At 39.2% G+C, this 60,948-nt stretch overlaps 9 protein-coding genes and 1 pseudogene across 9 annotated transcripts; 2 read left to right on the top strand and 8 right to left on the bottom strand.

Moving 5' to 3' along the window:
• The first annotated feature begins 317 nt into the window (after positions 1 to 317).
• On the top strand, positions 318 to 1,250 carry OR5M9 (olfactory receptor family 5 subfamily M member 9). The gene has a single exon (XM_016200408.2). It carries the CDS (start codon positions 318 to 320, stop codon positions 1,248 to 1,250), a length of 933 nt encoding a protein of 310 aa, XP_016055894.2.
• Positions 1,251 to 7,443: 6,193 nt separating this feature from the next.
• On the bottom strand, positions 7,444 to 15,843 carry LOC148092063 (olfactory receptor 5AL1-like; annotated as a pseudogene).
• OR8U3 (olfactory receptor family 8 subfamily U member 3) lies at positions 8,901 to 9,860 on the top strand. Its single transcript, XM_016200458.2, is given in 1 exon segment — positions 8,901 to 9,860. A coding segment is annotated over 1 exon segment (960 nt).
• A 5,538-nt stretch (positions 15,844 to 21,381) lies between the features above and the next one.
• Positions 21,382 to 22,335, bottom strand: OR8U1 (olfactory receptor family 8 subfamily U member 1). Its single transcript, XM_016200459.1, has one exon. The coding sequence runs from the start codon at positions 22,333 to 22,335 to the stop codon at positions 21,382 to 21,384; it is 954 nt and encodes a 317-aa protein (XP_016055945.1).
• Positions 22,336 to 26,898: 4,563 nt separating this feature from the next.
• Positions 26,899 to 27,846, bottom strand: LOC107527631 (olfactory receptor 8J1-like). Its single transcript, XM_016200409.2, has one exon. The coding sequence runs from the start codon at positions 27,844 to 27,846 to the stop codon at positions 26,899 to 26,901; it is 948 nt and encodes a 315-aa protein (XP_016055895.2).
• Positions 27,847 to 32,109: 4,263 nt separating this feature from the next.
• On the bottom strand, positions 32,110 to 33,060 carry OR8K1 (olfactory receptor family 8 subfamily K member 1). Its single transcript, XM_016200410.2, has one exon. It carries the CDS (start codon positions 33,058 to 33,060, stop codon positions 32,110 to 32,112), a length of 951 nt encoding a protein of 316 aa, XP_016055896.2.
• Positions 33,061 to 37,866: 4,806 nt separating this feature from the next.
• LOC107527633 (olfactory receptor 8K5-like) lies at positions 37,867 to 38,860 on the bottom strand. Its single transcript, XM_016200411.2, is given in 2 exon segments — positions 37,867 to 38,616; positions 38,618 to 38,860. Coding segments are annotated over 2 exon segments (993 nt in total).
• An 8,795-nt stretch (positions 38,861 to 47,655) lies between these two features.
• Positions 47,656 to 48,597, bottom strand: LOC107527680 (olfactory receptor 8K3). The gene has a single exon (XM_016200460.2). The coding sequence runs from the start codon at positions 48,595 to 48,597 to the stop codon at positions 47,656 to 47,658; it is 942 nt and encodes a 313-aa protein (XP_016055946.2).
• A 3,757-nt stretch (positions 48,598 to 52,354) lies between these two features.
• LOC107527634 (olfactory receptor 8K3-like) lies at positions 52,355 to 53,308 on the bottom strand. The gene has a single exon (XM_016200412.2). It carries the CDS (start codon positions 53,306 to 53,308, stop codon positions 52,355 to 52,357), a length of 954 nt encoding a protein of 317 aa, XP_016055898.2.
• A 5,382-nt stretch (positions 53,309 to 58,690) lies between these two features.
• LOC148092062 (olfactory receptor 5T3-like) lies at positions 58,691 to 59,671 on the bottom strand. Its single transcript, XM_087822284.1, has one exon. It carries the CDS (start codon positions 59,669 to 59,671, stop codon positions 58,691 to 58,693), a length of 981 nt encoding a protein of 326 aa, XP_087678410.1.
• Between the last annotated feature and the right edge of the window lie 1,277 nt (positions 59,672 to 60,948).

Genomic DNA, 60,948 nt, shown 5'->3' with positions numbered 1-60,948 from the left:
TTGTTCCCTCTGATCTTAACATTAGTGTCATAATCTAGCAAAATATAAATGTCTAATTTTAATAATATGTATTAGCAATGAATGTAATTTCCTCTTTTACAAATAAGAACCTGATAAATATTGATGGTAACTACTTATAATATCTATTAAACAATTACGCTTATATATTTTTATCTTGGACATTGTGTAAAATCTGCATTGATTTTTAAGTTACTGGAATTAGAATAAAAATAAATGTGACTCAAAATTTCAGGAATAAAAAATCCTTTTAAAAAAATTTCCCTATAGGCCATACAGGCTGGATCTACATAAGGACAATGCCAAATTTCACGGATGTGACAGAGTTTATTCTCCTGGGGCTGACCCGCCACCAGGAGCTCCAAGTCCTCTTGTTTGTGGTGTTCCTCGTAGTTTACATATTCACTCTGCTAGGGAACATTGGTATGATCATTTTAATCAGCGTCACTCCCCAGCTTCAGAGCCCTATGTACTTCTTCTTGAGTCATCTGTCTTTCGTGGATGTGTGGTTCTCTTCCAATGTCACCCCCAAAATGCTGGAGAACTTATTATCAGAGACAAAAACCATTTCCTACGTGGGATGTTTGGTGCAGTGTTACTTTTTCATCGCCCTCGTCCACGTGGAGGTCTATATCTTGGCCGTGATGGCCTTTGATCGCTACATGGCCATCTGCAACCCTTTGCTCTATGGCAGTAAAATGTCCAGGGCTGCCTGTATTCGGCTCATTTCTGTGCCTTATGTCTACGGATTCTCTGTTAGTCTCATATGCACACTATGGACGTATGGCCTGTACTTCTGCGGAAACGTTGAAATCAACCACTTCTACTGTGCAGACCCTCCTCTCATCAAGATTGCCTGCGGGGGGGTCTACATCAAAGAATACACGATGATCGTGATTGCTGGGGTCAACTTCACATACTCCCTCTCAGTGGTCACCCTCTCCTACACCCTCATTGTGGTCGCTGTGCTGCGCATGCCCTCTGCTGACGGGAGGAAGAAGGCCTTCTCCACATGCGGGTCCCACTTGACGGCTGTCACCATGTTTTATGGGACTCTCATATTCATGTATCTCAGGCGGCCCACTGAAGAGTCTGTGGAGCAGGGGAAAGTGGTGGCTGTGTTTTACACCACAGTGATCCCCATGCTGAACCCCATGATCTACAGTCTGAGAAACAAGGATGTGAAATTGGCAGTTAGCAAAGCAATCTCCAAGGCCAACCTGGGGCGGTGAAGCTGCCGTAGATGCGGGAGTGGGAGTAATACCACCGGAAAGGTGGCCTAATTCCGAGACAGTATTGCTACTCAGGCTAATGTACCCCTTACCCAGGGGCCGCTTTCCCTTAGACTGGATCTGAGGAAGGCAGGTGGTGGAGGGAGGGGGGTTCTCCTTCATAACTTCATAGAGTCTGAGGAGGGGGAAAGAGTACCATTGGTTGGCATTGAAAACTATGTTAACAAAGGTTTCTAAAAAAATGTTTTTAGTCCAGCTGGTGTGGCTCAGTCGGCCGAGTGTCATCCCATGCACCAAGAGGTCATAGGTTCAGTTCAGACATGTTAGCCAATATACATCTTTAGCTATGGTTACTATGGGTTGAATTGTGTCCTCTAAAAAGATATGTTGAAGTCCTAAGCCCAAGTACCTCAGAATGACATGATTTGGAAATAGAGTTATTGTAGATGTGATTAGTTAAGATGAGGTCATATTGGAGCAGAGTGGGCCAGCCCTGCCCCGGTCCTACTTCTCGCTGGTCCTTGTGGTGTGGTGGATGGAAGGTGACCTTGTCTTCGAGCTGCCACTTCTTAGCATCTGTCTCCATCCCCCAAGCCTCCATGTTCCTCTGAGCCTCCAGGTCCTGATGTGTTAAGTAGGGTACTAGTAATAGTTTTGGAGTATCAAAAAAGGCATGCAGTGAAGGGTTAGGGATTATTAGGAATGTTTTGATCAGGAGCTATGAGAAGCATTTTTATGCCATGCCTAACCTTGTAAACCCACCCCAAAGGAGACAGCCAGCAGACTAGCCATCAAAGCTCCAGAGGGGCTCATGCTTCTGAAAGCTCTTGGTTCACCTCATTGTCAAACGTGGCCCACATTCCCCGTTGCCTTGAAAACACGAAGATTTGGAAGTTTCCATGGGTAGTAAAAACAAGTTGATGAAAATGCAATCTGTTTGTTTACATGGAATAAAAAGAAAATACACTGAGAAAACTGTAACATGATAGAGAATAGTGTAGATTTCCATCCCACAACCAGTCTGATGAGTTGTAACTCCTGGGGACCTGGCTGTTATTGTGAAGCCTGCAGCTCATCATCAACAGAAAATGGATTTATAACACATTACCTAAATAAACTACTTTTAAGTCCAAGTGTTTCATATTCTTAGAGGTGATTTCCATTTTAAGAAATTTTCAACTTCTGACTTAATTCCTTTTCTCAAAGAGGTGTGATGTTCGTTTCCCACAGTTCCCCAGATGAAAGGGTGGTGACTGTGAGTGTGGAGGAGACAACCTGTGAGAAAGGCATTTGAATCCCCAGACCTGCTATAACTGAGACCCCCTGGGCCCTGGACCCTGGGTTGTGGCAGGTGCTGAGTATGTCAGTCCGAGTTAATTTGATAAAAAATATATTAAGCAAAAAATAAATGTAATATTCCAATGTAAGAGAAATCATAACAAAAGCCTGATGATAACCAGAGTTATAAAACAGCTAACTTTATGACAAGTCACCACAATCACACACACATCTATCATATATATGTATAAATAATATATATAGTTACTGTATATATATTACACAGTATTATATATACAGCAACTCTGTGTATCAGACACTACTTTCCATGGGGTTTAAATATACCTCACTATTTTAATTTTTTTCAGTTCAATAATTTCTGCAGTGTTTAAGACAATGAAGTGGTTCTAGTAAGACAGAATCCAGTGTCTGTTGTGAGAGTCTCTGTTGTTATGACATTGGTTAATTTTAGTCATATAATACTCAGATAGAATTGGAGGGAACTTGGGGATCCAATGTGCTTCCCAGTGTTTAATGGATTGTAACTCTAGGACAGAGCCAGGCCTGAGTCCTGAGCTTTATAAGCACCCCTTACCCAGAACTCAGTAAGGTTAAAGCAACCTTTCATCTTTTCCCACCACGAAGAGTAGGTTTTGAGGAGCCTGTTTGATAGACGCCAGAGATATTACCCAATGTCACTGAGCTAGACTTGCTAAAACTTAGGTTTGAACCCAAGACCATGAGATTCCAAGAACAAACTTCATTTTTTACTGAGATGCCATAGCTCGAATGCAGAAAGATTTTGGTTACTGATCATGCCTGGATTTTAAGCATGAGCCTTTGGGGAGATGAAAGCAGGAATGACAATAAAAAGGTAATGCTGTTTTTAGGTATCTCGCTCCTTCACCCCTGGACACTTTCACAGAGGTGACATGTGAACGCAGGAGCTGGATTAGCTGTGTCCAGATTCTGGCTCTGCCCTATGTGCCATTACAGTACTTTGTCACATAACATCCTGTGTCTAGTTTCTACCATCTTTAAAATAAAAACAGGCACAGTAGCTGCCTCAAGTGCTGCTCTGAGGATTAAATGAGTTGAAGTGTGTAAAGATCTAGCATCATGTCTGGACTATCATGAGTGCTCTAAAGTATTAATTACTGTTATTGCTGCCTCTCTCCCTGGATTTCATTTTTGCCCTTCAATATCATTTACACGTATATTTTACTTGCTTAGTTTGTGATCTGTTTATTATTGTGTGGGTAGGGGTTTTAGTTTCTTCATAGCGGCTTTATCTGTTGACCATCCTGACACAAATTGGGGACTCAGTAAATCATGTTAACAAGAATGAATCTCTGAAGAAGCTTTTGGCAATTTATTTCCAACAGTGCTGCATGAGCTTTCCTTTTTCTGCATTAACTTTAATCACTATACATATTTCCCTTTGCCAAGCTCATTCTTTAAAAATGGTGTTTTCTCTTTTATATGTATTTATTTAATCATTAGTAAAATATATATTATTAGTAGAATTTATATTTTATTAATGATTAAATAGATACATAATTTATGTGTGTATACATATATGTACTATATTGTTTATATGTATACACACATATAACTTATATACATAAAAATAAAATTTTAAATTTATATTTTACTAATGATTAACTAAATATACATAAAAGAGGAAACCATTTAAAAATAATGGACATGGCACTGTTGGGAGTCAAATTACCAAAAACTTTCTGTGAGATTCACTTATTTTTCAACAATAATTTACTGAGTCCCCAGTCTGTGTCAGGAAACACAGATAAAGTGGCTAATGACAAATTTATATTTAGTTATTTTTCCTTTTATTTTGAATTCCTGACTCAATTTACATAAGGTTTTTTTTCTTTACTTAAATTTTGGTACCTAATTCCCAAGTCTATGCATGAAAAATCCTCTGCATACGCCTTCATTTGTATTCCTCTAGGTTTATTTATACACACACATGTGCAATTACTTCCTTGATGCTTTCAAATTGCAAATTTGATTTAATTCTTCAAGCAAGTTTATTTTATTTGTTTTTTGTGGAGTAACTTACATTGATATCTTTTAATATAATGCTTGTATTGTGATGAGACTTTTGTGTCCTAGCCTATTTCTAGGAAATGAACAAACCAGTCATAAGCACTCTATCTTAGCTCAGTTCATAATCTGCATTCTGAAGGTTTTCAGAAACCGATACTTTGCCTAACTATTGCAAATCACAAACCATCACTTTCATGCAGACTGTGCACATGTGGCGTGTGCCACCTTTATTGCTAGGATATCTACCTCACATCTGAGTAGGACTTGAACTAGCTGACTCTTTTGGATTTCTTTTTCAGGGAAGAATTAAACATCCATTCGTATCCTTAGATATCTTAGAATGCATTAGCATTCTAGCAAGGCCTTGGGGTCATAGCATATGTAAAAAGCAGTAGTTTGACACTGTATTTGAAAAAAATTAATGGGTGATTATATTCTCCAGTTATTTGATACTGGCTTATATGCAGTATGTTGTCACAGAATTTAGAAGATTCCAAGAGCTTACTGCTTACCCATATTATATAATATGACAACAGCTGGGTCAGTGTTTCCCTTACTAGTTCAGGCTGCAAAAGTTCAGAGTATCTGGGAAAATTAAGAAAAATGTCATTTCCCACAGCTACCATTCTTCATCTATTGACTTTAATTAAATAAAATGCTGATCATTAAGTAAAGAGAAACTGAAGTCAGAGTTGGCCTAAGCATTGATGATGAAACTGTCTCTCTGGGTCTTATTATAAAACTCTGTATTGCAAACAAGATTCCCTACCGTAATTGCTAAAAGTAGGTTTACTTGCTAATCGGTTTCAAAGGGCCTTATTAAAAAGACGTTTCTCAGTTTCTTCATGGGGACATATTAACTGAAACCAATCTCAACAGACAAAAGTTTCAGCTGAAGATTAATGAATATGCAGCTTAGTTTGAGTGCTATGAGATAATTAGCTGATTCCTCAGGGCTCGCTGGGTCCTCTACTGTGAAGCACCTCCCTGTGGGAGGCAAAATAGTGGAGTGCGAAGAGAACAGGGTTTGAAGCCAGGTCTAGGTCTGTGCTCTGGCTCTTCAACCATCTATCCATGTCCTCCTGGGAAAGTCATAAACTCTGAGCCTCAATTAAGAAATAAAACTATTACAGCCCAGAGCAGTTTTGAGGAGTAAATCTATAATGGACATGAAGTCACTTTGCAAACTGCAAACTGATGATACTCTCATGATTATGAGTAGAATGGTAGTGAAAACAATAATAATAACAGTAACTAAAATGTTCTGGGTGATTATTATGTGCCAGGCAAGGTACTAAAAAGGTCTGTGTACATTATATTATTATACACTGTGGTGCAGGATAAGTTGTTCTCACCTTTTCCATAAGGGAGGCTCAGAGAATTTAAATAATTTGCCTCAAGTCTCACCTGATAAATGTGTATCTTTAAACTATATATCTGATAGGTGGTTAATGTCCGAAATATATGTGACTCCTATAACTCAGGGGCAACAGAGCCCATGTGATCCAATTAAGGACTTGAATAGCCATTTCTCCAAAGGCTACAAATGGCAAACAGGTGGCCAATGAAAATGTGGCCAATATCACTAATCAGGGGGAAATGCAAGTCAAAGTCACAATGACACAGCTCCTCACACCAGTCAGTATGGCTGTTATTTTACAATTGGAAATGTAGATGAAGATGTGGAGAAATTGAAATTTTTGTAGTGTCGGTGGAACTATAAATTGGCACAACCACTACTGAAAACACTATGGAGTTTCCTCAAAACATTAAAAATAGAACTACCATGCCACCATCTTTCCACTCTCCACTTCTGAGCATAAACCCAGAAGCCCTGAACTCAGGGCCTGAGGGGCCCGCAGGCCCAGCAGCCAGAAACGCGAACAAGCGCCCGGCCACAGCGGCGGGGCCAGAACGTGCGGATCACCCGCCGCGGAATATCACTCAGCTCTGAAAAAGGAAGGAATTATGCTGTATGTGACAGCACGGGTAAATGCTAAGTAAAGGAAGCCAGTCACAGTAGATAAATACTGTATTATGCCGCTTATATGAAGTATCTAAAGTCGTCCAAGTCTTAGACCCAGAGTAGAACGGTGGTTGCCTGGGCCTGGGGGCCGGGAAGGGGCAAGAGAGTTGTTCATGGACAAAGGGGTCAGTTATATATGACGAGTAAGTTTGAGAGATCTGCTCTACAACATGTTGTCTGTGGTTAACAATACTTTATTTTGTACTTAAAATTTTATGAAACGGTAAATCTCATGTTAAAGGTTCTTACCACCATTTGAAAAAAAAAAACCAAGAAAGAAAGCGTGGTATCACAAATGACAAGAGATGAGACAATGGACATTTTCAAGTTTCAGAGGAAATCTAACATTTTTAAAATGCTCATTGTGTTTATCAATGGTGTAACAGTCAGACTAGCTATAAAGAACTGGCTTCGGTGGTGGAGGGAAACGTTGAATTGGAAAGAGCAAAATTGGAAGCAGCAGACAACTATTTAAAGAATGTTGTCTCTAGTATATATGATATATGTTATATTTTAAAATGGTTTTCTAGTCTGAAATTTAAGGAGAAACTGGATTTTACTATTAATAAACACACAGTTCCTTTTTTATGTAGATTCACCAAGACAGAATCTAAAACCATGGTAGAAACAGGTCTGTTTTTAGGTAGGTTTTTGACTTTACCTATGTTTCTGATTTGTCTTACTTTATTTTTTCTTTTTAATTTTTTAAAATAATATATCTTTATTAATTTCAGAGAGAGGAAGGAAGAGGGAGAGATAGAAACATCAATGATGGGAGAGTCATTGATCAGCTGCCTCCTGCACGCCCCCTACTGGGGATCAAGCCTGCAACCCGGGCATGTGCCCTGACTGGAAATCGAACTGCGATCTTCTGGATCTTAGGTCAATGCTTAACTTCTGAGCCATGCCCAGCCAGGCTTGTCTTACTTTTTCAAGCAAATGTCTTTTGAAACTTACTATTTACCATAGAGTTTACAGAGTTCCTCACATCTATTAATTCATTCGATATTCCCCAAAACATAAAAGATGTACCATTTTTATGATACATAAAACTTGATTTTACAGTTGAGGAAACTGAGGCTTAGAAAAAGTGCAGACACTGCCCATGGCCTCATAAGTATGTTACTCAGGATTTAAGCGCTAATCTTATCCTTTCACAAAGCTCAAGATCTTATTGAAGCGAACCAGGGGTTGTGGCCTTTTTATGTTGTTTCCAGTCCTGTAGCCTACCTTGGCCTTCATGGAAACAGTCTGATTGGTACACTTGAAGTACGGTGCCTTCAGAAATACAGATAATTAAAAGATTTTTGTAATCCTCAATATAATTTGTCCAGCTCATCACACTTAGAGAAAAACAGGAAAGAAAACATCACAATTTCCAGCTATCTCTAGAGGTTCAGTTTTAGACCCAAAGGAAGCGAGGAACTAATAAATCACCCAGACAACTACAGAACGAGCTCACAGGGAGCCAGGGCCGCGGCTGAGCAGGTGAGTCTGTGTGCAGAGTTTGTACCCTGAGTGCATCGCCAGCCCTCCACCCTGACCGGCCTTCCCATTAGGAACCTCTCTCCTTGGTGAGCTGAGTTATTAAAAGGAATCAGTCTGCTTTAGAGATAACACCTCTAATAACTACCTTTTTCACTCTCATCCTCTGCTTTTTAGTACTTTATAAAGGATATCTATTTGTATTTTTACTACTCCACCAGTCTTCATTTCTCTCAATTTCCAATGACTTGTTTTAGCTTATAGAGCATAAAGTACTTAATCTATATGTAAGTGGGAATGGGGTGTCGGAAATGGGGTATAGGAAGTGGGTAAGTCATAGTAGATTATTTTGATATATTTTAAAGCTGTGGAACATGCACAAAATTGAAACACAAGGAAATAACATAGTGTCATTTATGAATTACACATTTTTGTGCTCCATATTTACATACGCATAAAAAAGATAGTGGCAACAAGAACACTGAAGTATTAGTGTTAGTTGCCTCAAGATATTTTTTGCAGATAATATTTAACTTTTAACAAACATCTTCCTTTCCTTTCTAAAATTACAAAGCGAAAGAGCTCTTAAGAAGACTATTTAGAGTGTAAAAGACTCCTCTCCCTGGGCAAGTATTGCATAGCATTAGAGAGCTCAGGTGCACCTTTTACCCTAAACAAGATGACGTGATTCAGGAGAGAAGACACCAGAGATCACCTGTCCCCAACCCTGGCAGGGGCCATGAAAAGTGTCATTTTTATTCTTCAACTTGCAACAAAATCCATCAGAATAAATGGCTGGTGTCAATGTCACGTACGTCACTGAATTTATTCTCAAGGGAATTACGGACCGGCCAGAGCTTCAGGCCCCGTGCTTTGTGGTGTTCCTAGTCATCTACCTGGTCACCGTGCTGGGTAACCTTGGACTGATAACCTTAATCAGGATCGATGGCCGACTCCACACGCCTATGTATTATTTCCTGAGCCACTTGGCCTTTGTTGACCTTTGCTACTCCTCTGCCATCACGCCCAAGATGATGGTGAATTTCGTGGTGGAACATAACACCATTGCTTTCCATGCCTGCGCAGTACAACTGGGGTGTTTTCTCACCTTCATGATCACCGAGTGCTTCCTTTTGGCTTCCATGGCCTATGACCGCTACGTGGCCATCTGCAGTCCCCTGCATTATTCAACCGTGATGTCAACGCGAGTCTGCGTTCAGCTGGTGGCAGTCCCATACACATACAGCTTTCTGGTTGCTCTGTTCCATACCATTATCACCTTCCGTCTCACTTACTGTGGCCCCAATGTCATCAACCATTTCTACTGTGATGACATCCCCCTCTTGGCCCTGTCCTGCTCAGACACACACATGAAGGAGATTCTGATCTTCGCCTTCGCCGGCTTTGACATGATCTGTTCCTCTTCCATTGTCCTTACCTCCTACATCTTTATCGTCGCCGCCATCCTCAGGATCCGCTCCACCCAGGGGCGGCGCAAGGCCATTTCCACCTGTGGCTCCCACATGGTGGCTGTTACTATTTTCTACGGCACCCTGATCTTTATGTACCTGCAGCCCAAGTCAAACCACTCCCTGGACACAGACAAAATGGCATCTGTATTTTACACAGTGGTGATCCCCATGTTGAACCCCCTCATCTATAGTCTAAGGAACAAAGAAGTGAAAGATGCCTCCAAAAAAGTCTTGGATAAAGGTTTTGAGACCTTAAAGATCTTAAAATGAAGAAAATAATGATATTAAGCGCTTTATTAAATACAAAACTGAAAGAAATCAAGCTTTCTCTTCCATTTCATGCAATTCTTTCCTAATCAACTGAAAGTGTGACTGTTACTTCAACAGAACTTGACAATTTTTACAAGGACCTGGGCCAGTCCTGGAAAGTGAGTATGATCCAGGATCCTGTTCAGCTGTTAGAGACCACTGAAGTTATAGTCAAGCACAAACACAAACACACTCGCAAACACACACACACGTGTATCCCAAGCAAAGTCAGCAGCTTCCTTTTGTTAGGACGACTCTGGAACCAAGACTCCCTGAGTTTGAATTCCATCTCCTTCCTCTATTAGCTGCACAGTCTTGGACAATTGGCCTCAACTCTGCGACTCTTCCCAATTTTAGAAAATAATAGGACCCGAATCACTGGTTTCTTTTGAAGACTAAACAAGTTAACATTTATGAAATACTTAGAAAAATGTCCTGTGATAATAAGTGCTAAATAAATGCTTATTATGTAAATGTATGTTATATGTAATTAAAGATTAATTCATTGAGCACTCAAAAGCTTATCGGTCTTTAAGTAGAGACAAACCTGTCTAGGTTTTTACTACCCGTCAGGCACTTAATCAAGTAGTCTTACTTAATAAAATTAAACAAACCAAGAAGTGTGTGAGGTTTCACCTCTGAGTTTCAATTATTTATAAGTTGCCTAAGGTCACATAACTAGTTATATGAAAATTCTAAACGCAAATTCAAGGTTTTGTTTTCCTAACACTGTGGGTGGGTGTTAAAAATAAGAGTAATACAATATAGATTATATAGACTTAAATCTGATAGTCAATATCAGATTTTTAAATATAATTTGAAGAACATGGTCTATAATATATTGTGTTTTTAAATGAAAAAATTCAATGTATTTGAATATTTCTCCAAATAGAAATAACTTTAGGAGTCTGCTATTTAGTCAGTCACCCTTATAGGATCATGACATGAAATTTAAAAATCAGTGATTTGATACACTTTTATTTTGACATGTCATAAAAATGATTCAGTTAGTGATTTAATATTGTGTTATTATTTTAGAAGGAGATTGCGGTAGTTGCAGTCATTGCATAGAGGATAGTTTGAGGTAATTATTTCCTCTTCTGCACTTACTTTGTAAATAACTCAGATATGCTGCCAGAAGGTACTTTTAGGACCTTGTGAACTGTATAAATTCTCAGGTTTTTAAAGAAGTTTTGACAGAGAAACATGATGCTTCTATGTGCCACAGTTTGTCTTTTGAATGTACATTCATATGGACAGATACACACGCCTATTCTCACTTTCATATACAAGACACATAGGAGCATCATAGGCAGTCTCTCTCTTTTTTTTTAAATCCTCACCCGAGGATATTTTTTTCATTGCTTTTCAGAGAGAGTGGAAGGGAGAGAGACAGAGAGAGAGAGAGAGAGAGAGAGAGAGAGAGAAACATCGATGTGAGAGAGACACATCGATCGGTTGACTCCCGCATGCACCTAACTAGGGCCGGGGATGGACCCTGCAACCAGGTACGTGCCTTTGGGAATCGAACCTGGGACCCTTCAGTCCACAGGCCGATGTTCTAACCACTCAGCAAACCGGCCAGGGCCAGTCTCTGTTTTTACAGGTAAAGAAGTTCACACCTGTGCATCTTGGATCCTCACCTGAAAAACATGACTCTTTTGGGGTTTCTCTGCGTCTTTCTGCTTCATAAAATGACTTACAACAGCAATGCTTAGACATCAATTAAATAGAAGTTTTCACATCTTCACTCTATTTTTTATTATAAGTCTTTTTTAAAAAAATATATCTTTATTGATTTTAGAGAGAGGAAGGGAGAGGGAGAGGAGAGAAACATCAATGATGAGAGTCATTGATGGGCTGCCTCCTGCACGCCCCCTACTGGGGACCAAGCCCGCAACCCGGGCCTGTGCCCTGACCAGGAATCGAACCCCGATCTCCTGGATCCTAGGTTGATGCTCAACCGCTGAGGCACGCCCGGCCAGGCTTCACTCAACTTTAATTCCTTACTGTCAGCAATCACTTCTTAAGGTAAACCTAGCTTTTCTCAGGGACCAAAAAATTCAAGCGTCCTTGACAGCCATGCTGCTCAGCTTCTTCCCGGGCAGGTCACAGCCACCGCTCTAAGTGGCGGGGCTCCTCTCTTGAAACCAGTCCCTCAGTCAAAATGTCAAAATCAGCATCCTTTTGTCTGTAAGTATATTGAAATAAAATGATTGTATTTTCACCCCTCCTTCTGTGATCTCCATAATGTTTTTGTATCTGGATATAGAATCATCTTGAAGACATTTTCTTGTAAATGAAAGGGATTTTTTTTGTACCTGCAACTAATTTGTTGTCTACTTTGGATAAAAATCCAAGCAGTTATTCTTGTTGATGCTAAAAGCTTCAGACTTTGTGTTATATTCTCTTTGATTTAGCTTCTCTTCAATTCTTTTCAGCTTGTTGAGTAAAGACTAAATTGTTCTTAAAAGAACAGCACCCTGTCTGTATAACTTGGGTTTTTGTTTTGTTTTGCTTTGTTTCTTATTTATTTTTTATTCAAATTTATCTTTATTGTTGAAAGTATTACAGATGTCCCCTTTTCCCCATTGACCCCTCCACCCCGCACCCACCCCTTCCCCAGGCCTTCCCCACGCTATTGTCTGTATCCATGGGTTATGCGCATATGCATATTAAGTTCTTTGGTTAATCTCTTTTAAATATTTTATTTGAATAAAAGACATCACCCAATACTAAGATTTCTGCACTACGGTTAACAATAAGAGAAAGAAGAAAAGTAGCTGAAATTTATTGAGTATGGGCTATCATTTGGCTTAACTCTATATGTTTAGCATTTATTAACTCATTCAGTCCTCTCATCAGTACTAACAGATAAGTCACACTCAGTCAAGTTTAATGTGAAAATCAGGATTTACAAGATAGACAGATTAAGTGGTCTTTAACCCATTCTACCTTAGAAAAAAAGATAATTTAAAAATCCATTCAATTAATATTCCTTGAAAACGTACTTTGATTTAATTTAAAATATCAATTGTTCTGGGGGCACAAGATTTTAAAAAATTCATCTAGAATGTAACTATTCTAATACATTTAATTTATACTTTTTTGTATGCCTACTTACAATTCCCTTATATTCTCTCAATTACATTTCTCATTTATGTACTAGTTGGGAGGAGCCCATATTTTTTTCTTCTATATATTTTGACCTCAGCAAGTAAATTAGAATGTCATCTATGAAGAACCACCAGTGATTATATATTTATAGACCTCTTTTTTTCCTCAGGTTTTCCTGGTACTAAATTTGGTCTGTAAGTAAGTAAATGAAACATAGGGTGTTGGCATTTTGTTATACAAATAATCACACAGGTTTAGGCTCATTCGAGATCATTTCTTCAACAGTCTCAACTTATATGAGGAAATTATGCCCCCAGAGTTGTTAAGGTTTTTTCCTTGGATTTTAAACTGAAGCAGTTATGTAATAGCAAAGGGGACCTGGTGACATGAAAGTGTCAAAGAGAAATATAGTTAAGCTTTATAGGAACAACTAAAAATCTGGCTTTGAGGGGAGAGGGGAGATTCTCAGAAACATTGGAAATTATTATCACTGATGGTCAAAGAGACGATAAAGGCAGAGGGCCCTCTGCCCCCATGTGGTACCTTTCCCTTTACTTTCTTTTTCAGAGTATAAAAGCAACGTGGGGGATCCATTTGTGTGTCAGATTCAGGCTCACAGATCTTTCTAATTATATTTATAACTTCTGAGAAATTCAGTTTAAATCTAGTGTTCAGGTGACAATTTGTGAATTGCCTTTCAGTTTTGTTTTTTTTAAATCCCAGTGTTGTGTATCTGTAGTTGGAAATATAAGATAATCACTAAAATTTAAGCTTTATAACTGGACAAAATCAAACTCTTATTTTTCCAGTTATTAGGTACCTGTGTGTTAATGAATTACATTAACTGTTTTGGGTTTCTGTATCTTAAAAATATTCACCTGTGAAGGGTGTTAATAAAAATTAAGTGAGACAGTCCATTTAAAGCACTTCTTCCAGCATCTGACACACAAAAATATTTAATAGATCTTAGCTTTATTTTACTTTGAAAAGTTTAGAACTAAATAAATTCATAATTTATTAAATACAATCTTTACTACAGGCAATAAAAGTGATTTCTTTTTTCAAGAAAAAAAAATGATGCTTGTTTTAATAGCAGTAATGGAGGAACCTAAAAAGTTCAGTTTAAAATATGTTCAAAAAAACACACACACATAAAAAGTTAAAAGAATTAAATTGCTTTAAAGATGGCCATAAAATAATTCCTTACCTCTATATTTTTAGTTTGTTAATTTTCAAATGAGGCATATCATGTTGCCAACTATTTTTTGAAAAGCTATTACCCAATTTCCTGAAACCAAAAAAGGATCATTGATACAATAACAAATCTCTGCACCTCTTTTTCAATTTTGGTGTAAGCTAAGCAGCTCTAAAAAAATAAAGTCTTAAGAAAAAATGTTCAACCATATCAGTAGGGACATTGTAAAGTGAAAAGCAAGGTCTCTTTCCTGGCATTTTAAAATCAAAACCCTTCAACTGAGCACCATGTTATTTTTTACCCTGTTCAACCATGGAAGAAAATCTTTCCTGGTACTTGCAATATTATTTGCATAGTTCACTTCTCTCAAGACAGCTTAAAATTCTCGATATCACAGTGAAATCAGATAAAGGGATAATTTTAAGGTGCTTTATTCTTTATTTCTGTTGTTGAAACATCTCGCGGTCAAAAAGAGCAGATAGTTCTTATATCTCTTTATTGTTCAGCAACTAAATAAACAAACATTGATTGCTTACTGTGCGTAAGCAAAACCAATAAAATACCTATTTTCAAGGAAACAGAGATCAGGAAACTAAGTCCCAGAGGACAAAGGCCCCTGGGCTTACTGGCACTGGACCACTGGACCAGCCTTGATGTAGAGTTTCCTTCCTCCATATCAAGCACTTCTATTAGTAACAACACAACTCAATCTTAATTACGAGAATACACCTTTTCAATCATTTTTTTCAAAGCGCGTTTCACCTCCTGATTCCTCAAGCTGTAGATCAATGGGTTGAGCATGGGAATCACCACGGCATAGCACACGGAGGCAAATTTGTCTTTATCGAGCGCGTGGCTTGACTTGGGCTGGGGGTACATAAAGCCGAGGGTCCCATAACACAGAGAAACAGAGAGGAGGCGAGAGGCACAGGCGGAGACGGCTTTCCGCCTCCCGGCAGCAGAGCGGACCCTTGCGATGGCCCAGGCAATGCGCACGTAGGATGCGAGGACGGCAAGAGAGCAGAGCACGCTGGACCCGCCAGCGACGAGAGCACCAGCTCCTTGGCCCGGGTGTCAGAGCAGGCGAGAGCACTCAAGGGAACGTCATCGCAGTGAAACTGGTTGACCACGTTGGAGTCACAGAAAGGCACGTGGAACGTGGCCGCTGCTTGTGTGAGTCCCACGGGGAACCCACAGACGTCAGAGCCAGTGGCCATCTGAATGCAGTTTCCTGGGCGTGAGAGCCACGTGGAGCGGGGGTGGCAGACGGCCACGGGGCGCTCACACGCCGTGGCTGAGCACGAACAGGTCCCAGACTGAGAACGTGATGAAGCAGCACCCTTGGGTGGCACATGCGTAGAAGGACATGCTTTTAATTTCACGAAATGAGTTCACAAGGGTGTTCGGTGTGATGGCGGAGGTCCCGTAGAAATCAACAAAAGCCAGGTGACAGAGGAAAAAACACATGGGTATGTGAAGCTGAGGACTGACCCGAATTAGCACAATCAAACCCAGGTTACCCAAGGCCGTCACTAAGTAAATCAGCAGGAATGCACAAAAGAGGATGGCTTGCAGCTCTGGATTATCGGTTAGGCCCAAGAGGATGAACCCTGTGACTGCTGAATGATTGCCTTTTGCCATGAAATAAATAAGCAATTCCACGATAAACTCCTCCAGAGCACACGCTCTGAATAATCTTGACTCTGTGAGATATAATTAGTTAAATGTGTGAAGATGCTCTAGATCCCGAGGATGTTATGTTAAATTCAGTCAAAGCAGACTCCCAATAGGCACTCTGAATTATGTGTGGGTTTTACTTATGCTTTCATTGTGAAAGGATTTGGTCCTGGCAGAAATCCCAAGGTAGAAAATCTACTGTCAAAAAAGAAAAAAAAGTATTTCTATTAAAATTTTACAATCAATACAGTAGTAATGACTGTGTTGTACTTTTCTTTAAATATAAAGGAAAAAGGAACATTAAAAATGTGTTTTTGACAGCATATATAAAAATGATTTCTTAAGTTGTAAGCTTATCTCATAAAATTATCATTTCATCACTTCATAAGGACATTAAAAATTACCAAAATTAGGTGTGAAAGATGTAAAGTAGAAGTCATAATCAACAGTTCCAAGAAGGAGTTAATATCCAAAATATATAAAGAGCTCATATAGCTCAACACCAAACAAACAAGCAATCCAATTAAAAAATAGGAAGAGGGCCTGAACAGATATACAAATGGCCAACAGATACATGAAAAGATGCTCAACTTGACTATCTATTCAAAACTACAATGTGATACCACCTCACACCTGTTAGAATGGCCATTGTCAACAAGATAGATGATAATAAGGGTTGGAGAGGCTGTGGAGGAAAATGAGCCCTCATTCACTGCTGGTGGGACTGCAAACTGGTACAGCCACTATGGAAAGCAGCACAGAGGTTCCTCAAAAAATTAAGAATAGAGTTACCATATGACCCAGTAATGACTCTTCCAAAAAATTTGAAAACACTGATTCCAAAAGACATATGCATCCCTTATGTTCATTGCAGCACCATTCACAGTGGTCAAGACACAGGAACAACCGAAGGCTCCTTCAGTAGGTGACTGGCTGAAGAAGGTGTGGTACATGTACAATGGAACACTACTCAGCCACAGAAAAGACCAAACACTGTGACAACACGGATGGATCTTGAGAGTATCATACTAAACAAAATAAGTCAGATAGAAAAAGTAAAAAACCATATGCTTTCACTCACATGTGGGCTATAAAACTGAAAGCAACAAATGAACAAATAAAACAAACAAACAAACAAACAAAATCATAGACACAGACCACAGTGTGGTGGTTACCAGAGGGAAGGGGGGTGGGGGGTAGTAAAGGGCAAAGGGGGTCAAATATATGGTGACGGAAGAAGATTTGACTTTGGGTGTTGGACGCACAATACAATGTACAGATGATGTATCATAGAATTGTGCACTTGAAACCTGTATAATCTTATTAACAAATGTCACCCCAATAGATTCAATGAAAAATGTTAGTACTATTTATCTTTAGGCATACTGTTTGTTATAATTTAATTTTTTTTATTTCTTGTTCATCTCCATTTTCTATTTTTTTAAAAATTCACATATACTATTGATATTGAAGAAAAATAGGATTGTGAATTTTCTGGCTATGTCTTTCGGCAAAATACACACCAGTGAATGATTTTTCATACTGTAAAACAACTTTAAATGACAAAGAGACATCATTTTAGCTTCTATCCTTAAGTATCTAAATGGTTCAAAGTGAATAGCATTTGGGCAACATTTAAAAGAACTAAATTTAGCAGAACATTTTTATAAATTCAAACTGGATTTGCAGTATTTAAAAGCTAGTGGAATTGAAACGATGCTCTCCTTTCCTAAACAGAGCGGAAGATGAGTTTACTTGATTTTCCTTTATCACTACATTGTCTCAGGTAACTTCACATGCGCATTGTAGATGGTCAGGATGGTCAAGGTAAAACATAATAAAATATAAAAAGCACATCCCTTTTATTTTGATTGACATCTCTTTGGAAAGTTTATCTTGGTTATTCCTTTCTCTTTTCTCTCGCATTCACCACATATTAACCAAACATCTCAGAACAGACATTGATCCCCAATTTCTCAATCATATTTATAACTTAACCAAGTACATTGCACTTTACTTTCCCATAGTTTACTATCAACTTGCCTATTCCCAAATCCAATAAGGCCTCTTTTTCTTTGGCAGCTCTGCAGCATTGGGCGCTATTGAATACACTTTTGGTTTCCAGAACATGGCAGCCCCTGAGTCTATTGCTTGACCACTTAATTCTCTACCTGGGGGGATCTGCTTTTATCGCCCATGCATTAGAGATGTTCTTCAAGCTCTTTCCAAGGCCCCCACTGCTTCTGCCTTACAACTTCTGGTTCAGTGATCTTATCCAGTCCTCAATAGGTACCTATATGCTGATTATGCATGAATATATATATTTCTACCCCAGATTTTTTATCTAGTCCAGATTTACACATCTAAATGCCTCCCAGAAATTACTACTTAGATATTCTACATGTCCATCAAAAGTATCACATTATCACATACACAAAAGAACTTGGTATCTCCACTGGACCTAATACAGAAGACCAGGAGTGTATGTTTTCTATCTCAATGAACAGTTTTTCAAGTCAGAGTCCAATGATCTTTTACTGTGTTTTCCTGTTTCTCATGCCAATATACAATTTGTTTCCAATTTCTAACAATTTTATACCTTATATACTTTTCAAATGTGTTCATTTTTATTGTTTCCTGAACCAATCGCAAGGACTGTTTTGTTTTGTTTTGCAAGTGACACTAACTTTCATTCCTGCCTCCAATCTTTCCTACTGCTCTCTGTTCCTTGTATTTATAAACTTCTACAGATGAAGACTTCATTTTTACATTCGTCTGATTAAATCCTTCTATGTCTTCCTATTATCCTTAAGATAAATACCAAGTTCTTTAACGAGGCTGACATAACTCCTGAAAATTTAGTTCCCTCATTTCAGATCAGGCCAGTCTCTTTTCATATTCTTCATATAGTTTCCATGTTGCAGAAATTTCAAATTACTGAAATTATTCAAATGTGAGCCAGAATTTTATACATGCTTTATTCTCTGCCCAGAACACTTTTATTCTGCTATCATGTCCTCTGCTGGACTCTCCTTCTGCCTAACTTTCTGTGATCTGTTCAATCACTCCCTCTTGGAGCCTTTCATTAATTGTCAGCCAGGTTAAGAGCCCCTCATATAAACATTTTTGTACCCCTGGTTCCTTTGCCATAGCACTTGCTACGCCATGTTGCAACCAATTAGCATGCCTGTAAAACATCTGAAACTGAAAACTTATCTTTAAGCAATAATATTTCTATTATATACCCAATTTAATCACCTACCTCTAATAGTACCCAGTACACAGAAGATGCTCAATAGCTCTCCGTTAAGTTATTAAATGAATAAAATGAATAGTAATATACTATGTTATATATAATATTAGACATTTTAACTCAACTGAGGATTCAGGCAATCATGATACTGACTGGAAAGGTTCACATGATAGCAAGTTAAAAAGAGCAGCATGGCCCTGCAGGGTGTGGCTCAGCGGCTGAGCATCGACCTAGGACCCAAGAGATCCCTGTTCGATTCCTGGTCAGGGCACAGGCCCTGGTTGGGGGCTCGATCCCCGTCGGGGGCATGCAGGAGGCAGCCGATCAATGGCAACTCTCCCATCATTGATGTTTCTCTCTCTCTCTCCCTCTCCCTTCCTTTCTCTGAAATCAATAAAAATATATTTTTTTTAAAAAAGAAATATTTTTATTTGAATGTTATCTCTCTCCAGGCATTAGTAGAATATTTATACTCTTTTGTCATTCACATTCAAATGACCTTTAGATAACAAATTATTAAATTTTATGAATGAGTCACAAACTCAAAACCATTTTATGTGAACTTGAAAATTGTAAAATTATCATTGCATTTATTTAAAAGATAGACTCAAATATCTGCAGCTATAACTCTATCTATATTACAATTATCAGTTGTGTATGGTAATTCTCATTTATCAATTGTTCCCTCAAGTTTGTTTGGAGAGATGGGATGAAGAACTCAGGTCTTTAGGCTCATAGAAAGAAAAAAATGTTATGCAAGTGTTTATAATTTACTATTACCCTTTTTCATGTTGTTTATTCTTTAAAAAGACTCCACATTTAGTGACATTGTTATTTAATTGATAAATAAATTTGTGGGAGCCTACCCACACTACAGAGCCATTCTTTGACAACAAACATATGTTCTTTTCACTAGGCTACATTGCCTGCTGGGTTCATTGTGTTATAAACTATAACATAATCAACAGTAACCAACTTACCCAAGGTTTGCCCAGTGTAACTGCATATGATCCTTGCTATTGGCAAAATATTTCAATTATTTCGAGTATATTTGTTTAGGATGTATGATGCCCCTCTGGGATTCTATCCTTGAATTAGATTATTATTATTTAAGATAACTAGAAAAAATATAATGAGGTCTCATAGGCATGAAAAAAAACAATTCTCTCAGAGTCTTTCGAGACCAAACCAGACTTCCAGGTAAGTAGAAAAGCATGTTAAATTAATGATATAAATAAAGTTAAGATGCAGTACTATTCCCTTTAATAAAGTGAACTTGGTAAGTGTATAAATATGAAAACATTTTATATTTTTAAAATTTTTTCAAGATATTAACAAATCAGGAAAAATTATTTAGGCTATGCATCTTTGCTTTTAATGTGGGATATTGTTAATGCAACCAGAGAATCTTGAACTGGGGGTTTTGGAGGGGTGAGGAGTCTGAACTTTAGTCTCTGTTTGACTTGTAACTATATATTTACATAATGGCTTTCCAGGAATTTTTTAATTTGAGAAATGGGGAAATTGGTATACATTTTTATGAACGAAAGAATTATTTTTAGTACACTTTTCATTTGAAAAATGAGATAATGGTGGTAAATTCGTATGGTTACTTTTACTTTTAGAAATTTCATTCTAAGTGAACATATTTAGAAATTTTCATTATTCATTGAACAAATAAATAGAAATCCTCTATTAAGACTAGGCATGGACAACCAAACTGCCCCTTGATAAATGATTGGATAAAGAAGATGTGGTACATGTACAATGGAACACTACTCAGCCATAGAAAAGATGAAACACTGCCATTTGTGATAACATGGATGGATCTTGAGAGAATCATGCTAAAAAAAATAAGTCAGACAGAAAAAGTAAAAAAACCATATGATTTCACTTATATGTAGGTTATAAAATTTAAAGCAACAAATGAACAAACAAGAAAAACAAACCAAAAATAAAATCTCATAGACACAGACAACATTGTGGTGGTTACCAGAGGGAAGGGGGTGGGGGGTAGTAAAGGGCAAAGGGGTCAAATATATGGTGACGGAAGATGATTTGACTTCGGGTGGTGGGCACACAATACAATGTACAGATGATGCATCATAGAAACGTGCACTTGAAACCTATATAATCTTACTAACCAATATTATCCCAATAAATTTTTTAAAAAAACGAGGCATTCTGATAGTTTTTTAAGAGGGACAAAAATCAGACCATAAAGATAAAATCTATTTTATTTGTTGAAGTCACTTTCTTAATTTCAACAGAAAAGCTTGGTTTCTAATGACAAGTTTCTTCAGGGCGTCTTTCACCTGCTTGTTCCTGAGGCTGTAGATCAAGGGGTTCAGCATGGGAATGATCACTGTGTAGAAGACAGAGGCCGTCTTGTCTGTGTCAAGGGAATGGTTAGAGCTTGGCTGTAAGTACATAAAGATCAGGGTCCCGTAGAATATGGTGACTGCCAGCATGTGGGAGCCACAGGTGGAGAAGGCCTTGCGCCTGCCCTCGGCTGAGCGCATCCTCAGGATGGCAGAAATAATGTGCACGTAGGAGACAAAGACAATCAGAACAGAGGAAATGAACGTGACACCAGCGCAGGCAAAGATCCACAGCTGTTTGGAGTGAGTGTCTGAGCAAGTCAGCCTGAGGAGAGGCATGTCGTCGCAGTAGAAATGATTGATGACATTAGAGTGGCAATAGGAGAGGCGAAAGGTGAGGATGGTGTGAAACAGTGCCATCAGGAAGCTATAGCAATAAGGGACAGCCACCAGCTGAATGCAGATCCCTGGGGACATTATGACCCTATAGAGGAGAGGGTTACAAATGGCCACGTATCGGTCATAGGCCATGGAAGCGAGCAGCAAGCACTCAGATACCATGAAAGTGAGGAAACAGCCTAACTGAGCGGCACAGGCATTGAAGGAGATAACATTCTGCTTGTACAAGAAATTCCCAAGCATTTTGGGTGTAATGACAGAAGCATAACAGAAATCGACAAAAGCCAGGTTGCTCAGAAAGAAGTACATTGGTGTGTTGAGTCTCGCATCCGCTCTAATGACCAGGATCAGACCCAGGTTGCCTCCTACTGTGAAGAGGTAGATGGATAAGAAAACCGCAAGGAGAGGCACCTTCAAGTCCTGGCGACCTGTGAGGCCCAGGAGAATGAACTCCTTCACCTGGGTGCGGTTAACCGGGGCCATGTCTCTTCAAGGCGTCTGCAGGAGGAAGCAGAGAACAGAGGGAAATTCAAGTTGAGATTCCCATAAGTGGTGTTTTTATACTTGAGTGTCTTGTAAAGAGGTTTCGTTGCTAAGAGAGGTTGTTAGATGCTGGGATACTGGGAAATGGATGGATCACAGGTAAGGATAATGTAGTACAGGCGCATGTCTCTTCTCCCAAATCTATTGTGTATAAAAAGATGGGTGCTGGGGAACAGTCCACATTGCCTTGCTTTCTATTCAAAGGTCTTATTCATTAAGCTCTTTAAGACTAAGCTGCCTTGTTAAAATGGTTAAGCTATTTTTTTTTATTGGAAAAAAATGTTAACATAAATAGCATAAAGGAAAACAAATCTGCTGTGTCATCACTGTGACTGATGTCACTGTACCTGTGCAGACACAGCTTCACATTGTCCCAACGCTGTCAGAAACATAGTTTAAAAAAATGTTTTATGGTAATAATTTATCACTTAAAGCTCACTACAGTTTGCAAAATAATCTTTATAGTTATGTTAATAATGCAAATACTAAAAATGGTAAGTATGGAAGGTGCAATAAAGCAATTATTTACATGACTTTATCTCACTGAACTTTAAGTAAAATCCACATTGTTATGCCCATTTTACAGATGAGGAGGAGATTGGAAAAGAAACACCCGAAACAAAATCAGAGGGCTGGTGTAAGTGCAGCTAGTTGTGATCCAAATGCATGTGTTTCTGACTCAAGGGCACAAGCCTTATCACTATGCTATCAATGTCGCATATCTTGTTTATTCTGTTGTTAGAAACTTAAATTATTTCTAGGTCTTGATTGCTGTAGTATTGCACAAACATCTTTATCTCTAAAGGATGAACTTACATGATCAAAGAGAATAAATCCTCATGCAATTTTAAGATTACTGTAATTTAGAATAAAATTGATATATTTTCTTTCTAAAAATTTGGAAACTTATGCCTGTCTAAAAGCCGATTTCTAAATTTCTTTCAACTTTTCATTAAAGAAATATTTCTGTGGTTTGTGGTAAAAACAGTTTGAGCCTGAAAGCATGGAGCTAGTAATATACCCAGAATAATACTCTCATTATCTGGCATACTCTTATCTTGTATGTTCTTTTGTGCTCTACTACAATCTGTTCTATCTTATTCAAATAAAATAATACTGATCAAGGTTCTAAAAGGTGAATTTATCATCTACTGGTAATTACAAACACAGTTTCAAAAGCAACTCCTTACCCACAGAACACCATCAAGCTTTCACCAACACAAGGCGATCAGCAATTTACCTATAAACAGCTCCAAGAGACACTTCCCACTCTGACCTGCTTGTTCTGTCCTTCATATTTGTCTTGATCATGTCTAGCTGAGGTCTCCTTAGGAACCTCTTTCAATTCACTTATTCCCTCAGTCATGACTGTATTTTGGGAACTATTAATTTCCAGACACTAGAGTCTGAAGACAGAGCATTGTAAAAACAGACAATATAGTAGACTGGAAAGAAAGAAAGCTTTATCTAAATTTTCTTGTCTCTTTTCCTCTCTTTTTTTTTCTTCTACTTCAAAACCAAAGAAACCCTGACATTTGTACATACAAACCATTTTACTTTATAAAAATAAAGTGTGAATTATATTTGGAAGCATATGTGACTTTTCACCATCTTTTCCTTAAAAAATTTTATAATCCCAACTCCATTCATCTCTTTCAACACTGGTGGCCATCCATAGGTACCATTAATATAACTGGTCTCCTTTTGTCAATAACAGCATTCCCTTCTGCGCTTCTCTACTTTTGTCCTTGCCATTCCTAGCCCCTTTCTCCACCAAAAAAATAAAAATAAAAATGTGTGCACACTTTCACAGCTGATTTCTATTACATTTTGAAAATGAAATCTATTTTATAAACACTGCCTTTATAATTATTCCAAGTGTGTATACATTTTTTGGGACACCCTGTATATATGAGCAAATAAATCAGTATATAATTTTTGAAATTTTGTATGCATTAAAAATCTTGATTGACTGCCCATTATGTATTAAACATCTCTCTAGGTTTTGAGGTCATGACAAATAATGGTCAGAGTTCAGCAATCTGGGAGCTTAGGGTATAAAGACAGGAAGATAGTAATCGAGCAGATTGAGAACAGTGAGTTATAATCACCTGATGGAGTTAAGTGCTGGATACAAAGGGAATGTATGAGAGGAGACCCTGTTACTTGAAGACTTTAAGGGGAGGTGGTGGAGATAATGTTTCCCTGGGTAAATATTATAAAAAACATTAGGGAAAGAATTAAGGCAAAGAAGGTTTCAAGCAGAGGGCATGCAAAAAATGGAATTAAGTACATGTATAATTTCCACAAATCCTAAATATATGAGCCATAATGCCTACTCAACCTTACCTTCTAGACATGGTTTTGACTTTAATGAACTACATGAGCTTGGGAAAATCACTTGAACATTTTGAAACTCAACTTACTCATCTATACATGTAAAAATAGTGATTCAAGTAGGTTATCCTTTCACTTCCCCCCAGCCCTTCTGTTGCTCTTGTCCATTTCAAATGCAAATAATCTGTGTACTTTTATCAAAATGGATATAAAAGCAGAAAAAACATTGTTTATCTTTAGTTTACAAAATGTATTTCAAACTTTTTTATTCTAGCCCATTGTATTTACTCTTTAATTAAAAAAAAACTTTTTATCTTGAGCTACTATAGCAATGTTATTACACATCAGTGAGTTAAAACCACCATTTTAAGTTAGACTCACTAACCTACCTAGGTAAAGGGCGCTCCTATTTCTTCTCATAATGGTTCTGGCCAGCAGACGACTGCAGGGTTTTGTCAGTGTCTCCATCCCAGAGGACCTTATCTCAAAGCATGATGCAAGCAAAATTATCAGAAAAATTACCATCCATGCTCAGTTGGGATGCTGAGGAAAGGTGAAGAGTTATGGATGTGATTCTCTGTTTTTGAAGTATTGCGTATCTACAGCTCTGCCTTTGGTATATGATTGCTCTAAGGTTCTCTTAACTCTTAAAATGTTACGATTATTTTTATGTTTTTTTAAAATTATTTTTATTGTTGTAGATTATTAGTGTCAGTCTTCAAATTTCACTTTTAAAAGCAGGCAGGGATTTCCTTTTAAAATTTTTGACAAATAGCTCTCTGTGATGGGTGCATCCAGTTCCTCAAGGACCACCCCCCAGTACTGCATGCACAGGACAGTTGGTAACAGCTTTGTGCCTTAGCTGCCATCCTAGCCATTCTGAGCTGGGTGATGACTAGGAAAGATTGCCAAATTAGTGTGTGGGGAGAAGGAGTGGACTTGTGCTTTTATATACTGACGGTGAATTTAAAATTTGCCCTTAGTTTCCACTTAAATAAACCTTTCATTGTAATAGTGAATTCTTTGTCTCAAAGCTGTGGTCATGATAGATGATATAAAACTTTTCACTCTTAGCTTTTTTTATTATCTTCCTGTTTTAGGAATTGTGATGACATTTGACCCCAGTTTAGAAATTGTTTCAACTTTGCTTTTCCGTGGTTCATAACCTTATCATTTTCCAAGTGAATTTACTGGGGTGATATTGGTTCACAAAACCATACAGGTTTCAAGTGTACAACTCAACAAAACATCATCTGCTCCCTGCATTGTGGGCCCATGCCTCCAAGCAAAGTTCCTTTCCTTCCCCACCTCCCCCTTTGCCCACCTCCACCAATCCCCACCCCCTTTCCCTCTGGCCACCACCACGCTGTTCTCTCTATGTGTGTGTATGTGCATAGATAGATAGATAGATAGATGATAGATAGATAGATAGATAGATAGATAGATAGATAGATGATATGTTTGCTTTCTTTTGTTTAATCCCTTCACCTTCTTTCATCCAGCCCCCCAACTCCCCTGCCCTGATAGCTGTGAGTCTGCTCCATGCATCCATGCCTCTGTTTCTCTTTTCAGAAACAAAGATTAGGTTCAACATATAAGTGAGATCACACGGTATTTGTCTTTCTCTGGCTTATTTCACTTAGCGTGATAATCTCCAGGTCCACTTACCGGTAGTGTGTATTTCTTGATTCAAATGATATTAAGAAAGAGTTAGAAAGTTTTATTTCAAATACACTTGTAAGTTTAATTTTGTTAACTGTAAAAAGGTTTTTAGTCACCTGCAATCACAGTTCTTCAAGATGAAACAATCCATTATGCCCAAAGAAACATGGACATGAGAGAGAACATTGATCAGTTACCCCTCTTACACACCCCGACGGGGACTGAGCCTGCAACCTGGGTGTGTGCCCTGACCGGGAATCAAACAGGTGACCTTTCAGTGCAAGGGTCAACCTCAACCCACTGAACACGCTGGCCAGGGCAATAACGCTTAGTTTCTATATTAACCGCATACCTACAAGAGCCCCAGTTTGTTTTGTAATCCCTAATCCTAGCTCCTTGGGTTCCCAGGATTACTTGGCACCCTGCAGGCCAGCCGCCGACCTTCGCTTTCCCTGACACAGAGGCGCCCCCCTGCCCGGCTCTTCACTCACCGCAGTTGTGCAGTTATTTTGATTTAAAGGAACAGCACAGACTTGTGAGCAACCTCTCCGAGGCCGCCCTCACGTCCCTACTCCTGAGGCTGTAGATCATGGGGTTCAGCATGGGGATCACCAGTGTATAAAACACAGAAGCCATTTTATCAGTGTCCAGCGAATGGTTGCCCCGAGGCTGCGAATACATGAACAGCAGCGTCCCATAGAAAACGGTGACAGCCACCAGGTGCGAAGCACACGTGGAGAAGGCCTTTTTCCTTCCTTCTGATGAACGTAGCCTTAAAACGGACAGAATGATGTTGAAATACGATACAAGCACTACAGTCATGGAGCAGACCAAATTTGTAGTTGCAGATACAAAAATGACTGTCTCGGGGAGGTAAGTGTCAGAGCAGGACAAGGCTAGCAGAGGGACAGTGTCACAGTAGAAATGATCGATCACATTGCAAGAGCAGTAGGACACAGAGAATACAGACAATGAGGTCACGATAGCCGTGGACAAGCTATAGACGTAGGTGAGGGATACGAGCAGAAGGCACTTGTGGCGAGATAAAGCCACCAAGTAGAGCAGGGGGTTACAGATGGCCACGTAGCGGTCGTAGGCCATCGCGGCCAGCAGGGACACCTCAGCCACGATGCACACCAAAAACGCCCCCAGCTGGGCGGCGCATTCATAGTAGGAGATGCTTTTCTTCGCTACGAAAAAGTTGATCAGCATCTTAGGGGCAATGACAGTCGAGTTGCCGAGGTTGATGAGAGCCAAGTGCTGGAGGAAAAAGTACATGGGGGTGTGAAGCCGGGAGTCGACGCAGGTGAGCGTGATGATGCTGAGGTTCCCTGTCACCGTCAGCCCGTAGATGGCCAGGAAGACAAGGAACAGGGGCACCTGGAGCTCCGGGCGGCCCGAGACACCTGCGAGAACAAACTCGGTGACCAGGGAGAGGTTCGCAGGAGCCATGACTGGGTTTGGCAATTCATCTGCCTGGGAGAAAAGAAGTGGTTAGAAGGCTTAGGAGCTGTCTCCTGGGGCTGCCATTAGATGGCAGGGGCGACTCCTTGGCTGAGAGTCCCCGGGACCATCTATTATTCTAGCTCAGTTATTAAAGTCCAATGCTGGGTCTAATAAATAAACTTTCCAGTCGCTTGAGACAGAGAAAAAACAGGCATGGCAATTTAAACAGGTGGTCCAGCGTCATGAATTTTGAGGATGTGCTTCCTCCAAGCTTATTGAATTGTGACTATGTCATAGCTTGGAAGGGAACATTTGAAGCCACGATTCATCTGATGTCACTTGTACTGAGTGGGGGAAAGACTTGAGGAACTATATGTCCCCAAATACTTGAATGTCTTCTTATGACATTCATAATAATAGTTTAGTCTTCTTATGACATTCATAATAATAGTTTAGTCTTCTTATGACAGTCATAATAATAATTTCTTAAAAATAGGTGTAGAAATACTTCCAAGTACTTAGAATATTTTTATTATAAAATTCTAGGGCTAAATATAAAAAAAAATGAATTTATTTTTGAATATTCTCTTTTAGGTCAGTGGATTTGAGGGCAACCCTGTAAATGAACATTTTCTTCCTGGGTTTTATTTTCTCCTTGTGAATAGTATAAAGGTTCTGTCCTATCGAGCAGAAATCTGGGGGTCTGCAGTTTCTTCAAGTCTTGCCCCTGTTTATGTAGTGTCTCTCCTCGAATCAAAGTCCTTTTTGAGGTCTCTCATCTAAAATGTTTGCAGATTTATTTTATTATTAAATAGATGGTTTACCTAAATAGGTGTCATTATTGCATTAACTACATACTATGCTTCTCTAGATATAGTTGCCTGTGTGTTATCAGATTTCATGGAAAATTTTCTTGAGAAAAATTTGTGATGGATTGTTATAGTCTCAAAACGGAGTATCATTTGGCGTCTGGGTAGTTGTATGTCTAGTTTTCTCACAGGTTATCCTGTGAAACATGCAGTTTTCATTTTAGCTAATACTGCAGAAACAGGACTATGATATAAATCATCTCAGTGAACAAAAATCTATTGCTTTAGTAATGATATAATTTATCTAACTATGTAAGCCATAATGATGTCAGCTCTCATTTGGAAACATAAATAGCTGGATCATATCGCTTTCCCAAAACAAGCTTTTTGTAAATCTTGGAAACAAACCTTACTTTGAATATTGTATTACTTGATTATACATGATGTCCAGTTCTTTCCAAAATGAAAGTTGGGTGGCTCAGTTTGAGGAATAGTTGGGATCTTTTAAGGGCCATTATACAAAAATAAGATAAGTATTTTCTACCCACCTGTATTGCAGAGTCTGCTTCAGGTTCTTAGTGGAATCTCTGCCTGGCTGTGGCAGTAGAAATTTATGGGGCTCTCTAAACCTTTGAGACCCTAACTCTGAGGCACGGATGATTCTAGGATCCCCAAGTTGCCTTTTACCTCCTTGGGGAAGATGCCACTAGGGATTGGCTCCTTAACCAGATTTCCCTCTAAGAGTTCAAACAGGCACCCCTTGAATCTCCCTTGTGGCAGTCAGGACTTACGTCATTGAAGTTACTCATCTATTATTGCCATTTTGAAATTTTGTCATCACACCATGAAAATGATGTCAGTAAATGTTAATATCCTTTCTTGGGAACAAAAAAGAAAATACTATGTTTAAAAAAGTCCCATTGCATAGCTCTTTCCTTAGTGTTTTATTTTTTATTTCAAATTGCTATGCATGTGTGTAAAACATTTATCTAACAACACATTATTATTATGTGAAAAAACCCTTATTGTTTATTTTAGAAATAAAAAGTAATACTGCAATCATGCTATGAGCACAAGGCTACTGTTACAGCATTTCTTATAGTGGCAAAAGAAGGAAAAACCTACAAAAAACAAAATTATATCAATCAAAGGGTGGCTAAATACAAACTGACCTGCACTCCATAATTGAATGTTGATATTAACACTAAAACAATAAAATAATGTTCCTTGGCCAAGAAGGATGCTGATGATGAATTTTCAAATAAGAAAGGGTGGCAGGGATCAGGATGTATTACAGGTTATTTGTGTGTGTTTTTCCTGAATAACAGGATTTTATTTGCTGGCTTAACTGTTACCCATTTTGTTCAAGCCTGGCCCCTTTGCTTTCAGACAGAGCATGAACGAAGAGCTTGAGGTCCAAAGTTACACCACAGATAATTGTCCAAATATGCGTGTATCTAAATCTCAAATCAAACACTCATGGAATATTTGGTACAAAATAACCCAAATGCCGTTCAATTTTGTGAATGAGAAATCCTGCAATATCTCACTTTCTCCCAGGTTTAAATGTGCATTATTTTCAAGCATATTTACAGCTCGCTATTTTCCTGCAACAACCATATCTCGCCAACATATTTGCAGTTGACATTCTCATTGATACAAGTTCAAACAAGCTAGAAGAATGTAAGCTAAGCAGTGAAAGTGCACCCTCACCTCCACTGTTCCCCCGTCCCCAAAGGTCACTGCCATGATCAGTTTGGTCTTTGCTCTTCCGGGCTTCGTTCTTATGTGTATTGCAAGTTTTTAAAGCCCTTTCTTTATGGATGATACTGGAGAATGCTATTAATATTATTTTTTACCCTTAGGTTGTGAAAAGTAACAGAAATAATAGAATTTGGAAATATATATGTGACAAAGTTTGTGCTGTATGGTATAAAAATAAAATTCATTCAAAACAATAAATATGCTTGGGGACAGGATCTGTAGCCAACATGGTAACACAATTGATGTGATTTTGTATTTCTTTTTGTTTGTTCAGTTTGCTTTATTTAATTTTTTTATTTTTAAAAATTAAAAAATTTAAGCTTTATTGGTGTTACAACTGATAAATAAAAACCGTATATATTCCAGGCGTACAACGTAATATTTTGATATATGTATATATTACGAAATGATTACAGTAATCAAGCTATTTACCACACCCATCACCTCACATTTTTTATTTTATTTTTTGTGGTGAGAATACTTAAGGTCAACTCTTAATAAAGTAAATTCCAGTTCATGAATCATGTGGCAAAATTAAACAAAACGCATGGGTCTGAGAGAAAGAGGCCCTGGTTCATGTGCTTAGTAAAATTCCCCACAATTTTTACTTGGAACACGAGGGCAGACTGCAACAAGCTTTATTGGGTAGTGTATGTATTTTAAAAATCTAAGAAATGCTGATTTGAAGAGGAGAATACTAAAGCATAAGGAATCTGTGCATTTACTGAGTGGGTCGCAACGCGAATGAAGCACTGTGTTAGCAGAGCCCACGCAAAACATTGTCTCCCCGAACACCAGCTCACGAAGGAGTAAAACCAGACAAGAGTGAAATGCAATTCACCCTGGGCTGCATCAGGCATCAGCCTTTGTTGCTGCTGCTATAGATTTTTCAAAATATTGGTGTCATTCCAGCAGACGACCGGTTAACTCATTTATCTTGAGTTTGCCAATCCAAAGTCAACTTGTTTATCATAAATCAAAGTTAACCACAGTGTGAGGATCTGTCAAGAGGGACCTGGAAATAGCCAGCCTTTGTATTTTTATTTTTATGGTTCCTAGTGAAAAAATTCTTCCCATATGCCCACTCTATCCTTGAGAGAAAAATTAATCTGATTTGAAAATTTTATTCTGAGATGGCATGCTTTATTTCCTATATAGCCTAGAGTCCTTTTAAATTAAATTTATTGGAGTGAGACTAGTTAATAAGCCTAGATTCTTGAAACAGTTGGCTCATGCAGTGTTATCCTCAATCACACATTTACTTACTTTCTTGTCTCCTGCCTTGCCTACATATTCTTCCCGGTTTAACTTTATTTATCTTTAATACACAATGACTATTATAAAATATATACTACTAATTTTCTAGTTAATTTTATAGCGTTTTAAATACTTAAGACTGTTTTTGTGATGTTTACGTCTGCATGCCTGAGTTCAACCAAAACTCTCGTGTGATTTGCCTTATTTCTAAATAACATAACTTCCAATCTGACCTTGAAAAATGACTCAGAACTTAGATGATCTGGCTGCAATATTTATCTATCTAACTGAAGGAAGAAGACTACAGGGAGGTAGCAGAGAAAATGTTTTATCCAGAAGCAGGACACTTAGCCTGTAAAACGCTTCCACCCTTTGGGGCCGCCGTGGGGCCGCCAGAGCATTAAACAAAGGCCCACGCCTGCGACCGACTATCCGGATGTTAAGCAGAGCTTCTGCAGCGCTTAGTTAAAGTCCTTTTCAGCGCATCTTTGACTTCTCTGTTCCTCAGGCTGTAGATCAACGGGTTCAGCATGGGGATCACCAGGGTGTAAAACACAGAGGCCGCCTGGTCGGCGTGGGCAGCCCGGCTGGCCCTGGGCCGCAGGTAGATGGACAGCAGGGTCCCGTAGAACACGGCCACCACCGTCAGGTGCGCGCTGCACGTGGAGAAGGCCCTGCGCCTCCCCTCCGGGGACTTCATCCTGACAAGGGCCACGAGGATGAAGCCGTAGGACACGAGCACCACCGAGAGGGAAGAGAGCAGGTTACAGCCCGAAAAGATGCACACGATCAGCTCCAGCTCGCGCGCGTCGGAGCAGAGCAGGGACAGCAGGGGCAGGCAGTCGCAGTAGAAGTAGCTGATGGTGTCAGGGCCACAGAAGGGCAGGCGAAACAACTTGACAGTGAGAAAGAGCGACACGAACGTGCCGTAGGCATAGGGGGCGAGAACCAGCGCCCAGCGCACCCTCTGGGCCATGATGACCGCGTAGACGAGGGGCTTGCAGATGGCAGCGTGGCGGTCGTAGGCCATCGCCGACAGGATGAAGAACTCGGCGATGATGAAAACCTCCAGCGAGGCCAGCTGCGCCGCGCAGCAGCCGGAGGAAATTGTGTTTCTCTGCACCACAAAGCTGGCCAGCATTTTGGGGCCGATGGCAGTGGAGTAGCCAAGATCCGTGATTGCCAGATGTCTAAGGAAAAAGTACATGGGAGTATGCAGCTTGGCGTCCAAATGGGTCAAGATGACCGTGCCCAGGTTGCCCATCACTGTGACCAAGTATATGACCAGGAACACTCCAAAGAGAGGCGCCTGCAGCTTAGGGTTGTCGGTGATCCCCATGAGAATAAATTCAGTCACCGTGGTCACTGCGCTATGATTGTGTGTCTCCATGTGGTTCTTCTAGGGGACTTGTGTAAGGTATAAAAGCAATACTTATGTTTGAGATGCTGTGTTCTAAGAGAATGGGATACGTAATGGATGAGATACAAAGATATTTTCTTTGTCTTAAATTATAAATAGAGACTCCTCTTCCCATCAGGCCACAGCTATACATACCTACATTCACATTGTAGGGTCTGTGCCTGGAAACTAGCCATTTTGATTGTACTATAAGTTTCTGACAATAATTTTTTGATTGTGGAGGCATACATTTTAATGACACCCATCTTGAATAAATGTGGCGCAGCTACATGATTAGAGAAAGAGCCAGGCTGCCTCACCTCTAAAGTTCCCTTTTAAAAAGCTGGGCATCTGTATTGTTTTGAACAACAAAAAAGCCGTGGGGGACGTAGGTAACTGACTGTTTGAATAATTCTGCTTTGGCCTTCCTGCACTTTGCCACAACATTGGCTTTGGTAGGGAACTGTTGGGTGGCGGGAGGGGGCTGCAATAAGTAGCAAGGCCCAGCTGTGTGTCCTCAAGCATTCCTAGCTGATAACATCCCTACTGATAGTCTGAGACCAATACAACACACACATTCATTGAAACTTCGGTAAAGTATGCTTTAAAGGGGCAAGATATTTTGAAGTGGTTGCTTTGATACAGCTATTATGATCTCCTTTTTTGATCCAAAGTCATCTGAAGTATGCCAAAAGACCTATTTTATTTCAGCTTTTTCAATATTTGAAGTAATTTGTGAACAAACATAGACACCTAAACTATATACCTTACATTATTGACAATCATCATGTCTGTTTAAAGTAGCAAGACAAAAGACTTTCTAAACTGTTGGTAGAGTGATCAAGAAAAATCAATATATATATCAGTACTTCTCACTGTAAGTTCATCTTGTTTACCCAATACAAAATCTAAGGCCATGATACGTTAATTTTAGGATTTTGTTATTAATATCTCAGTCCTTATTTGGCACATCTGTTGTTTCTGCCTATGGAGTCAGTTCTCCTAATGATTTTCCAATCATACATCCCTCTTCTGCATAAAGAACACTTGGCCATTCTGATTATTCATGAATTCTTAGTGGAGAGGCTTGGAAAAAAGAATACAAATGACTGTCGAGCACCGATAAAGAACGCCAGTCATTGTTCTGAGCACTTTACATATATTAACTCATATGATCCACACAATAGCTGTAGGAAGTAGAGAGTATAATCATATCCATTTGAGAGTCAAGGAAACTGAAGCACAGGGAGTGAAATAAATTAACCATGGTCACACAGGGAATAGATAGTGGAGTCAGGATTCAAATAAAATCATTATGTCTTTGGAATATAGTTTTATAAACACAGTGCTTCCTTTATATTAAGGTCTTCCTGGATAGACAGGAAATTGAAAGCAAGATTGAAGGGACCCTTTGTAAATAGAGATAGACAAAAACCCTTGTTACCATAGATGATTAAAGCAGTAAGTTCATTTGAAAACCAAGATGGTCTAAATGTATAGAGCAGAGTGTCAGGTCTGTCTTACCCATTGATTCTATTGATGACAGTAATGTATATTGCAAAGGAAAACAACAGTTTTGCAGAGCATAATGCTCTTCAAGATCTTTGGTGATAATCCAGTTTAAGCTGTCTACCCTGAGAAATTTTCAAACCAATATTTTCTACTCACCTGAGTGGAGAACCCACTTTGACTTCCTACTGTCTTAATCGCTGGTTGTTAGAGAATGTATTTAAGGGTTTTTTTTCTACCCTCTTGACACTCATTTTCTTAAAGTTTTAATCTGATAAAAGGATTGCATGTACTTACCCAGGGGAGAGAGTGCCCTGGATTTCTGTTAATTATTCTCAGAACGTCCCATTAGGAAAAGGTAAAAATATTTCTTATGTGGGTCTAACTGAAAAAATAAAATTCTACAATATTACTAAACACTGGAATTATAAATATGCTTTTATCACTATCTCAGTTACACAATAATCATGTAATTATTAAGTACATCATACACACATACACACAATGTGTGAGTAAATGAAACTGACCTCTTAAAAAAATTATGCAACTTTCAGTTGACCTAAAGCAATGTCTTCTGACTTGTATTATATCTGCCAATAAATCAGTAGTAAGTCTTTATCTTTTTATAAAGTACCTTTCATCTCTATCTCTTTTTAAAGATTTTTCTTTATCATTGGTTTTCAAAATTTAATTGTGACATGCTTTGGTTTAATTTCTTTTCTGTTTATTTTTCTTAGAATTACCTTAGTTCCTTATATTTTTGGGAGTATAGGGGTTTTTGTTCGTTTTGTTTTAAAAAAAATAAATTTGGAAGAAATGTTGGCCACATTTCTTCCAATGGCTTTTCTGTACCATGTAGTTCATTTTCTCAACTTGGACACACATATAAATGTACAGCATGTAGCTTGTTAATCTACAGATCACTGCCACTATTTTCATGGTGTTTATTTAGTATTTTGCTTTCTCTGTGGCTTCATTTTGAGTAGTGTCTGTTGTGATATGTTTAACTTATCATGTCTTTTTCAGTGTATAATCTGCTATTACTCTCGTTCAATAAATATTTGTTCATATCTAATATTGTATAACCTCTAGAAGTTGCATTTGGTTACTTTTTAATCTTTCCTTTGTCTCCTCAAAAGGTTAGTGTTATTATTAAATCATTCAATTATATTGAACATTGTTTTGTACTGGTCTCAGCCTATCAATATTCAGTGTTGTGATGGATGAGCCCTTGTAGTTCTAATTATGATCACAAGATTCCCTTCAGCAATAACCACCACGAAACTTTAAAGAGATACAGGTTTATTACTTACAAGACCTGGAAATTACACAGCATATCTGAGCCAAACATCAGTGGGAGGAGGTAATCTGGCTCTTTATCTAGTTTTGTGGACCTCCTCCCCTCTGGCAACCATCAGCTTGATCTCTGTATCTATGAGCCTGTTTCTGTATCTATGATCATTTATTTTGCTCTTTAGATTCTACATATAAGTGAAATAATATAGTATTTGTTTTTGTCTGACTTATTTTACTTAGCATAATAACCCCTAGGTCCATCCATGCTGTTGCAAATGATAAGATTTCATTCTTTTTTATGGCTGAGTACTATTCCATTGTGTATATAAACCACAGCTGTTTTATCCACTTGTCTGTTGATGGGCACTTGGGTTGCTTCCATAGTTTGACTATTGGAAATAACACTGCAATGAACATAGAGGTGCATATAATTTTTTGAATTGTTTTGGGTTTCTTTTGATATATACCCAGAAGTGGAATTGCTGGATCATAGGCAGTTCCAGTTTTAAGTTTTTGAAGAACCTCCATACTGTTTTCCATCATGACAGCACCAATCTACATCCTCACCAACAGTGCACAAGGCTTCCATAAAAAAGGTGGAAGGCGTAAGAAGCACAAATTGGTAGTCACAAAATAGTCACCATGATGCAAAGTACAGCATAGGCTCTACATTCAATAACATTGCAGTAACTATGTATGGTGCCAAGTGGGTGCTTGAAATATCAGGGGGACCACTTTGTAAAGTATATGATTATCTAATCACTATGCTCTACACCTGAAACTAAACTGTATTTGAAAAAAGAAGGTAGTCTTTGAAGAGGTGCACCTTTGAAATTGATGCCTTGGCATCCAAAACCTAAGCCAGGAACTTGCATTACAAAAAGAAGACAAAAAAACAAACACAAAAGTCAGGACTTACACCACAAACATATATATGCTTTAAAGTCTTTGTCTGATAGTTCTATCATCACTATTATTTCAAGATCTATGTTAATCATCTCCTGGGTGAGGTCACATGTTCCTGCTTTCACATATATCTAGTATTTGTGATTGCATGGTGAATTTTGAAAGTTTTATGTTAATGAGTGCTTTAATATTCTCCTGTCTTCCTAAAAAAAAACTTCAATGTTTTAAACAAGGATTGGATAGCTCTTTTTGAGGCTTATTTTCAAACTATATGCGTGGCAGTCTTAAGGAACATTTGTTTCTGAGATCTCTACTGGATGCCTGGGTGTTGAACAAGGACTCTATTCTTTGGATTTTGGAACTTTAATGTCTACCTGTGCTGTGTGATCTCTGGAATTGTTCACCTTACAATTCCCTGATAATTCTTTCAACAGCCTTGTGGATTTTCACTGTAGGTAGGCCCCATTTAGTGTTCAGCCACAAACTCAAGGAGACCTTGCAATGGAGGAAAAGATGAACTAGAGAGAGAGATGATGGATGGGAAACAAAGAGCAACATGCCAGAAGTATGTCACCATTATCTGTAATTAATTTAAATGTAAATGGATTAAATTCTACAAAGGCAGAGATCGGCAGAATAGATTTTTTAAAAAAATCATGATCCAACTATATTCTATCTGCAAGAGACTTACTGTATTTACACTGCTGTATTTGGTTAAGAAAACAGAATAAAAACAAAAGTGAAAGGATCCCTGACCTAAAAAATAATAACAATGAAAAGACAGAAGGAAACACATAGCTTACTGAGGTAGAATTTGGTGTTTCAACTGGGAAAAATGTCAGGTTCTGTGGAATTACTAAAAGAAACACTGATTCTCAAAAGCAAAAAATGCTGAGGAGGATGTGTCATTTAATTGAGATCTAAAGTATGAAGATTAATTTGGCTGAATATTAGGGAAACAATCTATTAGTGCATTATAATTAGGTTTTGCTCAAAAGTAAAAAAGAATGTAATTATATCTATTAGACATATTAAGTGACATTTGCTTTTATCAGAGTTTATTAGAACAATATTCCAAATTGATTATTAAATACAAAGTTTGCATGGATTCTTAAAAACCCTATGGAAGGCATTTTTTACCTCTTTGTTCCTTAAGCTGTATATCAAGGGATTAAGCATAGGGATCACTAAAGTGTAGAACACAGAGGCGATTTTATCAGTATCAAAGGAGTGAGCGGATTTGGGCTGTGTGTACATAAATAGTAGGGACCCATAGAATATAACCACCACTGTCAGGTGAGAACCACATGTGGAAAAAGCTTTTCTCCTGCCCTCTGCAGAATGCATGCGAAATATGGTGATCAGAATCAGAGTGTAGGATACCAAAACTACCAGCAGGGAGGAGAGCAAATTAAATGCTGAAAATAGTATGATCAAGAATTCTATTTCTTGTGCATTTGAGCAGAGCAAAAGTATCAAGGGAACATCATCACAGTAGAAATGATTTATGACATTAGAGCCACAAAAGGTCAGTGTAAAAATCTTAATAGTGAACAGAAGAGCCTGAAAGCTACCGTAGAGGTACGGGATGCCCACCAACACATGACATCGTCTCTGGGACATAATCACATTGTAGAGCAAAGGGTTACAGATGGCGGAACAGCGGTCATAGGCCATGGCAGACAAGATGAAAAATTCACTGATAATAAACATAAGGAAGAAAGCCAACTGGGTGGCACATGCGTAATATGAAATGACATTTTGATCCACAACAAAATTTACCAGCATCTTTGGACAAATAACAGTAGAATTACCAAGATCAATGAGAGCTAGGTGTTTGATAAAAAAAATACATAGGTGTGTGTAGGTGGGAGTCCACCTGGGTTAAAAGGATCATGCCCAGGTTGCCTACCACTGTGACGGTGTAGATGGTGAGGAAGACCAGGAAAAGTGGAACCTGCAGCTCAGGCTGCCTTGTGACTCCCATCAGAATGAATTCAGACAGTTCTGTTAGATTCTGTTGACCCACTGAGTCCAGATAGCTCTGGAAAGAAACAGAGGGGTTATTTTTAGCTTTCATGTAGTGCCATTTAAACAATCTTTGTAGACAGGTTGAAGAAAAACCTTTTTCATAATAGGGGATAGAAAATAATTCCCACATCTGATTTTAAAATTACATTGAGTGATATAATCTTTTACTTCCCAAGAGAAGAGATACAGATGAAACACAAGCACTGTTATGACAGATTAAACTCTGACTGGAGTTAACAACATTTGGAACATAGCCATTAATTTTTTAAAGCCATATAAATATATATATATATATTTTAAGTATATCTTTATTCATTTCAGAGAGAGGAAGGGAGAGGAAGAGACAGAGATAGAAACATCAATGATGAGAGAGTCATTGATTGGCTGCAGCCCGCAACCAGGGCATGTGCCCTGACCGGGAATCAAACCCCGATCTCCTGGATCCTAGGTCGATGCTCAACCGCTGAGCCACACCCGGCTGGGCTAAAGCCATATAAATATTAGAAATATTTATTTCACCTACACAATGGCATCACAATTTTTCTTTAGTACACTTACATTTCTGTCTGAGAATTCTTGTGGCATTTTGATTTTCTAGAAGAGAGACAGATAGTATGATGTTAATGAAGTTTAAGATGTTGGGTCCCTCATTCTCACAAGGTGGGGCCTTATCCATACACTCATGAAGTGATAGATCTTTGTAAAAGTTGCAAATGTAGGCTATTTTACCCTCAGTCAAGCCCTCTCTCTTACTCTGAGTCCACCATATTCAACTAGTATCATAGCGCATCGGCACGTGCACAGGCGTTTGTGGGGTCCAGCTAAGGAGACAGAGTTAATAATACTTAGATGTTTAGTGGGTGTATTTATAAGAGTCAAGTTCATTGTTGAGAAATGCTATCCTGGCGCTGGAGTGGCTTCTAAGAACTCTCTTACCACCCAATATGCTGAGATGTGTCTGAAATTTCAGTAATTAAAATATTACACTTATAATTTTATGGTATTTGTGACTAATTGTTCATTGACAGCTGAAATTTTAAAAATTCTTTTTCCATTCTAAATAAATATTCATATTAATGCCTTAATTTATATGTATAACCTTTGGTCTTTTTTATAAAAAGAAAATCTTCAAATTAGTATAAGCTTCAAGAGGCATAAGAGCTGGATCCATTTCTACTAAAATATGTGGTTTATATCAATATTGAGACATTGTAAACATTCAATTTGCTATGCTTTCTTTCCCCTAATGTGCTATTTATATGCATTAATTTATTCCCCCATTGTGAACATGATAAAGCATTTAAAATATTTATTTGAGCATTTATTATATCTCATATTACTGTCAATTTATTTCTTGAATTGTACAATGGAGTAGATATAGAGTATAACACTGTGATTTTAAAATGTTTCAGTGATAAGTCCTGACCTCTTCATTTCACAAAATTTACATGGGGAGTCAGGAAAACAAAGTGGAACTGCTCTGCTTGAAGACAGTGAAGCTGCTTTAGCTCCGTGCCCCCATGTGCCCTTCCTCTCATATTGAGGGTCTCCTCAGTGCAAATCTTGAACTCGTAAGTATGATTTTCAATTGCAGGAGTAATTGGAATTCAAAATTTTCAGCCAGTTAAAATGCAAAATAGAATTATGTAATGTAATGCTCAGCTTTAGACTGGACAACTATCAGGTAGAAACTTCTGGGAGCCCAGCCCAAAGTCCAAACCTAGTTTTGAGCAGCAGAGTCAGGAGCCACCCTATGGCTGCTGGCAGAATTTAGGGATAATTTTCTGCTATCCATGCAGCCGGTCTGATCCAAGGAATAGGGGATGGCAGGGGCGGGAGAGCAGGGTGGTGGCAACGTGGACACTTCTATCCCTCTTCCCTACATGAAATTGTCTGCGGTTTCTCCCTTGATCCCACTCTGCGTTCAGGTTCTTTCCTCTTTCACAAATAAGAACAAGTGTTGCAGGGCCTACGATGGTGGGTTTTCCTATAGACTGGGAGATGCACTGGACTAAGCAAAGGATCCAGAATTCCAGTACCAATCCTACCATGTTGAAGTCTTCGATGCTTTGCTAAGAATTAGTCCAGTGTTATTTGAATTTTTCCCCATGTCTAGATTCTTTTACCCTGCTCATTTTTTTTTGAAATTTACATTTTAATTTTATTGCAGTAAAAATACTTAATGTGAAATATACCCCTGTTAAAGATTTTTAGTGTACAATACAGTTTGTAAAGCCTATTCTGAAAAAAACAAACCGAGTAGTAAGCAGCCAATAGGGGGAAAAAAGCAAAGAACTAAAAACATATGTAAGTTCATCATGGGAGCTTATCCTTATATATAAGATATATATCCTTATAGTAAAATTATTTGCAGTTTCTAAAATATTGTATGGGTAATATATATATATCAAAATATTTTTTCCAAAATCACATTGAATATTTTTATATAAAATAATATTTATAAAATATTACATACCATATTAAAATTATTTGTTGTTTATCTGAAAAGCAAGTGTAATTGGGAACCCTGTATTTTATCTGGAAATCCTAACCCCCTCCTCACTAGCAATATCCAAATGCCCCTAGTGACTTTCATAAATCAAATGAATCTCTGATATCTAGTTAATTCATAGAATGTAATGCCCTAAAAATACCATTCCACATCAGAGAACCCCAGCTAACAAAGGAGATCATGAATTTCTGTGGTATTTTAGAATCAGCTGTCAGTGACCACGAGAGTGTCCATAGTCAGAAGGCAGGCGTAAAGGTGGCAATCAAAACACAGCTTCTATCCGCTCACCTTTAATGAAGAATTGAACTTTCTTCTCCTAAATTCCTCTCACTTTTTCTTTAGGTAGGGAGAATTTATGATGCTTGTGCCTGAAGAAGTCGCATGTAATTTATGTTCAAATCATCTGAGAGATTTTTAAAAATTGCTTCCCGGTGCCTGTTAATTACCCAGGACACCCTACACATTCCCCAGTGAAAAAACCTGGGGCAATTCAAGGAAAGAAAGGAAACAATGGAAATGATGTGCAGAGTCCCTGCAGACCTGCCTGATATAAAGGCACTCACAGAGTCAGTGATTGAAGCAACTGTGGAAAATCCTTGGACATCAACTTAATCCGCGTAAAACCGGCACAGTTCCCAAAATCGTGATAAACTTATAAATGACATTACATAAGATTCCTTTTTTAATTCATTATTGAAGTAAAAATATGTAGCAGCACTAGGTGAAAAATATGTCACTGACGTGTGTGAGAGAGATTTACTATTCTCACATTCAGAGGACGGGGAGCTCAGATAAACCATGTAATTTGCCCAAAGCCACATGGCTGATAACCAGGAGATTTGAAAATAATGCCTTATCTTTAAATGAGTCATATATGTGCTTTGTCCTTTCTCGTGACAAATCTGTAACAATTACTGTAATGCAGTGAGTTCCCATAATGATTACCTCCATTGTGGTGTTTCCCGAGTTGAGAGCTCATGACTCTCGGGTAATGGTCAGTCCAGCCCCTGAGATCAAGATCTAATGGGATAGTATGACCGTCTCTCCTAAATGCCACTCGCGCCTTCCTCCCCTGTGACTTTCGCGTGTGTAAGAACCGAGGGAAGCCTGCGTGCAGTTGAGCACAGATCTAACTGTGGAAGCGTCTAGCTCCCTAACAATATATCCCGGCTTCCAGGGTGTCCCAGCTGCGGCCCTCCGTGCCTTAGGCTTCCCGTGATCAATAGTCAGCTGCGTCCCCTGTGACTCTCATAGCATCCACGTAGGCGACCACGAAAATATGGGAAAGCTTTTTTTACCTTCTTCCTTCAGACATTTCCTTTTTCCCCTCTTCTTTTTAGGTTCCATTTTTAAAATGTTTGCGAATAACAGCCACTTCTGTGCGCGGCGGGAGCTGGGCTGGCCACGCTCGGTGTCGGAGTCGGGGCGGTGAAGTGGGCGATGGCACTGCCAGGAGGACTGAGAGAAACGCGCCTGCCCGCCGGCACTGAGCCCAAGTTCACGAGCCCGGCAGGCCCAGGGCGTACCTCACGAGGCAGGAAAACGAGCTGGGGGGAACCGAGGCTGGGAGCCAATTTAAAGAATGAGGTGAGGAAGGGCCGTGCAAACCCTCCAAGCCTAATTCGGGGGTCCGGTGGGGCAGCCTTGGAACTAAGCAGCGTAGGGGAGGGAGTGAGAAGGAGGCCTAGAGGGGGCGAAGGAATTCAGCCCCGGTTTCATGGGTCAGTCCTATGTGGGCCCACGTTTGCTCTGGGCACCGGATCTTCCTGATTAGTGGCAGACCTCCTCAGTGGCAGGCAGACCTCCTTAGTGGCAGACCTCCTTAGTGGCAGGCAGGCCTCCTTAGTGGCAGGCAGGCCTCCTTAGTGGCAGACCTCCTTAGTGGCAGGCAGACCTCCTTAGTGGCAGGCCTCCTTAGTGGCAGGCCTCCTTAGTGGCAGGCAGACCTCCTTCGTGGCAGACCTCCTTAGTGGAAGGCAGGCCTCCTTAGTGGCAGGCCTCCTTAGTGGCAGGCAGACCTCCTTAGTGGCAGACCTCCTTAGTGGCAGGCCTCCTTAGTGGCAGGCAGACCTCCTTAGTGGCAGGCCTCCTTAGTGGCAGGCAGACCTCCTTAGTGGCAGGCCTCCTTAGTGGCAGGCCTCCTTAGTGGCAGGCAGACCTCCTTCGTGGCAGACCTCCTTAGTGGCAGGCAGGCCTCCTTAGTGGCAGGCCTCCTTAGTGGCAGGCAGACCTCCTTAGTGGCAGGCAGGCCTCCTTAGCAGCAGGCCTCTCGCTTTCTCCCAGGCCCCAGATGGCAGCAGCCGCACCTCTTTTACTTGAGTTCCGTGGCTCCCCGCGCTCTGGAGGCAGCTGAGGTTCATCTGGCTGCCACTCACAGGCTCGGGTCCCACAGGTGCCAGCTGCTGGTGGGCACTTGCAGGGGTGGAGAACCGCTTCCTGTGCTCTGCAGGCTACTTAGAGAAACGCAGCGGCTGGCTGCAACGTGACTTCCTCAGAATTGTTCCTTGTTATGACCTCACCCCCCTGCAACAGTGGGTTCTATCTGTTTCCCACATGAAGACACAACTTCTTTGTGACTAGCTAGATTTTTTCACAGGTATTTTCATTCATTCATTCATTCATTCATTCATTCATTCATTCTTCCTGACCCCTTGCTTAGGCCATTGTCAGTAAGTCAGCCTATAACCTTGGTCTTTGGGGTAAAGACTTACCCATTTTGCCTTTTTCCCTTTTGTTCATTTGACTTTTATTTTTAAAAATGTTTTAAATGTATTTATCGCCTTCTAGACTCTTGATTATGGAGATGTTCTTTCTCATTATGGTTTGCAGCTGGATATTAAGTTCATTTCTAACAGGACTTCTCTGTGACAATCCTGGAAGGTCACTTCTGGTAGCCACAGTGCTACCGACTCAGACCATTGTATGTTAATTTTTCAGCTTGAAGCTTCCTCACTTGTGCAGATAGCAAAATCCAAATTTCAACCCTTGTGAGGAAAGGCTGTGCTTACTAATTGTCAGAGGAGGCTTCTTTTTTTCCTAACAAGATGCCTGATCATGGTGGGCAAGTGTGTTTATAATGCTTGCTGATAAGCAAATGTTTTTAGTTAGAATTTTAGTGAGAATGCCAGTTTTTTCAGGTAGCAGATTTATCTGTGGGCTTTAGTGGAACTCTGTGCTGCTCCAGGGCGCAAAGGCTTAGTACTTTTTTGAACAATTTGAATCTCACTTCTAAAGTTTTTGCAGATGCTCCTAGGAGAGCCATGGTGTCAGAGTTCATGTTTACTTTTCATTTTCTTCCTTTTCAGAACAATAACAGATTTATTTATTTATGTGTTATCTACAATTGTTATAGTATGTTTTACTTTATTATTCAATATTTCAATGTATTCTGTCTTAAAATATTTTTGGGGGGAAGATGGAGTTATATCTAGTCTTCCATTGGCTAGAGATGCTTCCCTTTCTAGTGCAGAGCATGGTGTCTAGCTTGGCCTTGCTCTCCAAGGGGTATTCATTGAGTGAATGAAAATGTTAGCGCTGAATATAATATCTGGCAGAAGGAACACATGGCTGCTCTTCTTACTCCAAATCACTCCCAAGCTCCACACCCATGTACTTTTTCCTCAGCTGCCTTCCTTTTGTGGATTCCTGCTTTGCATCTGCCATTGCACCCCAAATGCGGATAGGCCTCCTGGCTGTGCAGGCAACCATCTCTTTTTTGGCTTGCATGGCACAGCATTTGTGTTTTGGGGTGTTTGTCACCACAGATAGATAGATATAGATGATATAGATAGATATACAGGTATATAAATATATAGGTATAGATACACTCTCTGGGGAATGCAATGGTTCCTTTCTCTAATAACAAACCACAGACACAATTTTACACTTGGGAATATTATGGTAATTGTGAATCATTAAGAATTTAATGAATCACAGATCATTTTTTATTCTAAAGATAATAATACTTTACTTTCATACTCATACTTCTCAATTAGAATTCTCTTGTATTTCAGGAGCTCTTTCAATGACAAACTGTATACGTTGATTAGTGAAGACTTGCCTCATAGGATTGGTGTATGTTCCTGAGAGGTATGTTCTTCCCTTTATCAGCCTAACCACGGTAATGGGCTGTTGTTGAGTGTGTACACGAATCAGGACAATACTCTATAAATTGTACATCTTTGGGTAGGAGTTTTTCCCATCTTCATCCATATGAATGGCACCCCCCTAAATAACATAGTTTTCAACCTTCACAACTGCATGTGGTGCTCCACTGTTTTCATTATATCGTCTAGGAATGTTTTTCCCGTGCATGTAATAGGTCAGGAAACAAACACTGGCTCAAGCAAGAGGGCTTAATTAAAATTTTTAAATGATCACATGTTGGGCCTCAGGGCTTTTTTGGTTCAGTAGCTTAACAATATCAGAGTCAATATATTCTATTGTCCTTAAATTAATTTCCCAATCGGAGGGAGTGCTCATAGTAAAGAATAAATATTCCCCTCATAGGCCTCTTTTTTGGGAAAGAACGTTTATCTTTTATATTGTCCCTGGAAGAATTCCTTCTACAAATCATTAGCAAGAACCATTTGGCTTTTTTGGAATTCTGCTTCTCAATCTTCATGTCTCAGACTATGTCCTGCTGGTAGTGTTGTAATAACCTGGTTATTAACTAATAACTGGGAAAGAGCATAGGGAAGCTGCAATTTAGAAACATGCCCAGTAAGGTCTGGGTGACATGCATAGCCCCCCTCCCCATTGACAAATGTAAGTACTACATTTGCTATAACCCATGAACCTACATTGGCACATCATGTCCACCCAAACTCCACGGTTTACATTTGGCTCACTCTTGGCATTATACATCCTATGGGTTGAACAAATATTTAATGACTTGTGTCTGTGATTATAGTTTCATGCAAAGTATTTTCCCTGCACTAAAAATCCAACAAGCTCCTCCTGTTCATCCCTCTCTGTGCCCTAACCCCTGGCAACCCCTGGAATTTTATTCTAACGAAAAACCAAAATTGTATCCCAACAAACTATTTTTATTAAATGCTAAACACAGAATTTTAATTGCATGATAGTGAACAAAGAAAATGCTGCAGACAAAAAGCTTTAATAAATCCCTAGAAATATTAAAAAGAATGAAAGTAAACAATAGAAAAAGAAAAAAATAAAAGTAAGCACATGGGAAGATGTGGAGAGTGACATGGAGCAGCTGTATACAAAAGGCAAGATAAGTATGTCCTTGCCATGTCTCAGGCTTCACTTACATTAGAAACATGGCACCGTGCAGGCAACAGGGCTCTTCCCCTTTGATTCACCAGATAATCAATCAGTGCAGTGAAACGCGGCGCGTAGTCGGTATTGATCACAATGGGGAATAACCCGAGCGAAGCGAGGCAGCACAGCCGGTTTATCACAGGATAGGTCTCTTCCCCAAGGACACTAAAAATAGCTTTTGAACATGGAAAATTACTTTCTTTTTTCAGAGAGGCAAGGAAATACCACAACCTCAAAAACCAAGCAGCCAGTTATTAAGCAAGAACAACTCGTCGGGGGAAAACAGGACAGACCTAGAAATGTATGTGAATTTGAAGATCACCCGATACCAACCAGAGGGTCTGACGGAGAAAAACTCAGGTGCCAGCCGGAACCTACGGGCAGTGTGTTCGGAGGAGAGGCTCAGATGCGGAGCGGAGGCAGCGACGGGGGCAGTGGGGTCCCGATGTCCGGGAGGGGCATCTGAGCAAAGCCATGTGGCTGAGCGCTCCCGATCACCAGGTGACACAGGCCCAGCCATCAGTAAACACGACCCTAGCACACCAGGGAGATTCTTAGGGCTGAAACCAAAGGAAAGGAAAGGGCACATGCACATGCACACACATGCACACATGCACACAGACACACAGACACACACAGACACACACAGACACATACTCACACACACATATACATACACACAGATACACTCACACATACACGCACACACACACACTCATACACATTCAAACACACTCACACACAGACACACACACACAAGCTGTGATTTTATTCTAATAGATGAAACACCAGAATCCTTGACAGGCCACTGTAACACAGCATTTATGTAATTTAAGTATACAATCCATCTTCCCCCTCAAGAACGGCAAATATTTTTACTCTTTTGTTCATTAATCTATTTGTAGGAGTCAGAAGTGCCTGGAGTCTATAAGACAGGCCATACATAAGCCTTGAACTCATCTGTGCTTGCTGTTTCTCTAGGAGGCACATAGAGCAAAATTTGAAGTCCACAGCCTAGTTTATAAGGATCGCACTGTATGTAAACCTTAAGAAAAAGTATTACATAGTTTCCCCCACACCCTTTGTAGCGCACATTTTACATCTTTGTTCCTCAAGCTATAGATCAAGGGATTCAGCATTGGGATCACCAGGGTGTAAAGGATGGAAGCCACTTTATCACTGTCGAAGGAGTGGCTGGGCTCAGGCTGCACGTACATAAATATCAAGGTCCCGTAGAACACGGTGACCACCGTCAGGTGGGACCCGCAGGTAGAAAAAGCCTTGTGCCTGCCCTCGGCAGAGCGCATCCTGAGAATGGACCCAAGAATGAAGAGGTAGGACACAAGGACTGCCAGCAGGGAGGAAAGCAAATCGAAACCCGCCAAAATCAGAATAATCATTTCAACTTCACGAGTATCCGAGCAGAGCAAAGATAACAAGGGGAGGCTGTCACAGTAGAAATGACTGACAACGTTGTAGCCACAGAAGGACAAACTGAAGATCTTTATGGTGACGAGAAGCGAGACAAATGTGCCATAGAGGTAGGGAACAGCCACCAGCAGCTGGCAGAGCCTGTGTGACATGATGACTGGGTAGAGCAGAGGCTGACAGATGGCCACGTAGCGGTCGTAGGACATTGCGGAAAGAATAAAAATCTCACTAACGATAAACACAAGGAAAAAAGCCAGCTGCACGGCGCAAAAATGATAGGAGATTGTGTTTTGATCCACAACAAAACTCACTAGCATTTTGGGCCCGACAGTCGTTGAATAGCCAAGATCAGTGACAGCCAGGTGCCTGAGGAAGAAGTACATGGGCGTGTGGAGCCTGGAGTCCACCTTGGTGAGGATGACCATGCCCAGGTTGGCCACCACGGAGACCCCGTAGATGACCAGGAAGAGCCCGAATAACGGCGCCTGCAGCCCAGGGCGGCCTGTGAGCCCCGTGAGAATGAACTCGCTCAGCACGGTCAGGTTTCCAGTGTCCATGCGGGGTCCAGGAAACCTATTCTGCAAAGACACATCAGCATAGTCAACAGGTCGCATACGGTATGCCTGCGAGGTCTTTAGTATGAAGCGCTCCTATAAACAAGATACGTCAGCCTTCCCAGCTTCTAACACGTGCTTCTCAGTGGGGGTGAGCGATGCAGGCCGGGACACAACACAACTGGCAGGAATTAGACAGGTGCATCCACAAGAAAACGGCAACAGGCTGAAGTGAGAATTACTTGCCTTTACATGGAGAAGCATGATATATAGATATACAAAAATTTGGTCAAAAATTTAACTTATCCCAAACTCTTTATTCTCATATACGAAACCAATACTTTGGATCATTTAATCTTCACTTATCTTTCCCAGCAACCCTGTAAGCAAGTATTGGCATTGTTTTCACATAATGAAGATGTATAAAAATTCCCTTTGAATAGAGAAATACTATAGTCTTTAATATAAGTTTAAAGGTGTGCAATCGAATATAGTAGTTTAAAGTCACTGTGTTACACAGTACTATGGAGGTGAAATAAAATACACTGAAGATGAGATATCCATGGATTATTGTATATTACTTTAAATTCTACCTTAAGGCCACAGTCATGCCCCCTAACTGTGATATAATACAAAACACAGATAAACATGTTGTATAATCAAATAAAAATGTATTTGAATACCCCTAATAATACACAGATTAAGGATATACCAGGTAAGTGGTAAATGGCAGGTTAAGGTAAAATAATTATTAGACTTAAAATATTGTGAGTGCCCGGCCGGCCGTGGCTCAGCGGTTGAGCATCGACCTAGGATCCAGGCGATCGGGGTTTGATTCCCGGTCAGGGCACATGCCCGGGTTGTGGGCTCGATCAATGACTCTCTCATCATTGATGTTTCTATCTCTCTCTCTCCCTCTCGTTTCCTCTCTCTGAAATCAATAAAGATATATTTAAAAAATTAAATAAATAAAAAATAAAATAAAATATTGTGAGCATGAATGCTGCCTTTAAACAATAGAAATAATACTGATTACAATAAAAATCACCAGTCTCTGAGTGGTCAAAAAAATAAATAAAAACATAATTTCATAACATGAAATATACAATGATGACATTAAATTTGCATTTAAATCACTTAAGATTTTGCTTATAATTTTGTGACCTCCAGATAGTCTACCCTGCTTTGATGAACATACCTTTCTCACATCAGAAATGGGGAAATCTGCATTAGTAGATAGTAATTTTAGAAAAATATCTTCAGTAAATTTAATGAGAAGCAGTATAAATCTTGTTCTTGTGTGTTTTGTTCTGTTTTGCAAGCGTGAAAGACTGAGGAAAATTGTATTTGCTAAGTTCCAATTTTTATGTGTGGTAAGGAAACATAAGAGTGTTTGTGTGTTTTTTCTCACAAGCCTAGTGTTGCAGGGAAAGAACCAAATTGCTTCTTCGTAGTTTAACATCTTTGTTAAATACTGACTTACTTTTTGTTAAACTATATTCTGAGATAATTACATGTGCTTGCTGTCAGATTCCACTTGAAATTTAAAAAAGTGCTGAATATTTTGCTATTATCTTAAAACAGGGTACTTAAAAGTCTTCTAATACCCACATACTGCTTTTCACATCTCAATGTGACATGGAAAGAATCCTATTTATGTATTTATTTAAACAATGATTTAATATTAAATTATATCGAGGGTGTCACAAAAAAGAGCCTACAGCCATTAAATAACCAAGTCTGAAAGGACATCAAAATTATAGATTGAAAGAATGATAGACTGAATATGTGCAGCTTCATAATTTTGCCAGTTTTTAAAAATTCATGTCTCTTTAGTTACACTTCATCTACACTCGGTTTTGGCCTTCATTACAGATATAATTATTCATATAAAACAATATGTTATAAGAAATAGCATGATGATATTTCAGAGATGCTTTTGAACATTTAGTCCATCAACTCGGGAAAATACTCAAAAACACTAACATGAGATAAGGAGAGGGGTCCCACTCCTGCCCAGGCACCATGGAGCAGGAGAAAGCAGAAACAACGAAATCAGAAATGGAAACCTTTTTCTAGAACTTTGACATTGAATTAAAGTGAAACTTTGCAACTATCGATCCCTGAAACATTGTCAGTGTTGGCAGCAGAAGACGCCACATGAAATGTTCCGTCTTTTTACCTGTAATGAAGCCTCTCTCTTGACTCCCTCATGTGTTTCCAACATGGCTCAGTGAGAACAATTTATGGATTTTTTTTCACCCTTTGAGACTGTCCCTGAGGAGATACCAAGCAATTTATCGATTGTCCCTATAGCATTTGATAGCACAATTAAATGCCTGGAGGTTGTCTTTTAATTGTCATGGACAATTTGTATTTGCCATGTTTTTCCTCCCTCCCTCCCTCCCACCCTTCCTTTCTTCCTTCCATTTGTACCACACAGGATCCTTGACGAAAATATTGCATCAGCACACATGCCCATCAAGAGACTGCGTTTACACAGTGGTCTCCTCAAATGAGTGACAATGTAGAAATGTTTAAATACTGTTCTACTATTTTAAATAGATCTTTATTGATTTCAGAGAGAGAAAGGGAGAGGGAGAGAGAGAGAGAAACACCAATGATGAGAGTCACTGATCGGCTGCCTCCTGCAAGCCCTCCCCACTGGGGATGGAGCCCGAGACCCAGGCATGTGCCCTGACTGGGAATTGAACCCTGATCTCCTGGATCCTAGGTCGATGCTCAACAGCTGAGCCATGCCAGCTGGGCTAATATGTTGCCTTCTTGATTTGTTGCTCATGTTTTTACTGGTCCAAAGTCCATGTGTCCAACACTTCAAAAAGCCAAAACTCAAAACATCAGAGTTTGGAGTAAGGGAAGTTTTATTATTGAGGAGGTGCCAACTGAGAAGATAGGTGCCCTAATCCTCAAGTCCATCTTAAGAAAATACAGAGTTCAGTCTTCTTTTATGTCAAGGGATGGGGGAAATGGGAGGTGCTGTTTTTGGAAAACTCCAGCTTCAAGCAGGATTCCTCTAATGATTAGCATGTCCATATGCAAGACAAAGCAGGAGCAATTAGCCTGAAGGCCTTGGGAACAAAGCAGGCTTGGATAAGATTAAGTCACAGAGACTGTGCATTTCACAGTAATCAGTAGTTTAAAATTTTATTTTAATAAGTTTCTTTACTAGTATATAGGAAATTGACATTTTATATGTTGACCTTACATCCACCAACCTGGCAAAATTCACTTATTGTTTCTAATGTTTCAGGTTGAGAAATTTTTTGGATTTTTAATGTACACAATAATGCAACTTGAAAATAATTACACTATTATTCCTGCTTCCCCAAGCAGATACCTGTTTGCATTTGCTTTCAAAGGAATCTGAAGTGCCACCCAGCAAAAAGAAGACAGCGTAAAAGTGTCATTGAGGCAAATTTTTTTAATGTATTATTCATTGCTGTATATATGTAACTGGCGTTTCTACATGTCGCTAAGCCAGTACGATGGGCACCTGTATTTTCATGGTGTGCAAGACACAAGTTACTAAGGACTTGGCAATGTAAGAACAGTTCTCAGGGCTTCAGTCTCTTACAGTAAAACCTGAGGACAAATCAGAGGACAATCACTACTCGAACACCTATAAGTTGAAAACAAGAAAAATATTTCTAGTTTCCCATGCCTTTTACACATCACTGCTTTCTAAGGCCTATCATAAATCATAAACAGCTTCTATAACCTAATTTATGGCATATAAATTCTATATTAACCTTTTTCTGGGGCGTTTGCTCAGATTTTCCCATACCCTATGCAGGGCACCTTTCACTTCTTTGTTTCTCAAGCTGTAGATCAAGGGATTCAGCATGGGGATGATCAAAGTGTAAAACACAGAGGCCATTTTATCACTGTCGAAGGAGTGACTGGACTTGGGCTGCACATACATGAAGAACAGCGTCGCATACAGCACAAGCACCACTGTCAGGTGAGAGCCGCAGGTGGAGAAGGCCTTGTGCCTGCCCTCTGCAGAGCTCATCCTGAGGACGGCCAGGAGGATCAGCGTGTAGGACACAAGGACCACCAGGAGAGACGAAACCAGATTAAACACCGAAAAGATCAGTATTATCAACTCAATCTCACGGGAGCTCGAGCAGAGCAATGTCAACAAGGGAAGACTGTCACAGTAGAAATGATTAATGACATTATGGCCACAGAAAGATGAAATAAAAATCTTTATGGTGGTTATCAGAGAGAGAAAGGCACTGTAGAGATAGGGGACTGCTACCAGCACCCAGCACACCCTTGGCGACATGATGACCGTGTAGAGCAGAGGGTTACAGATGGCCACATAGCGGTCATAGGCCATGGCCGACAGGAGGAAGAGCTCGCTGATGATGAACAAGATGAAGAACGCCAGCTGGGCCGCACACCAGTCGTAGGGGATAGTCTTTTGTTTAGTTACAATGTTTACCAACATTTTGGGTCCCACGGCTGTTGAATAGCCAAGATCAGTGACAGCCAGGTGCCTGAGGAAGAAGTACATGGGCGTGTGGAGCCTGGAGTCCACCTTGGTGAGGATGACCATGCCCAGGTTGCCCACCACGGAGACCCCGTAGACGAAGAGCAACACCCCGCAGAAGGTGGCCTGCAGCTCAGGCTGGTCTGTGACTCCCGTCAGAATGAATTCTTTTAGCGCAGTTAGGTTTTGTGTGTCCATCCGGCTTTATCAGAAAACCTATCCTGAATGGAGACATTCACGTGTTCAATAGCTTGTATGTGGTATCATCTAGTAATTTTTTAGTATACAAAGTTAGTATAAATAAAATAAGTCAAAATATAGCAGTTAGGCTCTATTAAAACAAACCACTTCCCACAAATAGAACATATATATTTAGTAATAAGAACAGAGTCAAGGATTGAGTTGGAGATAGAAAGAGATTTGTGGTTTCCACTGGGGAAAATTTGTCCCTTCCAAACATCCGATAAAATTGGGAGCATTTTGATTGTGACACTGGAGGAGATGTGCTCCGGGCGCACAGCGGTGGGGTCCAGCGAGCCCGCTGATTACCCTGCTGCGCTGGTGCTCACCCAGAAAGAAGTGTTCAGCCCCGAATGCCAGGAAGCCCAGTGCTGGCAGACGCTGTTATATGGAACAATATCGGTATAAACAGAAACAAACATAGAAAAAGGAAGTAAAACGGTGAAAACTTTAGGCATTAGTTTTGTAGGTCACTGTTAAACTTTTCTGTTGTCTTTATACAATGACAATTATGCGATTGTTCTTGCCAAATTGCAATCACATTTTGTGACATAATTCATCTGTTAATTACATAATAGAATTTTTAAAATCCAAATTCCAATTATGTGTAGAAACATTTAGAATGTCCTCCTTTAAAACATATTCCTTTGATTTAGTTTACTAAAACTCATCTTTGACTTGTCCTACTAAAGTAATGCCTGCAATAATTTCAGATGCCATTTATTAATGTTTGTTTCAGAATCTTATATTCAAATATTTGTAAGTATTCTGTAATATAGATATTGCAATTTCAATTATAATACACAGCTGTTAATTTTAAAGGGTTCAAAATAAATATTATTAAACTTTGTGGTCAAATTTAAAAAAAAAATTCTTTGAAAGTTGTTATGCCTGCAGGTGGTACAGGAAGACAAATTAGCACACCACTGATATTGGACAAATGTGTACCTTATGGAAACTCTAAAAGGTCATAGTTGATATTATTTATCTGTGTATAAAAATGTACATACGTAGATATAGTCTCTGTTATACTTATATTTGTGGCATATACAAAGGAGTACTTTGGGCAAACGATGTAAGTTTTCTAAATTTCTATACACATCAGCAACATCAACTGTTCCTTATAGTACTATTGGGAAGGTAAGTGAGAATTAAATGTTTCAATAGGTTTATAGTACTTGGAAATTTTCCTCTAATATAAGTATATATGGCTTATTTTATGGGTATTTTTATTTTTAAGTGTAGACAGTATGTTGCTAAAATGGATTATATTTAGTATATATAAATTCTTTATGTGTGACTTAACTTCTTTGTCTGGAGTGTGCTAATAAAGAGACTGAGCAGTCTGTTATCCAGGTAACTGTCCCCAGTGAGCCCCTGTCCCCTTCCACCATGTCCCATCTCCATGACTACAACTGGAACATAAATGTGTTATTAGGATATTCTACCTTACTTAAAACATTTTTTAAATTTACTTTATTGTTGACAGTATTACAGATGTCTCCAATTTTCTCCCCTTTACATAAAAATTCACCTAAAACCTAACACGTTTCCTTTTCCCCAGGTGCATTATAATTGGCATACATTATGTTGTTTGTAACATAAAAGGTACATTTTGTCGCGGTGAAACCTAGGCTAGTATGAGGAACCTGAGGAAACAGCAAACTGAGAGACAGGAAGGTCACTGAAATTGGTTTTATGTAATGAACTTTTATAAACACTTCTTTTGGATGAAGACATTCTCTACTGAAAAAACATGTAAATTCACTATATCACACAACAGTATATTGGCAAGATAAATTTCAAAATATAAATATAGATTCCCTAATGTTAGTTTAAGTCTGTGTGCACATTAAGGCCACAAGGGAGTCCCTCATAGTATAAAAAAGCTTTTAATGCAGACATAAATAATTATAATGAAACAAAGACGTAGAGAAATAGCCCTGATAAGCCATCAATTTAAAAATATCAGAGTAATGCCAGAGTAAAATGAGGATGGCTTCTACGGTTAAATAAATAATAGTTCAAAAAATGGTATATATGCTTTCTTTAAAAAAAAAAGAAATACAATTGATCATGGCTACAATAAAAATAGGATCAGGGGTCACTGAACTAGGTATAAAAAAGCCAATAGAAAAATACAGAATTTAAAGCATGAAATTTTAAGTGTGTTTACAGGATATCCATATTTCCCCCCCATAAAACATTGCTTATAAGGTTGTGAGCCTCTGACATCCTATCCTGTTCCCATGTACATGCCATTTTATGTCAGAAATACTGAACTACTGTTAAGAAAAAATTTTAAATAAATAGACTAAGAAGCAAAATAAGTTTTACTAAAGTGCAATGAAAGCTAAAGAAAACATATTACATTGGTAGGTGCTGATTTTCCTGTAAGATAAGGGAAGGTAGAAGGGCTTCCTCTCACGAGTTTTAGGCTTCTATAGAAAGCACCAAGTTAGTTTTTTATAGTTTTCTGTCTGTGTTGATTATCAGATTATTATTTTTTGACGCTATACTTGGTGAGAAAATTATATGTGATTTCTGACAGATTTCACTGGAAATGGAACACAGTGTGCATTGTACCATCACCATAAAACATAAAAAACTTCTACCATCCAAAAATTGCTTTTCAGATCTCAATATAAGGTGGAAACACCCCTTTTGCTCAAGATTATCAGAAAAAATTTACATTTAGGCATTGATTTGTATATTCATAAATTATTACTGTATCTTTGAGAACAAGAGCCTAGAGTCACTAAATGACTAAGGATTTAGAAGGACATCAAACTAGACACTGAAGACCTTCGGGCCTGTAATTCTGCCAGAGTTTTTAGCTTTCCATTCCTGACTCTTCTGTCAGGTTTCTTGTCTCTGGGTTTTGTCTTCTGTTTTTCATATGATTAAGTATTTACATGAAACATAAATTGTATGTAAGCAGTATGGCACTAGCATTTCAAAGATATTTTTTTAGCATCTGTGAAAATATTTGAAGAATTAATCTGAGTTGAAAGGAGAGCGGTTCTAGTTTGCTCGTGCATTCAGAACAGCAAAATAGCACAGAAGCCAATCAGAAACCCCGATATTTTGGTTTTGTTTGCCATAGAGTGAAGGTGTTATCTTGCAAATGTCACCCACACTATTTGGATATTGGTATAATCTGGCGCCACATAAAATATTCTATTTACCTGCAACGAAACCACTCTCTTGCTTTCCTCGTGCGCGCTTCATGACATGAAATAGTGAGTGAGATTTATAGATTTTTCTCCACTCTCTGATCCGCTCCCTGAAGGTATGCCGAGCAATTTCTTAGCTGTCCCTGAAGAATTGGAAAGTTTAACAGAAATACTAGGGTGGGGACTTACTAATTGTGTTCATCAGGGAGCCGGATTTACTTGTTTGTTTTTCTGTTACATTCTTACCCTTTACTCTTGACTCGATTTCTCTTTTTTGTCTGATTTGATGGTTAATTTTCATGTCTAGTGGCTAGGTTAGGGTGTCCAGTTCTTTGGTCAAAAATCAGTCTAGATGTTGTTGAGAAGATTTTTTTAGGCATGGTTAACACTTAAAATCAATAGCCTTTGAGTACAGCCAATTACCCTCCAGAAGGTGGGTGGGCCTCACTCAATCAGCTGAAGGTCTTTCAAGAGCAAAGACTGGGGTTATTTTCCTCTACTAGAGTAAGACCTTCTTGTTTACTCTACATAAAACCCCAAGAACTAGGAGTTTTTCTACTCTCTGTGTAACAGGTTGGCTCAATTCCTGCCTCTGTTTGAGTTCTGGGCACTCCTGTCTTTAATCCCTTTGATTCTTTCTTTAGCCTTAGGTGGTTCCCACTTTCCTGGGCTGCTCTGTCCTCGATTGAGTAACTGAGGATTACCTGCAGATGCCCACTTTCCTTTCTCTGTGAAGCTCCTTGTCATTGGTACCCTGTCTTGTGAGCTCTAGCTCCCTGGTTTTACTCGACTGTCAACTCTGCCTCTTCTAGGTATTGCCCGTTTGGCGGTGTGGCCTAGCAACTCCCTTCAGACAGGAAGGATGGGTCATCATAGTTCACCTGGCTTGTTTATCTCTCAGGGAAACAGTCCTTCGTTTATATATTCTAAATACAGGTTTCCTATTGGATAGCTGTTGAAGTAAATATGTTGTACAAGTCTGTGTGCTTTTTTTAATTCATAAAGATGGGCTGGGGCTCAGGTGTGGAAATAGCTCAACCTGCCCACCAAGTACCGACTCTCTGAATTGTGCTTGTCTTTTGTCATTTTGGAGTGTAAGTGTCATCTTCATAAGTGCCAATGCATAGTCTCTATTCTGTGAGCGATTAAAGAATGGGTTTTGTATTCATGCTCTGGATGAAATAATGAAAGGGAGAGAAATAAATCAGCATAGTGATGACACCAGAAATTTAAGCGCACCTGTGGTCTCTGAGCTACACATTGCTGCCAAGACATAGATCCAAGGATGGAGCACAGTGCTTTCAACTGGAGTCTAAACCAATGATTCCATGGAAAGCGGTCTGGAAATATGTGAGCTGAGGTTGTGCCATTGAGTGAGTGGTATTTTCTCAAGGCAGTCAGCTATCATTTGTAAATAACAATTGCAGTGATTGGAACCTATCCTATTTGAGTAATAGGAGATGAAAGTCTATCTTACACGTTTTAAAGCAAAGATTAAGTGCATCAGTGACTGTGTGTGTAAATACATATGTACTATATACCAATATTCATGTTAATATTCTGACCTCAAAATGTGACTGTATTTGGTGATAGGCTCTTTATAAAAATGATTAAATTAACATGAGGTTTTTAGTTTGGCCCTTAATCCAATATGACTGGTGTCTTTATAAGAACAGGAGCAAAGTCACAGAAATGCTCAGAGAAAAGATGATGTGAAGAGAGAGGGAGAAGGTGGCTGCCTACAAGGGATGGAAAAGGGCCTCAGAAAAAATCAGCCCTGCCTTTAATTTTATCTAAGATTCCTAGATTCCAGAATGGTGAAGAATAAATTTCTGCTGTTTAAGCCACCAGTCTGTGGTTCTTTGCTATGGCAGCCCTGACAAAATCATACAATCAGTATCAGTGTGTGTGTGTGTGCGTGTGTGCGTGTGTGTGTGTGTGCGCGCGCGCATCTGAGAATGAATTGAGAAGCAAACGGATGTCATAGTTTTCCTGCATGTGTGGAAACGGCACAGGTGGAGGTGTGACTATGATCTTTATATAAAAAGGTCTGAGAAGAACAGAAGGACATTAACATACTAAAATTAATAAATTTTCTCATTTTTTGCTATTAAGACAATGAACATTAGTCTTAATTTGTTTTAATTTAGTGTTTAGGGTGAAACTATCCTTTACTCACACACCCGCTTCTCCCCAGCACTCGCTTCATTGCCTCTTTCACGTCTCTGTTCCTCAGGCTGTAGATGATGGGGTTCAGCATGGGAATCACCACGGTATAGAACAACGACACTATCATGTCGTGGTCCAAAGCGTAGCTGGAGCTGGGCCTCACGTACATGAAGAGGATGGTCCCGTGATAAATGGCCACTCCGGCGAGGTGGGAGCCGCACGTAGAGAAGACTTTCCTCCTGCCGTCGCCGGAATGCACCCTCAGAATGGCCAGCAGGATGAAGCCGTAGGACACCAGCACGACCAGGATGGTGACCGTCTCAATAGAGCCCACGAAGTAGAAGAGCAGCAGCTGGTTGGTGTGGGTGTCGGAGCAAGAGATGGCAAGGAGGGGGGGGATGTCACAGAAGACGTGCCTAATTTCATTGGAAGCGCAGAAGGACAGGCTAAATGTGGCCGCCGTGTGCACAGAGGCATGCAAAAGGCCACCAACATAGGAAGCGGCGACGAGGGACACGCAGACCCTGGGTGACATGCTCACTGGATACAGGAGGGGGCTGTAGATCGCTACGTAGCGATCGTAGGCCATCGCGGCCAGGAGGAAGCATTCCGTGGTCCCAAAAGCCACAAAGAGAAACATTTGTGCCGCGCACCCAACGTACGAAATGGCCTTTTTCTCTTCCAGGAAACTGACCAACATCTTTGGGGTGACAACGGAAGAATAACAGGCGTCCAAGAACGATAACACACTAATAAAATAGTACATAGGGTTGTGGAGCCGGGAGTCCCTACTGACCAACAAAACCATCCCCAAATTTCCTACCAGAGTAAACAGATAGATTTCTAGAAATAGCAAAAACAGGAAGACTTGCATCTCAAAATTATTTGTGAAGCCCATCAGTATAAACACAGTGACCTCAGTCACATTTTTCGACTGAATCCTGTGTACGTCTAAATCTGAGGTCGACTGTGACATTTTCATTTTTATTTATAGATTTTAAAGCAGTATTTTTGGAAATAGAATCCACCCTATCATATCTTCTTACTTATTTCTTAGAAGGGCGTATTGAAATCCTTGGCTATGAACGACTAAGCAGTAATGAAGAAGCTGGAGCCAATGAATGCATTACCCTGTTAAATTAAAGAAAATTTTATTAAATGGTTGGCTAAATTCGTCGTGTTAAAAAATATGTCAATTCATGTGGTTTAATTTCTAATTTATTCTCTGTTAAATTTACTACCACCTAGTTTCATATCCCATTATCTTAAAATTTACAAAGACAAATAAATATAGAAATGTTTGTCCTCAAATATTATAATAGAAAGTACACATCTGAATACTAACTCTAAGTTTTCTGCAGTGTTCATGAAATGCCCTTCCTTAATAATTACAACTGTTAAAACGAAAGCAACCACGCTTATATGACAAGATTGTGTATAAGTGAGAATTGTATGTAAATGAGAAAAACAATGTAAAAGTTATTTATTTTTAAATTGCCCTCAGATGACTAGAAAATGGGCTAAGTTATATTTACATCTCACCTTGTTGCATGGGGCAACTTTTCCCAAGCAAACCCTTGATGACCTCCCCGTGGCTAGTCCCCCTGCCACCAGCCCTTCCAGAACGCTGGTGAACGGAGTCAACAGATATAATTCTGGATGCACCTTGTATGCAAATTATGAGTATTTATTTTGTTTTTCAGTTTTCTTTTCTGATACACCTATCATCAAGTTGTCTGTTTAAGCCTACACAATGTATTATTATACTGTTAATGTTTTTCCAAATCTAATTTAATGTCGATGTAATTTTTTTCTATTTATATACTTATTATACTTACAAAATCCTCTGGTGTATTTTTAAGACTTATGTACATCAAAATAAATGGTGGTCATTCCTTTAATATATTGTAGTTTCTTAAGGAGTCACTAAAAGTATTATAAAAGAAAAATTACCCAATAATAGATGTATATAATTTAGAGAAAATATTGTTAAAAGAGTATACTTACAATATAAGCCACCAAGTGGCATTTTATTTCTGGTATTATTTTCCTATGCCTCCAGACTGTTTCTCACTCAGTTAGTGAAATATGAAAAAAGGAAAGTATATAAAAAAAGTTGAAGAGTCACCTGTATCTAGACTGAGAGGCTTCATGATTTAAACAAAATGAAATATTGCATCTACCATACTTAGGAGCAAGATTTCAGGACTGTAATTCTTGTTTTTCCTTCAGTGTGTCACAGACTGGAGGAGT

The sequence above is a fragment of the Miniopterus natalensis genome, chromosome 11 (assembly GCF_054644295.1).
Source record: "Miniopterus natalensis isolate mMinNat1 chromosome 11, mMinNat1.hap1, whole genome shotgun sequence".
In the NCBI taxonomy this organism is placed as follows: domain Eukaryota; kingdom Metazoa; phylum Chordata; class Mammalia; order Chiroptera; family Miniopteridae; genus Miniopterus; species Miniopterus natalensis.
This window is presented reverse-complemented; position numbering and strand designations above follow the sequence as displayed.

Excerpts from the sequence above, each read along its gene's own strand:
- LOC107527634 (XM_016200412.2), bottom strand. The coding sequence starts at position 53,308 with ATGGACACACAAAACCTAACTGCGCTAAAAGAATTCATTCTGACGGGA.
- OR5M9 (XM_016200408.2), top strand. The coding sequence starts at position 318 with ATGCCAAATTTCACGGATGTGACAGAGTTTATTCTCCTGGGGCTGACC.
- OR8U1 (XM_016200459.1), bottom strand. The coding sequence starts at position 22,335 with ATGGCCCCGGTTAACCGCACCCAGGTGAAGGAGTTCATTCTCCTGGGC.
- LOC148092062 (XM_087822284.1), bottom strand. The coding sequence starts at position 59,671 with ATGTCACAGTCGACCTCAGATTTAGACGTACACAGGATTCAGTCGAAA.
- LOC107527680 (XM_016200460.2), bottom strand. The coding sequence starts at position 48,597 with ATGGACACTGGAAACCTGACCGTGCTGAGCGAGTTCATTCTCACGGGG.
- LOC107527631 (XM_016200409.2), bottom strand. The coding sequence starts at position 27,846 with ATGGCTCCTGCGAACCTCTCCCTGGTCACCGAGTTTGTTCTCGCAGGT.
- OR8K1 (XM_016200410.2), bottom strand. The coding sequence starts at position 33,060 with ATGGAGACACACAATCATAGCGCAGTGACCACGGTGACTGAATTTATT.